General features: G+C 40.2%; 2 protein-coding genes across 2 annotated transcripts in view; one reads left to right on the plus strand and one right to left on the minus strand.

The window, feature by feature from the left end:
• Positions 1–10,901: 10,901 nt before the first annotated feature.
• On the minus strand, positions 10,902–42,222 carry gabra2a (gamma-aminobutyric acid type A receptor subunit alpha2a). Its single transcript, XM_030044446.1, has 9 exons — positions 42,151–42,222; positions 40,739–40,851; positions 34,668–34,735; positions 26,292–26,512; positions 24,675–24,757; positions 22,859–23,002; positions 21,446–21,598; positions 12,715–12,917; positions 10,902–11,361 (listed from the first exon to the last, which is right to left on the minus strand). Exons 1-9 carry the CDS (start codon positions 42,216–42,218, stop codon positions 11,059–11,061), a joined length of 1,356 nt encoding a protein of 451 aa, XP_029900306.1. The 5' UTR covers positions 42,219–42,222; the 3' UTR covers positions 10,902–11,058.
• Positions 42,223–65,144: 22,922 nt separating this feature from the next.
• The window catches only part of gabrb1 (gamma-aminobutyric acid type A receptor subunit beta1), a 76,110-nt gene continuing 69,165 nt past the window's right edge, over positions 65,145–72,089 (plus strand). The window contains exons 1-3 of the mRNA XM_030044970.1: positions 65,145–65,224; positions 65,333–65,424; positions 65,537–65,604. Coding sequence (XP_029900830.1) covers positions 65,145–65,224; positions 65,333–65,424; positions 65,537–65,604 — 240 coding nt within the window. The remainder of the gene's footprint in view (positions 65,225–65,332; positions 65,425–65,536; positions 65,605–72,089) is intronic.

Genomic DNA, 72,089 nt, shown 5'->3' on the forward strand with positions numbered 1-72,089 from the left:
CTGCCTTCTCCACAGGTTTGGACAGGCTGTCATAGAAAAGGTAACCAGATAGATAGATCCTGTTAGCTTAGCATGATGACTTGAAATCTATGGCAGTCGTTAGCCTGGCACTGTCAAAGTGAAAACCAGACCTTACAGCGACTTTTAAGCTGTCTTATTTACTCAGTGTATTGTGGATTTGAAATGCAGGTCTTGGATTTGAAATCCATGTCTTGTCTTCTTCACTGAACACATTTATCCTTACATCTATCGCTGTGATGCACGCACTGATGAAGGTAGAGGAAGATCCACCAAAAGGCTTCTCAGTGGTGCGGTTCATTTGGCACAGCCATAATGTAACAATCAGTCCTTTTCCCAAAGCCTAGTTATCAAAAGTGTCCAGAATACTGCTGTGTAAAGATAAAATACTAAATTCAATAAAACAATAAAAAAGTCAATAAAAAAAAGTTATGGTTCCACTAAACATTTATTAAATCAACTATGTCAACTTCCCACTTAATTCAACTTTGAATGTCCCTTTAAATGTTCATATGCAGCTCAAATGTCCAAGGGAAACACAAAATTCCTTTTACATCAAAATTCACTGGTACAAAAAATCCCCTTTCAAAATTCAAAAATGGAACTGAAATACATCAATGCAATGCAAAAATGAAAACTAACAAATATCTTGGTCTCACTGGCAGGTAATCAGGAAAGGAAGAGAATGTCCATCCGGATGCTGTAACTGCAGTTTTTGCTCTAGATTTGTAGCATTTTCTTTCGGTTATGACTTAACTCTACAAACCAAGATGTTAGTATTTTACCTTAACAGGTATCAAACGAATCTTTTCCCCCTGCTCCCTGGTTTTTCACTCCCCGCCCCCAGGCATTTCCTCCAATTTGATCCTTCAGCTCCTTTGCTCTCCAGCTCCACCCGTCATGGGAACCACCAATAGGCATTGATATGACTATATGACCACTGGGTATTTAATCATTATGGGCCATGATATGATATGAAAGATACTCAAGGCAGATCTAACCCTGCAGGGCTTTAACAATTCAGATCAACCATTTAAACATGTGCTGTCATGCTGGTGGTGATGGTATGATAGGGTTTCACTTTCCTATTATCTGTTTTATTTAGAAGACACCGGTGCATCTGTTCTGGTTGTATCTGTGGCAGTTGCTTCAGTGTTTCAGCCATGCTTGTGAGTTTCTCCACTCACTCTGTTACTGTCATGATATATGGCTGGACAAAACCAACAAGTTTCAAAGTGCTGGCAGCCCTTACCATCAAAAGGTCTCTTTTTTGTGATGATTGCTGATGTACTTGAGTTTTAGTGGTAATTATGTGTCCCTTTGAAGAAACAATCTGAATGATCCGAAATTGCCCACCAACCTAACCTACATAATGTTGGACTTATGAAACAAACAAACAATAAAACAACAAACAAACTCACTTTCCTGACCCAGTTTGGCAGGTCCCTGATGGACCAACTAAGCTATACCAGTCCTGCAGTTGTCCTGGGCCACTGGGCCATCCTTGTTTTGCACCCAAACATAGCCAATTTCTCACCTGCCTGTTTCTTTTTGCCATTTTGGCCCCTCGTTCACAATGCTGTTAGTGTTGCTTGCATTCCAGCTGTTCACAGCAGGATCTGCTTCTGACCTCCTTGCCCTACATTGGTCTGCTGTTTTGCAGTATGAGTCTTGCACACTGCAGTGAAACACATTACAAAACATTACAAGAAAACCCCAAGGAAAGTAGCTACTATGCTAAACAATCACCAGTTACTGGCAGCTATTTGGAGGGGTGGAGAGGGTAGATGACAGGTCAACAAGGGGGATACATTTTGGTCATTTTGCAAGCGGGATAACAAGGGGGATGGAACAACCCCCACCCACCCGCTCCCCTTCATTTGAAAAACCTCCACACTGACAATGTCTTTGGTGTGAGCTCAAGATGAGCTTTCACCACGGTGGAGATGAGCTCAACTCTCATTTGTTTATAGCAATTATACCAAAGAATCCCAATTAATTTTACAATGATATACTGCTATGTTTATGGGTAGCGCCTTTAACAATTGCTTTCCTGTTGTTGTTTTTCTTTTCTGCCCATTCATGGTTTAAGAACTCTCATTTGCTCTTTTTCCAATTAGAAATAGGCTAGCATGTTTTTTTTTAAACTGATCTTGAAGGACCATACAAATGATTTTGCATCCATAGTGTAATGTCTATAAAATGTGTATGTTAGAGCTCCAACATAATTTTTCCTACCTTTTCTCCAGTCATTGTTTTCCATTCATTCCACTACAATATGAAAATGAACTTTCAGAGACTTCAAACTTTGTCCACACCAGTATTCCATCACCTTAATAAAGTCATCCACATCCATTTTCATAAAAGCAGCAGCACTTTTGTGTTTTGATGACTGGAAATTGGACTGAATGAAATGGTCCCTATGCTGGAAAACAGGAAAACATTTTGTTTACAAGGCCAATCGTCAGTTCTGTGGTTTGTGAATGGTGACAACTTCATTATCCACAAAAGAAGAACAATATAAGTTGGGTGTTTCAACCAAAAAGTCAAATTTGAAAATCATGGGATTTTGATTATGCCTTGTGAAATCTTTAGCACCACCATATGATTTACAAAATGGGTTGTTGTTGTGTAAAATAATATTAAAAATCACTGTTATGGTCTTTTAACTTCCAGAATTCAAAAGGTTTGGCCTTGGTTCTCTGGGACCTGCGTGTCAGCACTGTAATCTCTATTGAACCCTACAGCCCTATGAGTCTGCCCTCACCTTACTTTGCCGTTTAGCCTGTGTAACAGGGTTGAGATCTAGCTCCCCTGACATGTGCTGACTGCGGCGGGCTGACTGGCCGAAGCTGCAGCAGGGGAGGGGGGCGGGGGTGAGGGCTGCTCTGATGAGAACTGCGATGACTGTGGACAGCTCTGGCCTCTGGCCATGGACGGGCCCTCAGAAGGCTACTCCACCTTAGAGATCAAGTCTTCCCTTAAGGACAGACCGACTTGTGTGTGTGTGTGCGTGTTATTAACTGATCTGAGCTGTACTGACAGCTGAAGTAATGGTGTGCTTATGTGATGAGGTTTTGTGTGTATGTGTACACGTGTGTGTGCATGAGTGTGTTCTTGTATGAAAAAAAAAAAAAAACACAACATTAAAACAATATATATCATATTTACAATGCTTGCCACAGCTTCCATGGAGCTGCAGCATTCTTCATTTCATTGCACATGAACTACACATGAAGTTGGCACTTCTTTAGTCATTTCTTCATTTCTTTGCACATGAATCACACTGGATCCTGCACCTGAGCTGTAGAAGGACTAACACCACCTAGACTACTCTGCCTTCATCTATTCATTGTAATATCAATCATGCATTGGAAGGTAGTTTAAGTTGTTTCACTTTTCAATACAGTATTTGTTCAAAAGGCTGGTAGAATTTAGTTATTAAATGGCAAATTTAAACAATATTACATGATACTCTCACATACATCTTGACTTGGTGTCTATTTTCCATAGTTCATGTCTTAGACATTTCTGGTGGGATGACGTCAAATGGAAATGGCAGATAACAGCCATTCTAATAGCCAGCAGTGAGAGGGATAAGTCTGTAGATTAAAGGCGAGCAGAAGGTAAAGTGCAGACAGAAAAGTAAATGTGCTGATGGACTGTGGATGCCTTGCTGGGACTTGATTATAGCCATTTCAGCAACACATGCTTTTCTTCAGTAGCTCTACTCACAGCAATGCTGTAGATCTAAGCAGTGTTAGGATTTGGACGCCACATGTCCTGCTGACTCGTGTGGATGGGTATTGGTATGTGTGTGTGTGTGTGTGTGTTTGTGTGTGGGTGTGTTTGTGTGTGTGAGGCAAGAAGGGCAGAGGGGTGATGTATTGAAATAATTCTAACAATTAGATCTTGCTGCCACTTGGGTCTGTAAAATGCCAAGTTGTCCAGCTCGATATTAACTAAATGAGCACAAAGTTTTTTGGCATTTTTGCACTGTCTTTTGGAAGAGACACTGTGCATAATGAAAAATTTCTCAGTATAACCTCCTCCATCCATCCATCCCCTGCCCCAATCATTGTGACTGCCCAAACTAAGCAAATTACTGTGTACAACTATAGAATCTCACACTACACTTCCACTACATGTACCCATGATGCTTTTTTATCTTATTGATTCACTCACACTAAACCTGGTACAAAATGATTCTTAAGAAGAGACAGTTTAACATTTTCTGCTTTGTTTAGTGCTTTAGTCCCACAGGTTACCCACCATTTGTGGTCAGGGGGTTAGATAACTGTAGCAGGCTACACCCTCAGGCATGAAGACAGTGTAACAGTATGGGAACAGTGAGTCATAAAGGTAGAGTCAGCATCTGCCAGTATCATTCAAATCACATTTAAAGTCAATGCCTTACTTCATGGGACATGACGTTATTTGGGTTTACAGCATTAGTCATATTATACAACTTAAATTCAGATTTATACATTTCTCTACACATCACTACACTGAAAAGCAGTGGTTTGCAGTAAATTTGCTGACATGGATAACGTGGTCACACATTGGAGCATGCTCTGTCTACGCTATGGTGGATTGCACCCTTCAAGGATCACCACTAGTGACTGGGAGGATGGCATGAGAAAGTGGACAGAAATAACATATGGGGATATATTCAATTTTGTGCTGGCCCTTTGAGTAGACGGTGCCACTATGAAAAACTGTAAGAGCACTGAAGCCTTCCAGTACCTTCCGGAGGTCCGCGTAACACTCCAACAAGTAAAAGAGCTGGTGCTTGTGAAGGGCCATTCAGTCCAGCAGTCCAGTGCACTGGGCCTAGGTGCTGGAGGCAAGCCTGGAGCAGCAGAGACAGCAGAGGGCACTTGCATCGTTGACCTGGGGAAGTCATGGAGCCATGCAGCTTCAATTTTGAGGTCAATTATGTGATTAGCAGTTTTCGAAAATTTTGTTTTCTTTGTCTTGTCTGATAAGAGAATAGAATTTTACAGGAAGACTACTGAACAATGGGATGTATCATACTAAGATAAACAGATCCTCCGCACACTGACGCAGACTTACTTAAACACTTTATTTAGAGGGAACAACGCGTTTTGCCTCAGCGTTTTCAGGTTCACCTCAAGTCTGACCTGATCATTTCCTGGTGTGTTTTTTTTAAAATGCTTATTGGTCACCTGACCAATCTCACTCTTAAAGCCCGACTCAGGCAGAGAACACATCACAGTGTCCCATGGAAAATACAAGGTATAATACAATATTCTGGAGCACCAAGCAAGAAGCAGAAAAATACTGACCATATTATAAAGTTTCACAACATAGAAAAATATTTACATATAGACCATCAATGATATATTCGGCAAGGAAAAAGAATAGAAATATTAGAGAGTACTAGAAAGCACTATATCTGCTAGAGACCCCATATTTAGAAATACAGTACACATCTCTCATCTAGAACAAAAATATGACAAGAATAAAGTATATTCCACAAATTTATCCCTTAAAGAAAACAAGTCAAGTCGTGTGAATCATTCATACCGAACGGTTAGACAGTAGACAGTTCATTGATCCAAAAAGCTTCCCTTCTCAGGAGCCGTTTGATAATGTTCCCCCCTCTTGGATTATTCAATAGACTTTCGATTCCATTGAATCTGAGAGAAGCTGCAGAACCATGACAATGGGATGTATCATATTAAGTTGTTGCAGCTACTTCAATTTTAATAGCCTCTAACAAAACTGTGTGATGATGTACAGTTAATACCATTTGTATATTAAAATAATGTTCATATTAAAACAATAGAGTAAAGTTTAACTTGTCAGTAATGCTAACACAAGAAAGAATCACAGACAATCTGTTTGTACTGATTCAAAACTCCTATTGGCAGAGGAACAAGCTTAAGCACACAGTATGGAGTCGAGGTAAGTGAGTTACATCAGACCTCTACATCAAAACATGATATATCAATATGAAAGGAGTCCATGCACTAAGACTGCCTTGCAACACACCATGTTTAGTCGTTGCTCACTAGGATCAAGCTGAACACTCCATAAGTAATTATTAAAAGTGATGTACTGCAGTGAAACCTTTGTCCACAGAATCCTTTTTAACTGACATGCCTCATGCAACTCTTTTTCCACTTGCAATAAGATTTACTTAACTTTACATGATTTGTAAACAAAGCAATTTCAGCTCTTGCACTCATTCTGGATCATCTGTAATATTCAGTAAGATCTTTTGAGTTGTCCCTTTCCTAATGATAGTACAGGTTGCACAGGTTCGGAGTCCATTTCTCCAGCCACACAGAAAAAGGCTGGAGCTGTCACACAAAGTACAAGGGGTCCATCACATTCCATACTTTTTCCATATTTTTCCAGACTTCTCCGTATATTTTTTTCGGGCTAAATCAGCAAGCTAAATGTTTATCAGGCCTGTAAATTATACTAATACCTTTACAGTTTGTTTTGTTGCAAAATCATTGCGGGCGGCAGGCGATGATTCGATACGATGAGAAATGATGATATGCCTGGTGCAGATGTCGCTTTTAAAATCTCCATGAGTTTTTTTGCCTTCTGTGGGACTGTGAATCGCTGCCTCAGCCATGCTTGATATAACAAATGATTTACCACATAACATACACACAGATTTTGTATTGGATTTTGGTCCTTCGCTATCCATTTTGAATATGGGGATGCATTAGCCACGTGTTTGAACATATACAAATAGAGCAGCCACTCTATTTTTTTTTATTTGATGAGTGCACCTCTGAAGTGAAGATGTCAAATGCTGGTTATCATCACTGATTCTCATTAGTGAGTCATTTGCTGGCTGTGTACAGATCAGTGTGTAGCTTTTTGCAGGCGTCCATATGGAATGCATTCATCATGGAGGCGGGAAGTTCAAACTCGGAAGTCGGAACAGTTGGATGTTCTGAACCGTCAGAACATGCGACAGCCAATGGAAAGCTCCATAAGTCTCCATTGGTCTGGCTGCTTGTTAAATACCAGGAAACAAAAGCAGATAGCATGAACCTATTTGAATCTGGTTGTGTACAGTTTATTAAAAATAGTGGAATGTAATTTTCACAGTAAGACAGAAAATATGAGTAATGAGTTATTCTGGGAACAAAGTGTGACAATATTATCCTGTGACAATGTGCTATAGTAAATAATTACTTACAGTGGTTTTATGCCATGTTTCACCATACATCTTCAATGCACAACACAGTAACAAACCCCACTAGGCGAAACCAAGTTTTACAAACAAAACTGCAGCATGGTGCTTCTGCCCCAGCTGAGAACAGACAGAAAAGGAGACAAAGTGCTGTGACTGATGAAAAATCTCTCACAAGTTTCTAATGGTAGTCATATAGAATTGAGAATCAGCAAAAACCTCATCACACTCAGCACCTTTTCCTTGTCTTAAGAAGAAACAAGGACCAGGATCAAATAGTGCAAGCATGAAAAGACACTGATTTCTAAGACCAATTGTTATCTCAGAAACCAATGCTCGATTTAGCTCAACAAAATGAGAGTCCTCTGTAGGAAGTACATTTGATTAGATTCCATTTTTAAACCATACCTTATTAAGTACATTATATTTCAGTTTGAGAAGTCTATTTCAATTATTACAGAGTAGGAAATTCAATGTCTTTCATGTAAGATCATATTCTTTGACTACCTATGGCTCCATGGTGCACACTTATTCCCCTCCATAGTTATAAATGTCTACCTGCAAAAACCGTTGAGATTAAATACATTTTTATAAGTAAGCCTACCCCAGATGTCTTTACACAATGTCCACTTCTTAAGTGCACGTAGGTTGTGGCTCTTTAGTAAGAAGGTCCTTTGCTCCAGCTACGTTGCATATAAAAAGCTACAGGCTACAGGAAAAATGTTCATTTAAATACACATTGAAACTTGACCCTTGCTTAACATGTCATTCACACCACAGACACTGTCGAACATGTCCAGTACAAACCTTTTTCACAGTGTCGTTGGGGAAAAGCCAGCCTACTGTAAGGGCGCTTTCACACCTAATGGTCAGTTTCTGAGGTTGGATTCAGGGGTGATGTAGCTGCAATGTTGCATTTTTCATTAGGTCTGCTCAGTGCTCATGCAGCTCTGTCTTAGGCAGGCCGACATTTGCAAACAAAAGACATGCAGTCCAGCAGGTCCTTTATCTACTGGACAGAAATTTTATGCAAGAAATGCTCTGGTTGGAAACAACAGTGTGTTGCAACCACAGAAAGCATGTCAAAGTGTCCTTGAGCAAGACACTGAACTCCTAAACACTTTCGCTGGGCAGCTTGGCACCTTGCCTGGCAGCCTCTGCCATCAGTGTGTGAATGGGTGAATATGAGGCAAATGTTGTAAAGCGCTTTCAGTGGTTAGTAGACTGGAAAAGCGCAATAGAAATGCAGTCCATTTACCCTACAAAGTGTACATTATTCACTTATTACATGTAAGATGAGTGAGGTATGAATTTGATGACTAGGTATGGATTTGGTAATTTTATATAGGCTATAAGCCTGTGTATTTTAGCTGTAGACTTACAAGATTATAGTTCACTTCCTATAGCTTAGGTCAGATTTCTTTCTTACTTGAAAAGAAACATTGTGTGGTTCCCTTGGAATTGGACCCATTCCTGACTTTTTAGTTGGACCATGGTTCCCTTGTTTGATCCTAACCAGAGTTTGAGTTTGAAACCAAACAGAGTAACCACAGAGTAACAGAATATCAGAGTAACCCACAGAACTACAAAGTAGAATGGTCAAGAAACTGTTGGCCATGGTCATTTGGCTAGTTCAGAATAAAGTGTGTCACACTCTTTTGAGCACTGAGAAGTTATGTCGTGCTGCTGCTGCTTAATAACAGTCGTATATAAACATTAATAGTTACTACCAACTGGAATGCAGAAGTTAGCCCATTGTAAAGGCCACAGTTCTTTGCAGTGGCAACAATCCATGTACAAATGGACCTGCTGCAATCATCCAGCTGTGTTGATTTGAATTGGATAGACCGTTCTACTCCAGTTCAAGTTCTGTGCAGTGATGACACCATGGTCTGATTGAGATGGACCAAACAAGGTAGGTGCCGATAAAAAGCAGTACAAGAACAACAGTGACAGCAACAAATTTTCATCCATCCCTGAATGTGGATTAGTACTAGAACTGTGGGAGGAATACAGCAGCAGGAGTTCCCACCAAACATTTAACATGTCTTTAAAAGCATGTGAATACAGAGACAAGATAAACCTTCCTCATTTGCTCCATCTTTTGTCCATTTTCTGCAATTCCCAGAGTACATTTTGACAAACCCTTCAGATGGGGTGTGAACCTGTTGAAACTGTTGGTCTTACATGTAGATGGAAAGCGCAGTGACAATAGTGACAGAAATTGCATAGGAAGAGCAACTATTTTGAGGCTGCTTGGCACTCTGGTCTATTGATGCAACTATCACAGAAGAAGTTGGGCCATCTGCCTTTTCCACCTTTTATAATTGTTGAACATTATTGAGAGTAACTGACATCAAAGCCTGCCGTTTACCACTGATATTTTAGATTTCGGAAACATTACATTGTAGTTGTCTCAATTTAAGGGAAAAAGCTACTTAAGAACTTACCATTTACATCAACACTGGGTATAACCATTCTTAAAGAATCTCTTTAACATTTCTTTGAGATGTAGATGCACAGGTGGGAATCTTTGAATGAATATAACCTCATCAACTGTACCTCTCGCAGGCAAAACAATTTTTCATGAAACAAAATCACACTGTCAGACAGATTAGGAAGCATAGAAATCTGATATGATGACTGTGAGACGTTTGACTTCGGCCAACTTTTCTCAGCTGAAACTGAGTACTAATTGTCCACAAATAGGCCCATATACATAAACAGCTTTTGAATCACAACATAAAGTGAACAGACAGAAAGAGTAAGAAAGCCGATATTTTGGCCAGCAAAAAAAAAAAAGTGTATTAAGAGAGGAGGTTTTGTCACACAATCTGGGGTTTTCCTCCTCTAGCAAATCACCATCTTCCTCATGCACTCCCGCTGCTGCAGCTGCAGTGCTCACTACTGCCAAGTCAAAGCGAACTGGGAAGTAGTATAATAAATAGGCCAACTAATGAACCATAATTGATAATGTAACCGAGTCTGTTGCCTTATAATAATAATTATTATTATCATTATCATTATCATCATTATTACATAAATCCATGTTTCCAAGGACAGCAATAAACTCTGGTCTCAGTTCTGTTTATCCATGGTGAAAATTTTAATGTTTTAATTAATTATTAGCTGGAGTAATACCCAACTTGAAATGATCAGTTCTTAACTTGAACTGGATGTATTGTCTGACAAAACATGGTAGTATTTTTTGCGCAGTGGTAAACTCCTTTTATGAACAAGGAGAATGCCTACCACCACAGCAGTGCACACTTATGCTCAAACTGACAGTGCTTTTATGAATATGGGCCATGGACTTCCAATGACTTAATTGTGTTGCTATTAGTGTGAATGAACGGTCAGGGGGTAGACTTGGCCTGTATGCCACAGTCCATAAAACTGTATCTTATTCAGGAGATGTGTATGCCTGTTTGTCTGTGTGTGTTTGTATGCATATCTGTGGATGTATTTTGTGTACCTAAACATATGTATTTGATTCAAGCTAAATGGCAAAATTACAAGGAAGTGATATGTGTGTTATGTGACACATACAGCTGCTACAAAACTGGACATTAGTTTTTCTTCTACAGGTTACATTCATATAAGGAACACAGATATAAAATGTCTTTTGAGTGATTCATTATCTCAATAGGATAATCAAGGAAACTAGTCAATGAAAAAAAGACATAATTAAAATACCGTAATCCCTGTCCTCAATTTCCTCCTTGTAATTTATCCACTGTGAAAGAATGTACTTTCACAAAGTTCAGTCATGGGCTCCATATGCACACTTTGACTCTCAAAAATATCCTGATAAATAAGAGCCCTGAATGGTGTGTCTAGAGCGATTCTCTATATGTTCATTTAGAAGGATCCAGATCTTTAATTACTGGCTCTCTATTCAGATAGGTGGCCCAGTAGACGAGGTTGAAACTGCCAAACAGCACAGGGAACATGATGCGAGACATGCGGTCGATCTTGCTGACACTGTTGAAGGTTTTCTTATTCTGTTCAGGCTTTGCATCTGCTGTGTTCTTGTTAGGATCAGTGGTGGCGGACTTGGAGATGGTGGGCAGCGTTGAGTCTTTTGTGATATTGGGCGCATAGTTGGCCACAGCCACAGCATAGGCATTGTTCCTCTTCATGAGGGACACTTCTTTTTTCTGCAGCAAAAGAAGGTTCATTGTAATAGTTTACATAAGTTTGTTGAGGCAATGTTTAGCTTGAGTTTACAGAAGAAGCAATAACAGGACTGGAAAATGGCACAAGAAGAAAAGGACATGGATAAAGCATATGAAATATATTGGAATATATTTAGAATACTGTATGAGAGGAACTGCCCAATAAAAGTTGTAAACAAAACTGCACAGAAAAGTAAGGCATTTGTAAGGGATAGAACTCTGGAGGCAGAGATTAAAAAGGTTATAAAAACAAACACATAAAAACATAAAAACAAAATTCCATCTTACGAAAGAATAATGTAAAAAATTACTGAAGGTAAACAAAATCACCATTAAGACTAAATCATCATTAAGGCTACATCATGCATGTTCAAAAGGATAATCAGAAATGGCTTGATCAATACAAGAGAAATGGGGGAAAAGGACATTTTCTTTATTGTTTGTACATTCTAGAATAAATTGTTTACTGAGTGGAATAAAATTGAAATATCACCATTTTCAAGAAGGTTACTGGTATTGTAAAAGCTGTTCCATCTGCTATTGAGAAAGCAGACAGCAGTTTGTAAAAAAAAAAAGCATATATTCAGATGTATGAGCATTAAATGTGGCGTCCCACAGGGGTCAATGTTAGGCCCCAAATTATTCATTCTGTAAATTAATAACCTATGTAGAATGTAACGGATTCTGAAATGTGTCTTGCAGATGACAGCGATATTTTGTTCTCATGATGTTTGCTTTTGGACGTGTTTTTCATCTTTAAATTATGATAGATGATGTTAAGATATAAAGATATATAAAGAATGTATGAAAACATATTTTTAAGTGTGATACTTGACCATTAACTCTTCTGGAAATACCATAGAAGATATGGTATAGTGGATCAAAGATATTCAAATTGCAAATCTGATTCTGATTAACTTAAAAAAAAAAATACCCTCAATTAAAAGCATGAAAAGTAAGAAATGATAAAAAATTTAATTTGGTCTACTATGTGGAAAGTAGAAGTAGAAATGTCATATCTTGATAACTGCATAGCGTTGGCAGGTATGCAATCTACTGAATGGCATGTAGTTCTTTAAGATATGACTGGATTAAAAGGTGTCCATGAACTAAACTGATAAATTAGATCTTGATAATGTGCTTGAAATGACTGACTTGTTTGTTGTATTTTAATTCTTTTTTTTCACCTATGCTATTAGTTCAGATGATAAGCCTCCACACTGTCCCTGCCAGACTGCATTGCACATTATGAACATGAATATGGGGTGTGTGATGTGCGACACCTTGGCTTGGTGAGAAAGCTGTCATACACAATACATTTCACAACATGACTACCTTGTCATTGACCACACTCTTTCCATCCCAGGCCCAGCCACGCTTGGTGAAGTAGTTGACAGTAGCAAATTCAATGAGCGCAGAAAACACAAAGGCATAGCAGACGGCAATAAACCAATCCATGGCTGTGGCGTAGGCCACCTTGGGCAGCGAATTGCGGGCGCTGATACTCAGGGTTGTCATGGTGAGTACTGTAGTTACACCTGGACAGAGAAGACAAGGGAAACAGAAAAGGACATTATGTAGAGGAGGATACCTCACCAAATCTGGTTAATTAAAAATATAGAGGAACAAAAAGGATGTAGAAACATGTTTAAAGCACTAAATCACAATACATTCCTATTAAAAAATGTTTCTTGCTTAAAACGATGCACAACGGAGGTTGTAATTCACAGATATGTGGCTGTATTCCGAGTAGAGTGTGGATAAGGGTCGGGATGGGTTCGGGCAAAAATTGAGAAATTATGTTGGGTTCGGGTCGGGTTAAAATAAATAAAAATGATCAACCTACTGTCTGTTGTGGGCAACCTCCTGTATAGTGTTTGAGTTTATGTGATGACACTGAACACGTAGGCTATTTCAGGTGGTAAATGTAACCTAGTGATGAACGACAAGCAAAATCTCAGGCTTGGGTCGGGTTTGGACACAAAAAAAGAATTTGTGCTGGGTTCGGTTCAGGCTCGGTTACTACAATCTCGGGTTTGGGTCCGGTTGGGTTTTTCCTCATTTTTACAAACTATATGAAACCAGTAAACCCACACAAGGCTGCTGAAGTTTCATTTCTTTGCTGTCTCTCTAGCCTTGCTCAGAACTTAATCAGGGCAGAATAGGTATGCCTGCAAACATGTCCACTGAAATGGTTCAGATGCTTATTAATATTGTGTTATGATCTGGAAAAGTACATTTTCATAAAAAATGGATAATAAACTATTTTTTCTTGTGCTACACTGAGAAGTCATGCTCAAGCAGTTCAATTGTGTAATTCTCAATGGGCATATAATTCATTTTCAACATTAAAGCACTTGAAAAGCAAAGGCTTGCAATACATATTACACAAGGAACAGATAAAGAGTATGCCAGCTAAGTTTATATGATTTTAAATGTCTTTGAAATAGCACTTCTGGTGTCTGGCTCATTTCCTGAGTTTGAAGAAAGAGTGTGTTATCTCTGCAATGCATAAGAGCGCAAATCAGTGAAGCAAGTTTCTTTGTTTTCATTCTATAGGCAGACACGAGAAAAGAGGGGCTGCTGCTGACTTCCATATTTTGAGCAAAGGTACTGTAGACAGGCTGGTGAAGGATTTGTCTTAAAGGGATAGTAAACCCAGTGGGGACTTTATGATTTTATATTATTCTTGACTATTACCTTCATTGTTTTAACTCCACAGCTCAACTGCTGGTTTGAGTCAGGAGAAATCAACCGACTGCCTTCTCTCTGCATAGAAATAACTGCAAAGAACTTGCACATTTCAGTTTACCATCACTTTAAGAAAAGTATTAGAGCTCCATTGATAACATACCACCACACGCACAACACAACAAACACACACACACACACACACACACACACGTGTATATTCAAACACACCTCTCTAGGACCAGGATTGTGTCATCATTTGTAATCTGCTCCTTAGCTTTGATCTCACCGCCATTCCCGTATCAGTGAGGACACTTGGCACTTTAAATAACGAAGGTTTTGGGAGCAGCTACAGCGACCAAAAATACATATGTGTTGACACTGTAGCCGATGGGAAACGATTCCCATTAAGCGACCATGCAAGCAGGTTGCTCTCTAATCTCTCATTTATGATCTGCTGGAATTATTATCCATGAAGGCCTGCAACAAATTATGAGTGAAATTAGGGTGTCAGTGCAGTAGCTGTTTGGGGACAGAGACCTACTTCAAGTTCATGGACTTTACTCTGGGATGAAATGCACTCACTTGTCGATGATAGGATGGCAACAAGACAACATTTTTTTTTTTTTGGCCTTGATCCTTCTCACATTCGGGAATACTTGTCATGACCACCCCAAGCTCAAATAGATAGATGCAGTTTAAACTATATGAGCAACGGAGGCCATTGACTGTGAGCTATAAAAAAATGGTGTCAAAGAATGTCAATACGGTAGTCATTTGCCTGTATCATTCATTTATTTGTGATTAGGCATTTACAAAAAAAGGTTTAACATAAATGTTTCAAAATACAATTAAATACTAGGAAACCAAGACAAAGCTTGTATGTTGTCTTTCATTTGAGTCATTATCTCACACTTAACTGGACATCATAACAGAATAGCCTGTATACTGTATATCAACACAGAACATAATTTATCAATTTGCCCTTCCTGCTGATGTGACGGCTGTGTGAATGCTTAGAGCAAAATTCATGTGTGTATTGTTTTTTTTTTTTTTTTTTTCACACTGAGAAAGCTCACATCACTGTCAGAGTGCCATTATTCAATCACTGTCAACAGCGGCTGGCCAAAACAAAATATGGAGAGCCGCAGGATCGATAGGGAGAGATGAGGTTGTAAATTTAATAGATAAATGGGAAGATGCTTCAATCCAAGTGCTTTATTTGCCTTCTTCCCCACAGCCTGAGCAGCTGACAGACTGCCACCACACCACTGTTACATGGTAAACAATTCAAGAAGTGAATGCGTGACTGTTTCATTTGTTGTGATGATGGACTGCTGTGCCAATGACCTTTGTTGTTCATGTTTATTGTAGATATGTGCATGCTGGATCATGGCAGAGTTGTGTTCACACCGATGGCATTCAAGGTTAAAAAAAAAAAAAAAAAAAAAAGATCAGATCAGATCTGGAAAAAAAAAATCAGAATTGGATCACTTTTAGCTGCTTAGTGTCACTGTGTGGACTATGCCAAGTAACTCAATGGTTTCCTTCTTCTTTTTCTTTACTTGCACACTGTTCTCTTTCATCATTTGCCTTCTTTCTATCTGGCCCACTATCTCCATTGCCTTGTTCCCTGCTCTGCTTTGGCTCTGTCTCCTTCCATATTCTTCCTACCTCCTCAGCCACCCTCTCCTTCTCATTTAGCTCATCGATCAGCTCATTGAGCTCTGTGAGGTCCTCTCATGCCCCACTACTCTTCTTGTGTGAGCAGGCAGGGGGGTGGGCAGGGACTATTTGCATATTCATATTTCTGCACACTCTTAATGAGGAAGTTGTTGAGCTACATTTAAGCAGTTAAGGGATTTTTTTTTTCATTAAAAAAAAAAAAAAAAATTGTAAGGGATAATCAGCTTGTAGGTGTGTGATGAAAGGTTTTAAGGCACGATGTGGAGGCAAAGACCCACCTATCACTAAGCGGAGGGTGGATTGACTCCGCAAAGAGCCTTAAAACCGTTTACACACATCTACGAGCTGATTGTCCCACTTATACCATGCTCATTACCAACAATATAAAGGAGAGAGGACCAAAACAACCTACAACATAAAACTGCATTCGTGTTTTCCTTCCTGTCGTTAGTGTATCAAATCGATAACTCACCTTTACTGCCACAGTTGATAACCAGTAACAGTGCTTTCTAATATTGCTATGGTTACGAGTTGGGTAGTGGATGAATTTAGAACGGTGATTAAACTTTTAACACAGTAATATTGATGAACAATATAATATCATGTGGGGCTGTGGGGTAGAAAATGTTTTGAAAGACATGCTATGAAGTAGAGGGGTAAAATGTGAAACTGATTATTTTTGTGTTTTTGTTATAATACTTATATTTTATACCCACCCTTGAACTATTTGCAGATCTTTTCTATAATGGACTACCCTAGATGGCCACTTTGCATCTTGGTTTTGAAAAGTGTTTAGTCATTACATGACTTATCACGTTAGTTATTTACATGATTTTGCGTACAGATGACTATTATCCACTGCTTCAGGAATTCTTTGTTTTCTCATCTTAAACAAACTGTTAATGCTTTTAATTTGTGTGTACCTACAATCTTCAATTTGTTTGTGCAATAAATAAACTGAAGACAAAGTGCTCCAGTTGCTCTTTATGCTGATGTAATTGGTTTAATATCCGGGTCATTGTACTGAATTTTTCTCGTACAATAGTTGAGGGCTGGGGGTGAGGGTGGCAAAGGGTGAGCTAGCTGTCTCTATCTGTGTATCTGCGGTGTATTTTTTTTATGCAACGTTTCTGTTTGTTTGTACATGTTTTATAATTTTGCATTTGTGTCTGCAGGACCCCCTTGGAAATGGGGGGGAAATGCTCCATCTCAAGGGGCTATTCTTCCAATAAATTCAGCTACAATATAGGCAAACTAGAAATTTACATTTGTATGATCATGACAGGCACACAGAGTCTTTGTTTTCTGGCCAGCATTGTAAGGTAGCTTTCGACTCACTGAACATGCTTGAATAGAATTGCTGTAATTTGTCCATAGCAATAAAGCACACTCTCCCCTGCATAAACCTTTAGTGAGGCTGGGATCAAACGTGCGTCTGGAACTGAATTCAATTTAGTGTAGTTGGTAACAACATGCGACCTCTGCTTAAAGTCACAAAATGTCCTTTAAATTACTTTCTTTTGCCTTTTTGTCTCATGTCCCTGCCTTCAACGGGACATTTAATAAACCAGATTGAAATGTGAGAGTGTGATTTGGTTTATTAATCCTGATTGTACTGCCTGAGGTAAACGGAGAGAAAGCATGATATCTCCCCCCCAGACAGATCCCTGACATTTTACCAAATGGGAAATCAGAGTGTAGGTGTGAGTTCGCTGTCCCTGGGCAGATAAGCAGGGCAAGGTCTCATTGCAGCATGACCCTCATCTGCAGGCCTGCCTGCAATGCCCCGATAAAATGTTTGCCCGTCAGCATTAACACGACTGTTTACAGTCAGAAACCTGGGTAGAGCCTCGTAGGCTGAGGTGGGCTGGGAATGTTTGTGTGTGTGTGCGTGTGCGTGTGGGTGTGTGCGTGCGTGTGCGTGTGCGTGTGCGTGTGTGTGTGTGTGTGTGTGTGTGAGTGAGTGAGTGTGTGTTTGGAGAGGGGGTTGGGAGGATTGAAGTGCCATATCTAGAAGATCCTGGTTGGGTGTCACAGCTGATGACCTCAATGTGACCAGAATACTAAAAAAAAAAAAAAATGGATTTCCCATCGAATTTGCTTTTTCTTAACAAGTCTGACACAATCTTACATTTTCAAGAGAAAAAGAGACAACTAAACCTCATCCAAATGGTTGCTGCCAAGGAATAACAAAAATTGGAGATCATGTCTTGAATCAACACCTGGGGCCCTGTTTTCGTGCAGGTGCGCTGCATAAAGCACGGCCAGTCACTGGCGCGGTGAAATTTGGGTGGATGCAGTGATGCTTTCTCCTCACCTGGGTGTTTGCTATTTTGGCAACATGCTGCACCACCACATTCTCATTCCCAGGTCGTCGGATGCTGCAGCTTGGTCACAGACCCTTTGCACCCGTCATCATCAGAGTGACACACATCAGGCTTTTATCATGCATCAGTGTCACATGGTTAGGGTTAGGCGACAACACCTCTTGGTTAAGGTTAGGGAAAGGTTTAGTTTAGGCAACAGAAACTGGAACTGGACACAGTCTCACTCACACACAAAAGGTCTCGCTGGAAACTGGAACCAAACTCAGGTCTTGTCTGTGAAGGTCCTGTGACTTACACACTTGCCATTCACCCTGACAACCCCCCTTTGTGGACTTTCTCGCACTTTATACTACATCCACATCCCCCTTGTCTCACACTGATGCCAAAGGGTGCTTTTGGCTTGTAATGGGTGCCTTTGGTGTGTGCATCAGGGGCGTGACCCAGCTGTAGTATTTGAAGACCTGGGAATGAGAATGAGGCTGACTGTGCATCAGTGTGTGAGGTGTGACGCAGTAGTAGGTGTGTTATTATTAATCCAAAAAAAAAAAAAAAAAAAAAAAAAAAAAAAAAACAGTCAAGGTAATAGCCTAATTTAGAGTTTATAACCAATGCTGATGCAAACATATACCTCACTTAGTTTTGATACATTTTATATCATGACTAGGGAAGGGAAAAGCGAGCATAATGGCATTTTATTCCTCGGAAATTCTCCACCGCGTCTTTCTAACTCTCCAGCCTCCCTCTATGACAAAGTGCTGAAGACTTGTAGTATAGCATGCTTGTGAGGCTGGCACAGAGCCAGGGAAGTGGGTGTGGGAGGAGCCCATCCTCCACAACCCACTGATACAACTGGAGGGCACCCACTCAAAGACGGTACAGAACCGCTTTGTGGGAACGGGCACTTTCAATTGCGACAGCCACCTGCAACAGCAGTGAGGTGCAGGGTGGAAGTGGTAGAAACTATCTGGGGAGGTAGGTGTGGCATCGCTACGAGTCCTTGGGAGGCTGAAGGACAGAACACTGGGTTCACTGTCGAGTGCACCGCTTAACAGCAATGAACAAAGAGGGAAGGAGCCACCTGGGTTTCCACCTTTGAAACTCTCAATAGTCCCAGGGGTCTGGGGGGGAAGTGGAGGAGAAACTTGTGTCCTTTACCACTCTGAGCCTGAGGAAGTTTGAAGGGATAAGGGGGAAGGTGCTGTATGCAGCTACGGTGAAAATCAGGAACTGCAAAGCCCTGCAGGACGTGAGGGGGCATAATTGGCAGTGCTACCTGGGAAGGCAGAGTAAGGTGAGGTTCAGGTGGAGGGTGCTGTTTAAATCATAATAAGAGGATAACTAATTGGTTATGTCAATCCCAGCCCCTGACACACCCACCTCAATCCCACCCCATTCCCAAATCTCATCACCAAGGTACCAAATCTGTGATACCACGGCCTCTGTGCACTGCGTAACGTGCCACGGTGCATGGAAATTGGGCCGTTGATCTTGAGTATTGACTCAAGGTTAGAAATATTTTTCAGTGTTGACTCAACAGCATAAACAGCAAGCACGATCAATCCCAAATCAACGTTGCAGATTAACCCTCCTATTATGTTTGGGGTCAATATGACTCCAGCCAATGTTTAACGTCTCTAAATAAATGATTAACATCATTTTTTTTTTTTTTTGCTTCATATTTAATGAGTTTTCCTGATGTAATGGGCACTACCTGTAAACATGAAATTCACATGATGATATGTTTTCAATGTCCTGTACACACTTTGTAACGCATCGGTTATAAATAACAAAAATCTGTATTTAGAAATAATATAAAGCCATTAAAACACCAAAATTAATATTTCTTTGCAATTTTAGGTCAATCAGTGAGATTTTATGGTGATTTGCATATTTTTCCATAGTCATGTAATAAGAATACTGGATGTATAAGTGAGGGTGGGAGGGAGTTATGTATTATTTAAAGGGCTATTTAGGTCGTCAACAAAGAAACATGAAGTACCTGACACATAAACTTTGGTAACAATTTTAATTATAATAATTTTGTGGAGGTTTAAACTGCTGGGGTCAAATTGACACCAAACATAAAAGATGTTAGTAAAATTGAACATAACAGGAGGGTTAAGTGTTGAATCACAACAGATGTAGGGTTACAGATGCTCACTTTTTCTATGTTTAATTAATAGCTGGGTTTCTATTCAAAACGTTTCACATATTTTAAGCACATACAGAAATTTCAATGAATAAGACTGCGAATTAATGCAGGTCTCCATGAACTACGTTATGCTTATTTTCATGCTGATTGCTCCCTGTAACAGAACACTTCCAAGTTCAAGGTCAAGTTTATTTACAGCCCCAAATCACGACCTCCCTTGCCACTGCACGGCACATACAGGCAGTTTTTGCTGTCTGGGTATATATCTGGCAACTATCAGAGGTTGAGCCAGAGTGAATTTGTGTGTAATTTAAATATTTTCTCTCATTTGTCACTTAACTGGATATTTACTTGTCACTAAACTGAATATTAAAACGTTGCCCTTTGTCTTTCCTTTCCTTTCCATTCCTTTCCCAATTTCCCCTCAGAGATCAATACAGTATTTCTGATTCTGATTATTTAGCATGTAAGATGCATTTTCCCTCAATAGACCTATATAAACACAGTTGAAAACAAGGATGTCTAAAATAATTCTGTTTGAATGCAACCTATTCAATCTGCAGTTCCTTTCCCAAAAGTATGAACTACTACCTTTCTCAAATATCACCATTTTAGAAAAAAAAAAAAAAAAAAAACTGTTTTATGTTTTATGTTATTTTGAATGCAGACTCCCCACTGGGCCTGCTGTGTGTGTGAAAGGATTTGACATGGGACATTATCCCCTGCCAGATAGTGAGCAGAGCCCTAATGTCTGCGTTTGACCAGGATTGCTGCTTGTTTTCCATTTTTCTTTTCTCTGTTGTTTTTCTGCTACAAAAGCGAGCTCCTACACTGACATCTGTACTTATCAGCTGCACCGTCTCCCCACTTATGACCCTTAACTCCGCCTCAGACCTTGGTTAGTCCTGTCAGGCCCATGGGTATTTGGTGGGCCATTAGCACCTGGAAACTGGCCCTGACAGCCCCAAAAAAGGTATGATCAAAGACTACAGGTGACAATGGAAATGCAACTGGCCTTTGCACGCACGAGCACACACTCATGGCTACCCGCCGAATAAATTTTGAGATATGCCACTCTGGACCAAAGTGTTGACACCCCAACCGACCGACCCACTGACCCACTGCCAGACTGACCAGCATGGTGACGTCTAGGCTTCCCAGCAGGGCAAAGACAACAGGCAAAAAGTAGTTAATGAGTTATACTCCTTACCAAAGACAGTTCTCGCCGGCACAGACTCCCTGTTGAGCCAGAAGGAGACTTGGGAGAGGATAACAGTCATGATACACGGTAGATAGGTCTGGATCACAAAGTAGCCAATCTTCCTCTTCAGATGGAAGTGGGCTGTCATGACTGTGTATTCACCTGTGGACAAGAGAGACGATGCTCACCTGCTTACACCATACTCCATCAGTGTGACTCAGTTCAGTTAGCTGAGACCTAACTGAGATGGAAACAGTGCTGCCAAACTAGACGGTTTTTCACCCAATTCAGCACTTTTGGACTGCACTGTGTGGGAAAAACAGGTTTAGGGTGGGTGGACAGGATTTGGCCTTGTTTACCATGAGTTGGCTGTTTTGTTGAAATCTATATTTCTATCTATCCAAATATCAAGTCACTCAGCACAACTTTGATATGATGATCATTTTTATTCATTTTGGTGAGAGGAAATATGTGTTACCATCATTACCACTCAGCAGAGGCTTAACCCATAAACACACAGAAGCTCCAGTGTATTCACTGTGCGACAAACCTCTATGCTTCAGTTGTGTTGCTTGCAGCATTATCATTATTTAGTTGTGTGTTTTTTGTATATAAACCATTTCATTAGCTACTAGTTAATAATATCTTGTTTGCTTGTGCTTTTCTTTCCCAGGTTATCACAGTCAACTAAAACTAAACTAAAAGTTAAAACTAGGTGTGAAAAACATTTTAGTGAACTGAAATTTAAAAAAAAGAAAGAAAGAAAGACAAAAATAGACTAGAGAAAAATGAACACCAACTGAAATGATATTGTGTACATACAAAACGAAAAATCAATAGTGTTGGCTTTGGATTAGAAGACCTATTCTGACAAATACCCCCATATTAGAACAAAAAAATGAACTCAAAATAAAAATATATAAAAATATCTCCAATAAATATGCAAAATGTACTGAAAAAGGTTGGTTGAAATATTAAACCATTACTGTCAACATGCGGGAGCAATCTTACTTTCCTGTGGATGAAGATTATGCCCTATTTGCAGCAGACACCCACGCGCATGGTGTAGCCAAATTTTTCGGGCCATTTCTTCTTGTTTTTTCCCACCTGCACCCCCAGCGCTGTGTCTGAAGTGGGTTACATGCTGCAAGCCAAATGGAGCAGGTACCTGTTGTAACACCTAATTCTCACACAGGCTTTGGTACACTGTAGTACTGCTATAATTCGGTACTACAGAGTTTTGGTTCCCAGACCTAGTTGCGATAACAACATATGTTATGAAAGCTCTTCATTTGGCACTAGAATTCTCTTGCCTGCTCACCTCTATGTTTGTCCCACGCATATTGGATTTGGAAAAAAAAAAAAAAAAAAAAAAAAAAAAAACAGCTCATGATTTGAGTTGTCTGTCTCATCATCACTCACCAGTGCTGGACTTAATCGTCTCCTTCCCCACAGTTTGGCCCACCAAGTCGTACTGATTGAGTCTGGATCCATCAGCGGCTACGTCCACTGACTGGGAGGCGTTACGAGTCCAAATGTAGGTGACCTCTGTCTTGGTGTAGGCATCTGAGAGAGGTAGAGAGAGCCCAGAAGCAGAAACCAATTCAAAATAAATCACCTCTCCAAATCCCTCTTTGTAATAATCATGGCCAATTTCCCTGCTGAAACAAGTAAAAAAGACTTCCACAATGCAGAGTAGCCTCTTTAACAGATCAGGCGCCCACCCATCCTTTATTCCTTGACATGAAGAGAACCATAGTTACGCTTAAATGCAGCAGAGCAATTTGGCACTGCACTTACAGTGCCAAATTGCTACGCCCAGTGCAAAGTGGCGCCGTGCGAGACACAAGTGTCTTTGCTCGTTTCCAACTGAAGCAGTTGTAATTTTCCCTTCCAGCAGCCACGTTGTGTAAATAGCAAATGCACTTGTGCTCATCTGTGCGCTCATGGGCGTGTTAGTCCTCAAATGACGTGTTTTCGCTGTCACTATCAAGATAGTAATGCACACATATTTTAAAGGGAATGGGAGATACTGCATGTTACACCCAAAACACCCAACCACCCTTTTTTCCACTGTTAAAATAGGAAAAGTGGACTTTGACACACGTTAAATGCATTTGTCTCATGCTCTTCAGACGGTTGAAATAGAGCCCAAGATGTTTGTGGACGGTACATGAAGAGAAATCCACTTTATCAATCAATCAATCAAATTTTATTTATATAGCACCTTTCAAACAAATGCATGATATTCAAAGTGCTTTACATCTTGATTGACAAATAAGCATAAAATAAGAAGAAAAAGGAGTAGGAGACCGATGCATATTCATAAAATATGGTTAATTAAAAAATAAAAGATCAAGAATAAAAAAATAAATAAAATTACCAGATGAGAGTGAATAAAAAAGATTTAAAACAATAAAAACACAGCAGTAATAAAAAAAAAACACAAGAATAAGATACTGAATAAAATATAACAACAATATAAAAACAATAAAATAAAATGTAGAATATAATATATAGAAACAATCAGTAAAATAACAATAAAACAAATACAGATAAAAATAATACATAGAGTACCTATAAAACTATAAAATTATAAAATTATAAAACACTATATAAAGGCCAGAGGAAAGAGATGGGTTTTTAGTCTACGTTTAAAAGTGTCGATGTTTCCGGCTCCTCTCAGATCCTCCATTAGGCTGTTCCAGAGTTTTGGTGCAAAACTCGTCCGATCCTCCGAGCCGGAGCATCGAACGAGCCTTCCTGGTTCATGTAATAAAAGCGTCTTTGAGATATAGTCTGGTGAAAGTCCATGCAGCGCCTTATAAACTAATACAAGAACTTTAAAATCAATACGAGAACTAACAGGCAGCCAGTGTAAGGATTTTAAAATAGGCGTAATGTGTGCTCTCCTTCTGGTCTGAGTCAGAACTCTCGCTGCAGAGTTTTGAATCAGTTGCAGCTGATTAATTGTATTCTACGGTAGACCAGAAAGGAGAGCATTACAGTAGTCTAGCCTGCTAGTTATAAAAGCGTGCATTTAGACCAAATCACAAAGATTTGTATGAGAATCCAAAGTGCTTCACACATTGCTTTTTGTGAAGGGCAGCTCCAATATCAAATACTGCCTCCAGCTGGATGGATTATTTGAAATGTGAGAAATACTGTCTGTGTTTGTGTGTGTGTGTGTGTGTGTGTGTGTGTGTGTGTGTGTGTGCGTGTGCGTGGTCACACTTACAGCTGCCAAACTTGAGAGGACATGAGTGAGAGTCCATGGGAAAGTCTTCAAGGTGCATGGGACACTCAGCTTGAACTGTTAACCTAGCAATAAACACACACACACACACATACACACATGCACACAGACACACACATGCACAACTTGTCACACTCTCAGTTCAGAGGCAAACATCACAGGCAACCCGCTTGCGAGGGCTGTGATGGGCAAACCTGATGAAGACCGGAGGCAAAAGCTGTTGCTGAGTGCAGCAGCCACACCTCCATCTTAAATAAAATCTGAAGAAAAGTTCATCGTAAAATGAGGGATAATGAGATGTTGTTGAACCAAAGGCAGCACTAAGTTTGTGCTACATGCAGCTGTCTTCTAGTTTAGCCAGTGAAAGAAAAGACAAACAGTGGCGCTGAAGCTGAATTAATGGATAATGAAGTGATAGTGAACACTGATGTTTTGGAGGAATGCTTCCACCCAAGATCAGAACTTGACTATCTATTTCACAAGAAATAAGCACAATAATAGTAAAAGCCACCATAAATCTGGCAAGTTGCAGTTTACATCCATATCTGTCCAGACTCATAATACTTGTCGAGAAGAGTTTGAAGGAATTTAATAAAAAGGTATTGAGTCTATTTTTGGTGAACTGGAATTTAACACTATATTGACATGTATGATTCCAGTGAATAATTTCAAGTGAGAAACATGATGTCTTCACTTAAGACTGCTTTTACAGAGGAGTACAGAGGACTGATTGAGAGCTTCATCACATGGTGCAACAATAATTACCTGAAGATCAATATCAGTCAATATCAATATCAAATCAATATCAAAACCACTGAGCTCCTGGTGGACGACCAGAGGAGCAGAGGAACTGGCCTGGTTGTCATCCAGGGAAGTGAAGTGAAAATGCTGAGTTAGGCCACTGAATAACAGCCAGAACAGTGTTTTTCCTCCAGATCATTACGTTGTCACAGTGAAGCTGACGTTTGACCTTTTGGATATAAAATGTCATGAATATTCACCATTTTATCCTATTAGACATTTGTGTCAAACTTTGTCATAATTAGTGCGTGAAGTCTTGAGTTATGGCCAAACATGTTTTTGTTAGGTCACAGTGACTTTAACTCTTGACCTCTGACCACCAAATTCTAATCAGTTCATCCTTGAGTCCAAGTGGACGTTTGTGCCAAATTTGAAGAAATTCACTCGAGGCGTTCCTGAGAGAACAGGACACACGATGGACAGACAACCTCCGCCCACGGTTGTTGCCGGCATAGAGGCAAAAAAAAAAAAAAAAAAAAAAAAAAGCAAATGCCGCGGAGTTAAAAAAAGAGAGAAACATGACATGAAAAGAAGAGACAGAAAGAGAAGAGAAAGTAAAGGCTGGCCTCATGGAACCACAAGTCTTAAGTCGTTCATCTCTTGAACAGTATATTAAATATTAGTAGTGTCATACTGTCTGCTGGATGTGGTGCTCAATTTTAGAAAATGGAGTGTCCTATAGAGACAAACTGTAACTGAAATGTGTGTAGTGTATTATAATTGTACAATATAGTAACAATACTAATACGGATACTACTACTATTACATTATTACTCTAAATAGAGATTAAACAGGCACCTCATGGTATAGAGCAAGGTTCCATCCTCCATGATCCTCAGCAGCTTGTTGGGCATGGTCATATTGTGGGCCACAGACTTCTTGCCGTTGTGGAAGAAGGTGTCAGGGGTCCAGATCTTACTGGCCATCAGGTTGTTAAGAGGCAGGATGTTCATTGGTCCATGGAACTTCAGCCTTTCATCCTTCCAGCTCTGACGGAAGAAAACATCCACAGTGTATTCCTGGACAGAAGACAGAGAGAGGGGGGAAATAGAAATTACTACCAATATTACCTGCTGATACAGCTTTGCAAACGCAAACAAAATGTTACTTTTATACTCCGTTGAGTTTGTCTTATGACTAGTCTGACAAACCTAGAAGCTCTCATGACAACATACAAGTTGCAACAGCTGCAAAAGAGGCTTCTTATGCCAATGGAGAGTGGACATGTACTCTCAGTACTGCAATACAGTTGTCCCTTGCTATAATGGGGTTCACCTTTCGCGGCCTCGCAGTTTCGCGGATTTTTTTTAGTGCAATTTTGCATGTTTTTTTTTTCCACTGGACTTATTTTTCTACGAAGGTTTGAACTGAGAGTGTTTAAACAAGAGAGAAAAGTGAGAAAATGTTAATGCCTGTCTGAGAAAAGTGTATGAAGTGTGTAGTGAGGGGTTTTACAGCCTTAAAACATCTAGAATAATTGTAAAAAATAAAGCTGACTACTTCGTGGATTTCACCTATTGCGGGTTATTTTTAGAACGTAACTCCCGCGATTAACGAGGGACCACTGTATTGCAATATTAAAAATTTTAAATAGGTGACATGACATCTCATAGATTCACTCACACAAACATGTCCCTGGAAGAACACATATGGTCAGACTCGGGATGGACGAGGTGACTGGTCATGTGAGCAATGCTGAAGATTAGTTGCTATCCAGTCACTATATATCGCAATTATCGTTATCGCAATTTTATACGGTGCAATAATCGCTTTGTGAAAATGCAATATTGTGACGGCCCGAATCTGCACAGCAAATGTAAAGAGGCAAGGGGAGGTCTTAACCTTGTCTTCCACTGTTGCTGCAGTGAATAGTCATAAACAAGGAGACACAAACATGATCAAAATGGTTCGGCATGAGGAGGATTATGACAAGTCTGCAGCTGCGGTGAAGCTTTGAAAACTTTAGTAGCATATCTGGGACAGGACATTTTGGCTTGTTCGCTGAAAGTTGATTATGTCCCCGCATGACTAGTGTCCAACTGAATCTTGATCAGCTCATCCAGGAAAGGGGCTGTCAACACTGGAAAAATTGCACTGATCCATTTTTTGGTAATAAGCTTGTGTTGACATGCAAAAGAAGAAAAAAAAAAAATCAGGCACAGAACTCAGTAAAGCATAGGTCATTTGAATCCACAATAGTATGGGGGAAAACACCATCAGTGGAAGGGCGAGGGTGGACATGAACATGCAGAGATCATTAGTTGTAGTACAATCAGGGCATGGCAGAGAACAGAGAAAGAGGTTTTTTTTTTTTTGTTTTTTTTGTTTTGTTTTGTTTTTTTAAGACTGTTGTATGCACATCGAATATCAACAGTAACATTTTATTTCAGTGTCATACTGTAACATAACTGGAGAGGGGGATTAAGACTTTGTGGTTACACTCATAAGAGAATCAATGTCTCAATCATTTAAGTGGACAATTTCCATTTTGCCGCTGGGTAAGTGAACAAGCTCTGTAACTTCAGTATCACTTGCATAAAATCATAAGAAATAATGTAAAAAATGCAAAATAAAGCAGTTTGGGGGTAGCCATAGGAGAAAATATATGCATTATTTCCATGACAGATGTCCCGCTGGGCCTGCTTCTAGCCAACATGAACGTCCTCTAGCCAACATGAACATTGTCACAAATTTCAACTTTTACATACACCACTACCACTGTTACACCATTTTGGCCTGTTGGTGGCAGAAGAAGAAAGTTCACAGGGTTGTAAAAATGGAGAGCCGCCATCCTCAAGTCAACATGAATGTTCTCACCAAATGTCACGGTGATCCATCAAACAGATGTGGTTTTGCAGGACACAGCAGTGCACGCTTGGGCGAGCTCTGTGAGCGTCTCAGCTGTGCTCCACTTTATATCATAACCCACATGAACCTTAGAGCTAAAATCCTGAATTATGGTTGGATGAAAATGAATCATTTGCTTTAGACAGCAAATTATGAGTTTGATGGTTTATGAATGACAACAATATTGTTAGCTGCAGAAGCAGAACATTATAAGGTGGGTGTTTCAACCAAAAAAATCGTATTTGAAAATCAAGGGATTTTGATTACATGTTGTGAACGTCTAGCTATCACTTCAGCCTTCATGTCTCCAAATTGTTTTTTTTTTTTTTTTTTGGCAGTGTCGATTATTGCACATTGCTTTAATGTCATGATTCTGTGATGTCTGTTGTGTCAAGAGTCGGCAGGATCATCTCAGTCCCGTGGTCAAGTGTGCGATCCTCGTCTAGATACAGTCATCCAGTGTGAAAGACTAAAAATCGGTAAAATCTATCATTACATGTGATGCAGTACATTTTCACAATTGGTAATTATTAAGCATCCTCTCATGTGTCCCCAGCCCGCGGTGGAGTTTGTCGTGGGCTGGAGGTTGAGCCAGTGTGTGACACCTGGCCGGGTTTGGATCTATATGTCAGTCTCTGAGACAGCTGCTCCCTAGGGCTAGTGTCAGCCAGCGTTTACATCAACACCACTTAGCCCTTCAGTCCCTGTAGCCGAGTGGAAAAACATCTCTCATACATCGCTCCCTCGCTCTCTCATTACCCCAGGGTATACATACTAAACATAAGCACGGCATGGATTAAGACAGCAGCATATAGGATTTTTATCTGTAACCACTCACTGAGCAAATACACTAATCTGAAAAGCAGTGCTGATGAAGTACCTAAAGTTTGTATCTGAGATTTTGATGTTGCAAGAATATCTTCAAAAAAAATACCACAGTCATTTGGCTGGCACAGAATAAAATGGTGATGAGCCGATTTGCTTAATTCAGCAGGGCTGTAAAGTGTGTTATGCTTTACTTGAGCACTGTGCAGATATGTTGTGCTGTAAATCTGACAGGGCTTCTGCAGGTTGTCCCTCAGAAAAATTCCAAAATTTCACAATTAATTTCCTGACATTTTAAATATTTAAAAAATCACTAACACATAGGATGAATTAATTCATTAATTGATTTATTACAATAATGTCTAATAGAGTTATTGTATTGTATTGTACTGCCACTCTGGGCTCACAAATTGCGATCAGTCACTCACTCTTGGACGCTCAGCTGGACACATGTGGTAAGCGCTGCTCGTGCCTGTTCTGATTTACCTTTTCATGTTGGGTTGGGCAACATAGCAATATTACATCTATCACTTGGAGTTGTGAATATGGTAATACTGTGATATAGCATAAGAGTAGTCTTTTCCTTGTTTTAATGAGTGCATTACAGTTAAGGGACATGATTTTTCTGAACTTGTTAGACTGTTGTAGCTTCTTTATTATCTGTTTCTACCAGCTTTGCTGTCATATCCAAATTTCTAATCATCATAAATCTCACTGTGTAAATATTTTGTGAAAGCACCAATAAGCACTGCCACAATATTGCCACAACATCGATATTGTGGGATTCAGTCAAAAATGTTACAATATTTGATTGTGTCCATCTCACCCAGCCCTATTTTCTTAATTCATTGTATCTGGTGGTATCAATATTTGCTCCTTTTCGCCCTCACCTCCATGTATCCTGCTCTCCCTGCCCTGTCAGCGTCCTCCTGCTCTCTTTCTGCCTCCCTCTTTACTCTGAACACAGCAGAGTGACCATGACAGAAATATTATCAGTAAACAAGGAGCGTTTCTTGCCCTGATGTCCAGAAAAGGATTACTAACCATTTCTGATCTGAATGGCAGTGATTTCTGTATCAAGTAACTCATCTTCTGTACCACTGTATCCTTCTATCATATGACTGGTACTCCTTTTCTCACTGCTCTTAACAAACTCTTCTCTTTTTCTGCAGCTGCCTAAAAAACTGAGGAGTGTCAGTGCCACCCTTCCTCTTGCTCATGATGACACTCACTGTGAATGAGAGCTGACTGTGATATACCTGCTTGCACTTAAATCAGACACGAATAATGCTATTTATCATAAGCAAGTCCAGCTAAAGTACATATGAACATATGTATATGGACATGCAATAAGTGAAAGCCACAACTGTCTACATAAATTACACACGCAGCGCCACATAAATGACGGACACTGTACTCCGACTTGCTGTGGGCGCTCTGACAAATAGGACATGATAAAAACATTAACATTAGTTGAATATGCCTGTGAGCAACATTGTTGCTTGCTGGGTGAACATGTGGCTGATGAACTTTCCAGGTAACTTAGCTAAGATAGTGAATGCCGGTTAATTAGCACTCATTAATTAGCACTCGAATCGGCCGGTTATCATCAAAAACACCTGGTTCCACCCCATGAAATTACTGACCATTTTTTGCAAAAGATCATTTTTTTTTACATGATTATAGTTCCAGGACAAAATGATGTATTGAGGACAACGTTATCTTTTCATGCATGTCGTGGCTGAAGTGAAGTGTTATTATTGGTATGGTAAGCATTCCCCCAACAAGTGATGGAAACATGAATAGATCCTAATTTTATGCAAAACTAGTGACTGGAATATTGTCAAAATGTATGGGCTGTCTGCTAGCTAATGCACAGACTGTATTCTGCGCAGCCAACGTTCTGACAGGAATTGAGAGCCTTTTATAAAATCATCATCATTTTCATAACGTTTTGCAAAAACTATCACAATTGACAGTGATAGAATCTATCACTGTCAGCCATTTATGGTTCCAAAAGGAACCATTTTTTGATGGTTCTTTGAGGGCACCTTTAATTTTTTTTTTTAAAAAAACATCTACAGAAATGGTTCTTTACAGAACCTCTGGCTAAAAGGTTCTTTGTGGAACCAAAAATGGATCCTCTGTGCCATCACTCTGAAGAACCATTTTTGGTTCCAGTTAGCACCTTTATTTTTCTGTGTGTGGCCAAGAGGGCAGCAGCAGTTCCAAAGTGACTCTCAACAAACAAGCTAAGAACATTCATTATAAAACATACAAAACAAAGCATGTGAAATATATCTGCAATTACTGCTTGAAGCAAATACATATTTATTTTTGAAAATAATGTGTTCTTCTCCTCTACTGTGTTTTTGCCACAAGGTGTCACTAGTTAATTGAGTAGAACTCAGCAGAGAGATTCAGACTTCTATAATTTGATGTCTGAGATCCACAAACACAGGACACATTTTACTCCACTGCTGAGGATCCCCTGCACACAAAGAGAGGCAGGCCGGGGGGCTGTCCAGTCCTACAGTAAAGGAAAGGAGGAAGGAAAAGGAGTTTGTGTGTGTGTGTGTGTGTGTGTGTGTGTGTGCTGCGTGGGAGCAGTATCAGAGAGAGGCTATCAAAAGCAGTGAACAAGATAGACAAAGTGGTGGAGTGAAATTATCTTCTGCAAGTTTGATGATGAGACAAGGCCTGAATTATACATGGGATCATCCCTCTCTCCCTTCCTCCTTTGGAAGGCACTGTCTTGATCGAGACCACTTCTATCGCTGCACTTTTGCCCCTGTGCCCCTGGTTTCTGCAGCGTTTAAATATTTGAGAGGAGCATTAGGTGAGGAGGGGGGCTGGGGGCTTTGCAGAGAAAGTGATGGAACACTCACTGTGAAAAGCTTTTAAGGTAGAAAGGAGGGACAGGAGGAGGAGATGAGGAGGAGGAGGAGATGAGAAGAGAGGGAAAAAGAACAAAAGTGTGTGTGTGTGTGTGTGTGTAACTACGTGTTTTTGCAATTGAAAGAGCATCTGCGGATCAGGCCACATATTTTTGTCCGAATCCGACCCAAACACAAGATTTTACTTGTCCTCCATCTCTAGGTTACATTTACCACCTGAAATAGCCTACGTGTCGCCTTCAGTGTCATCATGTAAACTCCAGCGCTACACAGGAAGTTGCCCAGAACAGACAGTAGATTCATCATTTTTATTTATTTTTTATTTTTTGTACAGCAGAGTTTCACTAAAATAACACCGACGTGACCGAACCCAACCCAAACATAAACAGAATTTCTACATTTTTGTCTGAACTCTAGTGTGCAAGCCAGAGACTATGGAAGGTCAGAGGCTAGAGGTCTGATTTATCACAGACTTGCGGGGCTTCTTAATCTACAAACAAGAACAATAACTTCTGTCCTTGGTTTACCAAGGTGCCACAGCGCAGGTTTGCACTAATGAAGTCACACAGTTCTACTGTTTGACTTAATAGAGAAAAATCAATAAACAAATTAATTTCATTGCCACTACAATAATATTATTATAGCTGTTTACCTTCAGGTGGCCTTGCTCTCCTGTCCTCTCATATCATCTCTGTCTCATTCTCTCCAAAACATACCTGGAAAGTGTTTTTCCACTTGACTTTTTATAACGTAGTTGGACCATATTTCAATTCAAATCTCGGTCTCCTCCTGTCCCCATGTGCTACTGCAGCTAATCTTTCCTTTTGCAGTGTCTGACGACAACTTCCCCTAATTGGTCCATAGTCCAAACCCTCCAAAAATTGTTTTGAGTCTGGAAACGAACTGAACCATGCTTCAGTCTGATCTGGACTGAGACCACCTCTTGTTGTCAGACAAGGTTTGGCTATTTGGATCGTCCCCGGCAGGTTTCACACCTGTGATTTTGGTCCAGATCAAACGAGGTAGGTGTGAAAGGGCCCTGAAACCAGTTATGTGTGTCTGAACGTGGCCCTTTGGTTCAACCCCATGGAGAAAGAGGGTTCTAGAGTCAAATGACTACTGCTAATGTGTGGCAGGAAAAACTGTGGGCTCTAGTTTCCTGGCGCAGAACAGGGTGGGGCTGTGAGGCGAACCCCCCGCAGAGCTAGTTTGGACCAGCGCAACCCGAGGAACGCACAGTTTCGTAGTTTCGCAGACCGAGGTGTGCTGAGATGGGAGTGGCATTGCAGCAGGGGGAGGTGCTGACAGATTCAGCTTGAAATAGTGACAGTTTTGTGCCAAAAGGCTCAAAGCTGGCCATCTGAAACCAGGTATACTGTCAGTGCAGGCGGAGCGGAGCCGCTGTAGTGGAAGTTTGGCTGACCAGCGTGCAGTGCGCACACGTCACCAAACCTCACAGGCAGTGAGGTGTCCAGCATGTCAGACACATTAACAATGCAATAAATACCCACAAAAACCACTATTCAATGCTACTATCTCAATCAGCACATAAATTTATCTCCATATCGACTGTCCCGTCACATCTGATGTCAGATCAAAGGAGATTGGTGCTGTTTGGCAGCGTAATGAAAACCCAACCTGATCACCTGTCAGTCAAACAATGTGTCCAGTATGGTGATGTCTTTTTTCCAGTCACGGTGTCTGCCGCTGCTCGTGTTAACTACACAGTTCTTCTTCCATATATATAAATACTCCACACATATCGAAAATGTAAAATGCATCAGTTCCTTGCCAGACACTGGGCGTTTAGAACAGCAAATGTAAAAGCTTTCATGAACCGGATTTTGTTTTAATCTCTAGTGTGTTGTTGCATCAGTAAGTGATGGAGTCGAAAGTTGCAAAACAAACATGTATTTATATGAAGATGGCAAGGATTATCCTTTGAGGTAAAAATATTCATTAAAAATGGGGGCTTCACAGTTAAATTTATATTTGCTCGTAAAAATCAATAACTTTAACAGACAGAGCTGGAAAAAGAGATTAGGTAATGGAAAGAAAGGGGAATGAGGAAGACGAATGTAAGGATAGATGCATGGATGGATGGATGGATGGGTGGTTAGATGGATGGATGGATAGATGGATGGCAAGTAGCTCCAGCAACATTGCAGCAGCCAAGACTGGCCTCACTGTCCTGAGTGTGTGATGCTGCTGCTGTCTTCCTCCATGTCAATTGTGTAAACTTTCATTACGCCTTCACGCAGCGCATTTTAAAGGCGAGGACAGGGGCTCATTTGATTGGTTTAAAGTGAATCGGCTGTGTCAAACCCACTCCACGCCTTCTCTCCTCCCTTCCACCGGTAGGAGGGATGGTGTAGTACTTGCGCCAGCGCGCACGGCGTGCCAAACTTGCAAAATCCACCTGGCCACACCCAGTTGGCGAACCCCACGTTGCCCGGTCTGCGAAACTAGAGCCTTGTGATTTCATCATGTGAGGGAAAACTGAATGAAAGTTTTGGTTTAGAGTAAAACATAAGGAGTAAAACTTGGTTGGTTTCCTGATAAACCTGTGAAGATAATAAATTATTACATGTTGTATGAGACATACCATATCTGTGTCGGACACTGGACCAAAGCTTGTGACATAGATGTCAGTCTTGACCTCCGTCACCCGGTCTGTGAAAAACACACACCAAAAAATCACAGAAACAAAAAAGAGGTGTTAAACATCACAAAGGAGTTGTCTGTATTATTATTATTTTCTGCTGAATTTACATTGGTATAAGAGAACAAATTCTTTCGTTTGTTCCACAAAGGTGCTGTGCTATACACCAACAAACCTGTGGATGGCAGTGTCAGATATGAGTTCAGCTGAGCTTGCCCTAGAATGCTAGAATCAAGTTTCATGCTGGCTCACAAAGTCACCAAGAAAAGCAAACCATTTTCTGAATAATTTGTTTACATTGTGTTGTTGGTGAGGCAGGTGGGCGACGAGATGCATGCCCACCTCCTGACACCTCTTTGAAATCCCCCCTGCAGAGCGCCCTGAAGCACTGTGGAAAACTACAGGCACTGTGTGTGCAGTTTTCACAGCATTTTGCTTATTTGGTTAAAACAGAGCTGATGAGCATTTGTGTGCCATTCTGAGGATCTCCACTTCAAAAATACTACCTGACGTGCTATATTCTATAAATATGCATATGGAATGTAAACATCTCTCTTGGTTAACAGGGCGTCCCGTAGAAGTTTATTTGTTGGTGCTGGTTGCTTGATTGATAGTATCACTTGGTACTCTTTAAGAGCATGTCTCTGATTTATCGATTGATTGTTTCTTTTCCTTTTTTTAAAAAATTTAAATGTATTTATTTATTTTTCTTCTTGTATATATTTTTTTGTATGCCTTATTCCTTGTTTTCTGTCTCTGTTTGCCCCAGGGGTGAGGGGCTGGGAACTCTGTTCTGTCTATGTTGTTTAAAACTATAAATGCATAAATAAAGTATTAAAAAAAAATACCACCTGACTGGAATAAGATAGAAGGGATATAACTTTACACACTGGTGATGAGTTCTGATTATATGAAATATCAGCTGATAAAACAGAAATTTGAAAGAGAAAAGTACTGTGATATAACTGCATGTTTCACTGAACTGCAGCCCTCCAATACATTTCTTTATGTTATCACACACAAACAGAAAGATAAAAGGTGTCAACTAGAACCAAAAATGCTTCTTCACACTAATGCCACTGGAGAACATTTTCTGGTTCCACAAAGAATCTTTCAGACCATGGTTCTTTACAGAACCATTTGTTCCGATAGTTCAAAGGTGCCTCGAAGAGCCATGAAAACCAGTCCCTTGGGGAACCAGCAATGGTTCTTCAAAGAAGGGAAGTAGACAAGGTACATGGGAATAGCAATTAGTTCTCATTTTTTCAAGGAAAAATAAGAACTTAAAATAGTTCTTCATACTGGTGCTATAGGAGAACCATTTCTGATTGAAGAACTTTTCAGGCCATGGTTGTTTTAAGAATCATATCTTTAGCTGGTTCTTCAAAGAATCCACAAAAGTACTTCAAAAAAAGGGTCTTTTGAGGTGATGGTGAAATGGTTCTTCAAAGAACTGTGACCAAAAAAAAGTTCTCTAAAGAGCGTTTTTTTCCCCAATAAACATTCACTAAATAAAGAGCTTCTTTAGTAATTGATGTTTTTTCACAGAACTTTTAAAGGCCAATTTAAGACCCATTATTTTTCTGTATGTGTAAGGAATTTTATATCATCATGTCAAAACTACTCACTTAACACATGCAGCCCCCCCCCCCCCCCTCGGTTCTGGAGGAAACTCTGGTCAAGCAGAGCCAGGGTAGGAATCAGATATCATCACTGTATGTGTTGTGTGGATAAAGCAGGTGAATCTAGAGCTGAAGCCTGGACATCAGACTTCATAGAGGATGTACAGAGACAGCAGAGGAATAGTCTGAGCTTTGCCACAAGGCACAAATTATCACTCGACATGACTTTAAAACTAATATATTCCAATTCCAATTATATTCCAAGTGTATTTTGTCCCTGTACCATGTATTGTGAGGTACCATCAAGAGCCACAGTGTCTGCATTAGGAGGAAGGCGTGGCAGTGCATGGGTCAATCAAAATGAATGCAACTTCACTCACTTTCAATTTTTAAAATGCTAGAAAAAGTGATGAAGTACTGATAAATATGTGTCTGTTGCAAGCTAAGACATTGATAGCTCAAACTTGGATGAATGAAAATGCAACAAGTATGAATCAATATATCAAGGTCCCTTCAACCTGTGCTGCTTTAGAAACACTAACTTATTATTAATGGAGAGACAGGGTTATTTGAAAAAATCTGGGGACACTTCAGAGTTTTTACAAAACAATATTTGGTAATGATCAATCATGACAAGATTTAGGAGAATGACTGGAATTGGAAGATGACACATAATGTTCCTTATACTACAGGTTTCTGACTAAGCAATCTGATTGGTTGAGGGCCATGTGTTATTTACTGTAATGCTGCATCAATTTATCAGCACTACTCCACTAAAACAGCTGTCAAATTAACATCTGATAATCTGTCACCTACAGGTGATTCTGCCTCTGTAAAGCTAGCAAGTAACTGACAGCAGCGACTCACAGCTGTGATGTTAGTTACTGTAACACCCTGCCACGTGTGTACTGTTAGCCTCTGTTCATATCCCTGTTCATACAAGACTAATCCAATACAAGATCATACACAGAACACATCTCACACAAAGCACAAACATGGATATATGAAAACCACAGATGACTATTTCCATACAATCTTGCTCTGCCCAGCGGTACAACTACTTTTGGAAAGAGGTAATCACTAAACTTTCAACACCACTTAAATGCAACATTGCACTAAACCCCCTCCATCTGCAAGCTTAAACTCTCTGTCACCACACATCATGGCCCCTCTACTAGTGGCCCTAATTATCACCAAGAAAACAACACTAGTAACCCAGACGAACAAAAACATGTCAACATCCCTCAATGGTTAGACTTCTTAACACAACAGTCGTCAATGGAATATCATTCAGCCAGTACAAACCACTCAGCCATCTGTATCCCCATGCATACAACTCTCCTATTGCATCTCTTCCCACCCTCCCCCTAATCTTACACCCCCAGGTCTTATTCTTTTTTAATTCATTTTTTCTTTTCCCGTGCCCCCTCTTTCTCCTCTCCCTCTCCTTGCTGTTAACAGCAATGTCTGTTATGACTTATTTTTATTACCCTCCCATCTTCGCTCTTTTCCTATTCCTCTCACTTTAATTGTTGTCATTATGAATACCTAATCGTCTTCATTTAATGAAAAAATCAAATGTACTCAGTGTTCTGCTGCTACCTGTTAACCCTGCTACCTGTCTCAAACATTGTTTGACTGCTTATTGTCTCCCCATTTATGTAATTATCCAATAAAAAATAATTAAAAAAAACAAAACAACCATAATGAACATATATAAGAGCACCTCAATGCAACAATTCACCATTTTATATTAGCCGTGAAACACAAAGAGCATCTTCAAACAAATTTAAGAGTTAAATCCGGTTGTGGCACTGTACTTCAGTGGCTTGGCAAGCAGTGTTCAGAACAATAGCACTTCAGTGGCTCCTTTGGACTATTTGCTGCCAGGCACCATGTATGAAATGGGAATTTCTCTTCTGACCTCTGTTCTACAGCCAGCAGTTCCCTGTCCGCCATGTTTTTACCGTGGCTTATGAACAAAAGCACCAAGCTTTGATGTCAAACCCAAGGCAAGCGGGCTGGCCAAGCCCTCTGATCTCCACCAAGCAAGGACCCCTGTCACCGTTATCTACCTTTAAAAAATGTATTGTGTGGACAAGAAATTGGATGCATAGTGGGTAAGAGATCCAAACTGTGTCAGGAGTGTCAGGTATAGTGCAGAAAAATTCACTGAGTAAAACAGCAGTAAGAAAAGACATGAAACCTAACTCCACATCTGGGTAATGATGGAAATCTGCATGTAAGGGCTTGGTATCTGCTGACCAGAGTGATCTGAATTCATTAAGATTTTCCCTCCAATATGACAGTTGTGAATATACATACTAATACTAGGGCTGGGTGATACTATATTGATATCCTGATATGACACTAGATATCCTCTTTGGATATTGTGATCTGACATATGTCAGCTGTTGTCTTGTCCTAGTTTTAAAGGCTGCAACACAGTAAGGAGAAACCATTTTCTGATCTTATTGTAGCTGTCATATTATTTGCTTCTACCTATTGGTCATCATATCCACAGTACAAATGATGTTAGCAAACATTTTATGAAAATATTGATTGTCATCCCTCCAATATCATCACTGTATCAGTATTGAGGTATTAGGTCAAACAAATCATGATATATGATTTTGTCCTATACTATGTGCTAAAGTTAAATTTAAAGAACCATACCAGTGATTTTGAATGTTTGCCTGTTTACTACACTTTCCACACACTTTACTTTGAAACAAAGCATTTTGCAAATCATGCAGGCGTACTAAAGATTTTACAACATATGATCAGAATCCCTTCATTGTTCAATTGGAACTTTTGTTTGAAACAGCCACCTCATAATGTTCTGCTTCTGCAGCTGACAAAGTCATCACCATTCATAAACCACAGAACTGATAATTGACTGTGTGAAGCAAACGTTTCCCCGGGGACTATTTTCCAGTGGTTTCACTTCACCCAATTTCAAATCATCAAAACACAACAGTGCTGCTGCTTTTGGAAAACTAATGTGGAGGACTTTATTACAATGATGGAATACTGGTTGAAGACATTTTTTTAAATCTCTAATTTTCATATTCCAGTCATATTCTAGGCCTCTGATATCATTTTTCACCCTTTTATCCAGCCACCGGTTTACATTCATTCCTCTGCGATATGAAAATGAACTTCAGAGACTTCAAACTTTCTTCACTCCAGTATTCCATCACCACAATGAAGCAGTCCACATTAGTTTTCCTAAAAGCAGCAGCACTCTTGTGTTTTGATGACTTGAAATTGGACGGAGTAAAACGGTCTCTCTGCCAGGGAAAATAGTTCTCGGGGAAACGTTTTCTGTATACAGCGAATTATCAGTTCTGTGGTTTATGAATTGCGATGACTTTTTCGCCACAGAAGCAGAACATTATAAGGCTGTTCTTTCAACCAAAAAATCATATTTGAAAATGGTGGGATTTTGATTATACACTATGTTGTGAAATATTTAAGTACCCCCTCATGATCTGCAAAACTATTTGTTGCAATATAAAATGTGGGTAAATTGTTTTAAATGGGCCAAACATTCAAAATCACAGGTATGGTCCATAAAAATACTTATTTTTATATTACCTTAATGTATTCAATGTTGATAAAGTGACAAATGGCTGGTGAAGGAGAGTCAGAACTGAATGTCATTATATTCGTGTACTCACAGCAGCATAACACAGTCTCTACTACACAGCAGCTGATGTAAAGTCCCAATCAAATCTGCCATGTACTATTATGTGTCATTACTGGATGTGATCATTAATGTGATTGCACTGCTGTTCTAGGTAGAAGCGATGACCTGATCAGGGTGTGCATAATAGACTCTGGTAATTGTGGCTATGATGATCACGTTCATTTATATCTGTGCTGATGTTCCAAATCAAGGAACAAGATGTGAGGACTGGGAGTGAAAAGGAGCTTTTGGGTTCACATTTGATTTCTGATGCATCTGCACCTTCATTTTATGCTGATGGCCTATACAGTCTACCTTAATGGAATTCTGATTGTTTTGCAGTTAAAAGGAATAGATGGATGATGATATAGGCCTTTTACTAAACATGGGAGACTGGGAATAGATGGCACCCTTTTTGCTTTCAGCTTCATATATCTCATAAATTTATTCAGACACATGGAGAGAATCAGCGCAAGAGGTCAACTTTTTCACACAGGCTAAATATTAAACATGTCATGCCCTATAGTGTGACTGTTATAATCACTTTGCCACCCAACCCCTGTGGCCAACTAACCCCCGTCTCCCCCACCCACTGTCTTTCTCTAACATGATAGGCGCTCCTACTGATGATTTGTTATCAGCCACCACAATACAAAAATATTGATCTCACCATTCACACACTCACACTGGTGGAACCTCACCTCCCAGGCCGGGTCTCAGCCTGTTGTCATAGCCATCCAGGAGACTGTCCAGGATCTTGGTGAAGGTTGTGATGTTTTTGAAGGCATTTGCTGCGTTGGATTCTACTCCGGACCTAAACACAGGACAAATGTGTTTCATTTCTGGGTGAAACTCTGTAAGAAGAGTTTTCTTCATGGTTTAACCCACGGCTGTTGAGCATTTTTAATTAGCTCTTTATTCCATTCTCAGACGCATGTTGGCAAATGTAATCTCAAACTATGGTATTACATTTTTCCCATTAGGATTATTTTATGCTGAATGGCCATCAATAGGCTTAATGGTGCCATTACATTAAGTTGGCACTTCAATTTAAGTTGGCACACATTGGCAAATAATTTCCTTGACTGAAGTGAGGATGAAATTAATAAAGACATCCTGCTATAAAGGTGACAACTGGAATAAATAATAATTAAATAATAATAGCACACTTGCTTTAAAGTAACGCCTATTCCTCTTAAGTTACACTTTGATTCATAATGTTTTTTTGTTTGTTTGTTTGTTTACTTTTGCTGATTCATGTTTATCAAAGGAAAAAACCCAATTGCACCCAATTCTATCTGAGAGTCACGACAAGTTGGAGGGTTTTTCCTCAGGCACCATTAACCCACATGAACAGTATACGTGGCGTTCTTTCGTAGGAGAAAAGAGCTCATAAAAAATATTAATTTGATGCTGGAGCCAAATTGATCGGTGAAAGTAAGCCTCTGCCAAGAATGTGAGCTATAACTTCATCTACAAATCCACGATTCAATCCCGTATGCAAGCGATCCACCAATCAGAACTAATTTTATTTTTATTTATTTATTTATTTTTTTAAATCATTTAGAATTGGCTGGCTTGGCTCAAAAAACAGTCTACCAGCAATCGGCGGCAATGAGCGGCAAGAATTCTCAAAGTTGCGATTTCTGTAAAATGAAATTGTGCATGATGAAATTCCTATACGCCGAATTTACCATAACAGCATGTTCTTGCAAGGTCGTGAGCCCTGCTTCACGATGGGTGTGTTTTTCCAGCAAGTTAAGCACAGATTCGTTAAATTTCCAGATTTTTCATAGGAGTTTGGTGTTGCGCTTTCTTTCCACAAGAGATACTATAGGGTGTCGATGCTATAAACCAGTGTCTCCGCGCACCAAACACTCATTATGTCTGACAAAAGCTATTGTCATTTCATTACCATTGCCACTGATGACCTGTGTGTGTGTGCTTAAGTAACTATAGCCCGGTAAATCTGTTCAGTCAATAAAAGAGAGCCGGAGACAACAACACTGTCCTACAGCGACAATGCGTGTAGACAAGGGAACCTGCCGTCCGTGCGCTCACGTTCCTTCTGTTTAATTCATTTCTCAGGACTACATGATGGATGCAAACTTACCGCGTCTGCCACAGTACGATCAAAGAGATGAAAACCGCTGTGAAATGTGAGCTCCATTGTCCTCTCATCGCTGAAACCTACAGAGACGGGAAATCTCTCAGTGCAAGCAATTACACCACAGACTGGCACAGCCCACAGCATCTTGTAATGTAAAGAGCCAGCGGATCTTACACTGTTGTGTTAGTGGGAAAAAGACATTAGAGTGAAATGCTCACAAAGACAAACTCACTGTCTAAAACAACTGCCTAGTCTGCGCTCTTTGCTCCCATTTGTACACTGTGTTCAGTGAGAGTCATCGGTCGACAGGAGCGGTGAAACCTTTGACAGGGTGGACTACCTACCGGAACGGCGACAGGTGTCCTTTTAGTTTCCCGATGCCAAGTGAGACACTGGACCTCAGCTGGACGCAGTTAAGGTGTAGAAGAGCCTTTCTGGGCTGGGTGTCAAACGGGAAGTGTTAAGGAGCAGAAAGCCAAGCGCGGTTACTGCCTGTCCATTCTTCCAGCTATTCCAACAGGGAGTCCCAGTTCATCTGATCCAACCACAACCTTAAACCAAAGTGTGAAGGGGGAGTCCTGCATCACTCTCACGACACACGGAGCGGATCAGTGCCAAGCCGGGAGTGGCTGATTTGTAAGTGAGCGTGTGTTCTTGGTGATGAATTCGTGCGCACAACATGCGCACAAGGCGCAGCCAAAACCGTGCGCTCAAGACGCGTTGCCTATACAGCGTGCGTATATACGGTTATAAAACACACATTTAGACACCTTTTTCTGAAGTAATTGTTTAACTGTTGAACTGTTGTAGTGGAACGAGAACAGAATAAAGTCCAGAGATGCAAAAAGGTTTTCCCAATGATCTAACGACCTCCTACAGTTCATAACATCCATTATTTCTCATGAAAAAGAAATAATTAACACATTTAATTTTCCCTAAAAACCCAATAATATGCTCTGAATTTTAAAGATGAGGTTAGGCAAAAACGGTGGTAAACTGAGTTTTGGTGGGTTTATCCCTCCACTCTGCACACACACAGCTGTAGAGCCCATGCACTTTCCTCATCCTTACCAGTAGCTTGTCACCGAAAATATCTGCCCTGCAAGCTTCTCAGCAGAAAATGCCTTAACAACTCATCACCTGATTTTTTTCATCTTCAGTATAACTTGGTTAATAAATCTCTTATATTAATTAACGCATTTTGTTCTTAGATTTTCTTCTTAAGTCACTGGCAGATGTTTTATCTTGTTCGAAGAAAAACAAGATTTCAACACTGAACATGAAACTGATTTTTTTTTTTTTTTTTTTTTTTTGGGGGGGGGGGGGCATTTCTGCTTTAATAGTGAGAGTAGAGTGAGACAGCAAAGGTAGGGGAACAAGAGGTGATGACTTGCAGCAAAGGGCCTGCAGTCAGGACCCAGCCCTCACAAGTGGGACATGCTCCACCAGGTGAACTACAGGGTTGCCCAAGGCTGATTTTTTTGCAGTGTAAAATAGTTTAAATTATCAAAATGTGGAGATGTTAAAATAATCAAACATTTTTGTATTGTACCAGTTTCTTGTAAATTATTGTGAAATGTATTCCTCATTTGGCTGAGCGTCCCCTGGCAGCCCCTCAAGGGCTCCAGTGGATCCCAACTTTGAAAACCACAGGTCTAGGGAAATAGCCTGAGAAGTCTGACGAACAAGCAGACCTGGTTCTCCCCAGTAAAGGAAACACCTGCTGGACTCTTAAAGGGTTACAACTGTATCAGTGGACATGGAGCGTGTGATGACTAAGCCGAAATAATCAATGGTGGCACACTGGCCAGGCTCAACACATAACAGTTGGATTTTAGACAACAGCCAACTCTGCGTCTTACTGGAGAGCCAAACATATGAAGCATTCAGGGGATAAGTGTTATCCATGCAGCTCCTACCTAATGACTCCACTTTTGACCTGCAGAGAGAGGGCACAACTCCCGTCAGATTGCAGCAAGAAGTTTGAAGTATGGACAATAAGATTCTGTTGCATCAAAGATGGTAAAACTGCTTTTTCTTGACCATCACTGTAGCAGCAGTTCTTTAAATCAAATCAAATAGCCTTTACTGTCAATGTAAGGTTAGGGTTAGGGTTAGTTAAGGGTTAGGGTTAGGGTTAGGTCAGGTTAAGTTAAGTTAAATTAGGTTGCACAACAAGTTAAGTTAAGTTGCACAACAAAATTTGGAAAGAGGGAAGGTGATGAAGAAGCTGATGAGGACCCACAGGAGGGCAGCAGGAATGACCAGGAGCACACCACCACTGCAAGAGGGAATGCTGTGAGGAAAACTTTGATAGAAAACCATAACGTGCTATTTTTGACATGGTGGAAGTTGTTTTAAGCTTTGATGTCTCTTGTTCTTAATCATATTTGTATAGAATTTGACATTGTGATGCGATCTAATGTGATTTGACACTAGTGGGAGTACTGACACTAGTAGGGCCTTGTCATAGTGTAGTTGCAGCATTTCTAAGTGTTTCTGTGTGTGTGTGTGTGTGTGTGTGTGTGTGTGTGTGTGTGTGCGTGTGGTTGGGCGGGTAGGTGAGTGGGGGTGGGGGGTTCTGACTCAAAGAGGGTTGATAAAACTTACCTCGGCGGAACCTAGATGGTTCTCCATGACTCTGCTTTTTTCAGACAGCCACAATCTATTTTACATGAAAGCTAAAAGGAAGCAGCCACACGGAGAACTGAAAGCAGCTGCTTTTTCTTCAACAAAGCAGAACAGTGTGAACAAGCCCTAAGAGAGGAGAAAAACAGCAGGACGTGAACCGTAGAGACACTAAGCCTATAAAGGTCGTGATGTCTCCAGTAATAGTCACTGACAGCAACAACCTTCACAAACATGGAAGAAGCATCTGCAGCTGCTTGAAAAGAACTTGAAAAGTACTTTGTTGGTGCAGCAGTCTCCTGCCAGCAAGGTATTGGTGCCAGTTCAGATGCACTATGATCTGACGCTATTAGGAGGTGGCAGCAATGAAAGAACAATTCACTGCTGTCGGAATAAATCCTTGTATCTACAAAAGTCATCATTTTAGCCTTTTTAACTCCACAAGGTCAGCCAGGCACATTTGTAATTTTGTGGTACCTGCCTAACAGTCATGGAATGTAGTTGCAGACCCTCTCCACTCAAAACAGGATTTCTCTTTGTTCTAATACTCTCGGATGCTTGACTTTGACCTACAGATTGGTACTGGTGCCAAATCTGCCACTGCAGCGCCGTTTTCACATTCCTCCACTGAATCGTCCACTGAATCTGAATGTGGTTTTGTGCCAATCCCAAAGAAAACAGCAATTAACAGCCTAAATGACATCACACCTGTGGTTCTCACCCCCACTGTAATGAAGTGCTTTGAGGGGCTGGTCCTAAGACACATTAGATCTTCACTTCCATCCCCCCTGGACCAACACCAGTTTGCCTACAGAGCCGACTGGTCAACAGCTCTCCATACTGCACTGACTCACCCGGAACCTTCAGTAACATACGTGAGGACGCTGTTGATCATCCCCAACAAAATGGTGACTAAACTCGACCTGGGTGTCAGTCAGCACACACAGACAGATCAAGGGCTTTTTTTTAGCTCCACAGGGCTGCGTGCTGAGGCCTCTTGTCTACATGGTCAATACCCACGAATGCACATGAACCCACAGCACAAATCCAATCATAAAGTTTGCACCACTGTGGTAGGACTGATACACAATGGTGGTGAGATCTGCAAACTGTCAAAACGGTGTTCCATTAACAACATGGCGCTCAACACTTCTAAAACAAAGGAGCTGATCATCAGCTTCAGGAAACGGAGAGAGGAACCTGCTCCCATGTACATAGGAGGAAACAAAGTGGAGAGAGTGACTAACTTCAGTTCGTTGGCATATACATCTCCCAGGACCTCACGTGGACTATCAACATAACCTCTGTGGTGAAGCAGGCACAGAAGCAGCTCTACTTCCAAAGGACTGAGCTGTTGTCAAGGCTTTCTGCAGCAGATCTGGGCATCAAGTGTGAATGCCTGGTCACCCTGACCTGCCCTGGACACTCATTAAGCATTGCTTGCACTTGACAAAAAACACAGCAGGCACATGCATGTGTGTGTGTGTGTGTGTGTGTGTGTGTGTGTGTGAGAGAGAGAGAGAGAGAGAGAGAGAGAGAGAGAGAGAGAGAGAGAGAGAGAGAACGTAACATAATGATTACCACAATGTCACACTTTTTTTCAGAAACAATGCTTAATGCGTTATGCAATGTATTAATGGTTTACATTAATGGGGGGAGGGGGGGTAATAAAATGAAAATGTAATAACATTAACAAAATAAGGAAGGTTTAATAAGAGACAAGGGAAAAGACATAGCTGAAGATGCTGTTGTGTAAAATGAAAAATAAAAGAAATAAAACACAGACATTAAAAAAGCCTAGAAAGTGCAAGATGTGACCTCAAAGCCGGTCTGGATAAGTGTTTTTATAAGGTTCTTCACATTTAAAAGTGACATAAAAGCAGAAGATGCACGCCTCAGTTACTGATGTCTTTGACACCTGCAGTCATTGATGTACATACAGATGAGGACCGGGATTCTTCAAGAGCAGGGGTCATGAGCTGACACCCCTCTGACCTTTTGGATCAAAAGTCATGTGGCTTCTTCAGTGAATGCACAACACTATTTGTTCAGTGAGAATCTTGGAAATTGCAGACTCAGGTTTCCAATCTGTTTAGCTGTCAATATACAAATTGCAGTACTAACAAGGCGATTCTTCTCATGCAGTTCAAATCCCCAAATCCCCTCTCAAATAACAACAACACTTCCTCCATTATCCATGTCAGAGAGGACTGCTGGGAATCATTAAGGAACTGGTTTATGCGTTTTGTCCTGCACAATCCACCCCTGCCTGCTTATGGTACTGACAGAGGCTGACTGAGTCTTTGAAAACCCTTAGAGCAACGTTGAAAAATTTGATGTTATTGCACCACTAAGTGCTGGTTACTGGCCAAGATGCTCCAAATGCCAAACGTTAGCCTCCTGCCATTGAGGTGGACTTCCTCCCAGGTAAGATCAGTGATGGGAGGGTTACTTTGAAATCATATTCCACCACAGATTACTGAATGCATGCTCTAAAATGTAATTTGTAATGTCTTCCAATTTAATTTTTGTAATGTATTTCAGTTTAAGCAACAGATGCTAAATACTTTGGGTTACTTTTAGAATAATTCAAAATTTACCCATATGTCTGAGTCAGTCTGAGTGTAGTTACCACTTGCTTTTGGGAATGAGTTTATTACTGTCTACAGAGAAAAAAGTTATGCAAGTACACAAAAGACAAATGTGGTATGTGTTGACCTGCAACTGTTGGTGTTAAAAGTCCGCCTGGTCACGGAAAAGCAAGAGAACTACAGAGACAAAACTGCTGCCTGAAGTTTTCCAATAATATTCCTATAATATTTCTATGATCAATCTGTGTCTGTGCAGCTAAAAATACACCAAAGGCCAAGCCACCTCTACAACTATGATTTGTTGTAGAAGTGATGATTTGATGGCGTGTAATAGAAAATGGCATAAACATGTCATCTGTTTTCATTAAAAAATTAAATAAAATAAAGAAAAAAAATCACTGGTAGAGCTAATTTCTTGTGTGGTCTAATCTCTCTGTGCTGGTCCTCAGTAAAAAGAGGGTGGCTGGCAGGTGATTGAAAGGTGGAGGGGGGAATGGAGGAAGAGAAGAAGGAAGCCACAACTTGACTTGCCAGCTTTCTTTAAGGTCTCCGGAGAAAGTTGTGATATTTGTCCTCCAACATGCGTACAAAACAAACGATAGATAACTCGAGGCAGTCTACTTCTGTCTTTGTGGTGGCTGCTGCTCCTCTGGTGAGTAGGGATACACAAAGTGCAGAAGTTACCTGATCTTTCTGGATGTTGATAACTTGAAGTTATCATTTACATTTATAGTTCATCAGTACTTTAAGAAAAACTAGTGTGTGCACTTTTTCAAAATTGATGAACTACCCCTTTTAAGAAAATGCTGTTAACACTGAGTGGCCACTTTATTAGGTCCACCTGCACAATCCAATCCAATCCAATCCAATCCAGCTGTTGTGCCATAAAGTTTCCTTTTCTGATGCCTATAATGCTCAGCTTTTCTTGTTGTCACAGTAACAGAGGTGTTCATTCACTTCTATGTTTGGCATTGAGCTCATAGTTAGTGCTGCTGTTGGACTGGACTCTATTTTACTGACAGCTGTTTCCAATATTCTGCCCCCTCATGTATATGTATATAGGGAGGACAAAAAATTAGAAACACCTCTCAGTATAATGTAGTCCAGTACAAGACCTCTGCAAACTACAACCTCAGTAATAAACACAGAAATTAAATTTACACATTCTGCACAATGTCAACAAAAACTGAACATTATAAACTTTGTTAAAAGGTAGAATTTATGGCAGAGCTGTTGCATTGAACTGCATTAGATTGTACAGGTGGACCTGATGAAGACAACACTAAATGCATATCACAACCATCTGTTGATTATTCTTTAGTCAAATCCAACATTGAAATATTACAGATTGAGAAGTTCTTATTTGTTTCCTGATGCCCAAGTCTCCACTTTTTTTCTACAAGACTTTGATAAACAAGGGCCACTGAGTTGTAAAAATGAACTTCCCTTCTCTCCTGCTATATTCCAACAGTCAGTTTGGACCCTGACATTATTTTGGTTCTACCATGTGACCAGAAATGAACTACTGTCAAATCTCTGAGACCCGAGAGACACAATGAAAAATGTTATATGCTCTTAATTATCTGATTTTCAATCTTAATGGGCCTCCCCGTGCTTGCTGGACAGAGTATCCATTGACAGATGGCTGGACTGGGACCAGTAAAAGAAGCGCACTGGTTGTAATGGCTTTGGAACTGAGAACTTATGAGCATTTTAATGGCTATGTCACACCTCACCCCTGTCACTGATGTTAATGAGAAATTTATGGCCTATGATATATCTTTTACATAAGAAGAGATGCATGGCAGAGAGACTAAATTAGACATGTGTCTGAGATGACAGCCCTCAGACATCTCAGGGTGTTTGGGCTTGTTGGATTTTTTGGTCACAATCAAGTAGTTAAAGGGCCAAATTGCTGATTTTGCATGGTTAGCATAATATCTACAAGGCAGGCTGACAATCTGGCAATTCTGGCAAATGCTGGATGGGCCGGCGCACTAGTGGGCCACAATGCCAGCAATGTGGGGATAAAATGTAGGAAAAAAGTTGTGGGGGAGAAAGAAATGTGTGGGGGGGGGGGGGGGGGGGGAGTGTGTCCTGCCAGCTGCAGCCCACTTCATGTTGGAGCAGTCTATCTGATTGGAGGTTACACAGTCTTTACTGTTATTAGTCTACATACTGCAAGGCAGGTGCAGGGAGGTGAGAGAGTTATTATGGCTCAGCTGATCAGTCGCACTAGATCGCTCCAGTAGGGGGCAGCATGGTCCTCGTGACAGCAGTGAATGAACCTGTTTAAATAGTTTGGGCAGCATGAGATCTTGACTGTTAAGCCTGATGTGTGAATTACATCAGATCAGCTGCGAACACAAGGTCAGATGATTGACTAAACGGAGCTGTTGATGAATGTCCAGCTTCAGACACATGTCCACATCATCATTAGACCAGGCCTGCATTAAAGAAAGCTTTTGTCCAGTGGGGAAACTGAGTTTGGCTGTTGTTGCATGATAACAGCAATGCATTTTTGTCATAGGCTATATTCAAGACATATGATTGTGTGATATGTGATTTATTTAAGTCATGGCTTGCAGCATAAGTGCACAAAAGTTGGGTTACCCATTGTCAAATGAATAGGTGCATCTGTTGGGGTGCCAACTTTTCCTCTAGGCTGTTTCTTGGCAATTATGTATTATTTTATGAAACTCTGCAAGTACACCTGTTGTTAGGGTTATAATATAGCTTATATATCATAAATAGCTTTACATTGCTGTATGTTAGGGTAAAAGGGGGCCGGTCAAGACAAAAATTGCCAGGGCTGAATTTTGCTCCTAGTTCAACTGTGCTACAAGATGTATACCTACATACCTACATTTCTGATAATCTTTTGATAAAGCAAGCAGTTGGATCTTAGAACTCTGATATCATTTTTCCTCTCTTTTATCCAGCCACTGGTTTCCATTCATTCCACTACGAAATGAAAATGAACTTTCAGAGACTTCAAACTTTCTTCACACCTGTACTCCATCACTGTGATAAAGTCGTCCACATTAGTTTTCTATGTGGACACTGTTGTCCACATAGAAGAAACTGGGGTGGAGTGAGACGGTCTCTCAGTCAGAGGAAGGAAAAAGACCTTGTGTGTGTGATGTGCGTATAGTTGATCTCTATTTGTTTATTCTTGCTAATTTCCAAGTCAATTTCTTGTACTGTTTTCTGATTTCTTGCTAATTTTCTCAAGATTGAAACTCAAGAAATCCAATATTGATCCAGGTTTCAAAGGGATAACTGAGCGAAAAAAAAAAAAAAAAAAAAAAAAAAATCTGATTGGCTGTGGGGGCCGCATATTGAAAGAGGCAGGGCTCTAGGCATTGTGCCTGATTTGACTAGCGGGCCTGACAGTTCTGCCAATAATTGATCTGGTCGGACTGTCCATCGCTGCCATTCACCTGAACATATAATGCATCACTACACCCTTTGCAACTGTTTCTCCAGCTCTGATATTTTAGTGAATTTAGGCCATTGATCTGCTGAGAGGAGACACTCTTGATCTGCATTGAGATGTTGAGATGCACTTAGCTCCCCATTATCCACATTTCAAGAAATAATAAGAGGTGTACAGCTTGCACCTCCGGGTCAATGAGAGCAGCCACTCTATTTACCATCTAATCAATGCAACAATCAGTTACGGCTAATCAATGGGCAAATCGATTCCTCATTCCATCGTGCATGGACAGGAGCAAAGCCATCTGTCAAATTTAATTTACAAGAAAATCACCATAAACCCACCCATAATTTAGCCCAAAAAAACTGTAAATAAATGGCATGAAAGTTACCATGAAATTGCCACAAAATTACTAAGGGAAAAAATGAAGTGACACTCAATATTTTGAGATTCACATTATAGCTATATCATTATATCTATCTGTACATATACATATTTTTTACTAATTGTCTGTTGTTATTGTTGATTGTTGTTTGTTTTGCTTGTAACTCATTTTCTTGTTTTGTTTTTGGTTTTTTTTAACCTAATTTCATGCTCATTTTTAGGTCATTTTTAATAATTTGCTCATCATCACCATCATCATTTTTCACTTTCACATGTAACAGATTTTTATAAATAAACTCAATAAAACTCAACCGCCCTGCACAGACGGTATAGTAACACCTTGTCAGCCGCCTTCACAGGCAGCCCTAAATGGTTTTAGAGGTCATGTAGGAAAATAAGCAAGCTTTTCACTCCATCTTGTGGAGAAATATGGAAAAACAAAATGATATGGCGCTGCTTTCACTGAGATATGGGGTTTCTACTGTTCTTGGCAAACTATGCTGAACTTATGCATGCAATGTTCTAAAGAGGACGCAGAAAACCGTTATCAGCCTCTTTGTTGTTTCTTCTTGTTTTCAATGTTTGGGAAAAAAAAAAAAATCAACCTTTGCAATCTGAAGTCAAATCTCCTGTCTTTGTGGCAGAAATAATTATGTGGCGAAACACTCCTGCCTCTTCAGCCACACATTTTCTCGAACTGGTTTTGCATTGAATCCCTCTTTCATAGCCTAAATACACAATTAAAATACTCAAAGTGCCTGTTCTTCCTCCTTTGATGCAAGAAAAAGCAAACCAGCATGCACTGGCTGTTTTTTGAGTTTCTCTTCAAACTATTTCAGCATTTTCAGTGGCCTTGCATGTTTTTCTTGGACCCTCTTTCTTTCTGTACAAACTAGTGTTTTAAGATTTTCAAAATCCTCATTACATTTACACGCTACTGTTGATAGCTTGTTGGCCAACTGAGTCACTCCTGTCTTACCTGAGTTACATGCCCGATGTTTAAACCTGCCTTTAATGTTGATAGGTCACATCTACTGCACTGCACACCATAATAATTGGATTAATCGACAGGGAGACATCTCCCTCTGAATAATTTTCAAACAATGAGAGCTCACGATCTATAATGTTTGTAAATGTTTTTATACTATACACCTCTATTCATTGCTTAAACCTCAATCTCAGTGAGTGTATGGATAAATTATGGATAAATGAAAATGAAACTAGATGTTATCTACAGAAGTGTGATACATCCACTTGAGGAAAAAAAAAGTCTTTTCTGTTTTTTTTTTTTTTTTTTTTTTCTGAATGAAAGGCAGACTATGCAAATGGGAGGGTGCACCACTGTGTGCTCAGGCTGAGGAAGGAGAAAAGCCCTCAGGTTCATGCCGGGACCGATAACCCATAGAACACTATTAAATATCTGTCGTCAGTCTAATGTGTTGATGTCAAATGTACACAAACGATGAACTATGGCGTGGAAAGCTCTTATATTTTGGTTATAATGTGCTAAAAGAGATGTCCTGAACTCCTGAGACATTATTCTTATGAGAACTGAGTTGCATTCATCACTCTTTACATCATAATGAGGTGGGAGGGGGTCATCCCCATGGAAACTGCATCGTCTGCTTTTAATGACATAATTATCTCAGAGCAGACACTTTTTCTATAAAACTTTTATCAAAATTCTGAAATAATTATCTCATTAATTCAGAAACAGTTTTTTTTTTATGAGAAGTTTTCTCAGAATTCTAAGGTAATTATCAGATTAATTCAGGACAACATGGCAGATTATTTTTTTCTTACATGAATGCATCACTTTTCTGTAGTTATCTCGTTCACAAGCAGCAAATACACAGCTGGAGCAGTTCAGTGTGGTGGGGATTGACTCCTCACTCAAAGGCTTTTACTCTCCTCCTGACACACACGTCTTGCACACACACACACACACACACATACACACACTGCTCTGTCTCCAGGTTAACTCGTATTGCCTGGTGTCAAAGTAGTTGCCATGGTGACAGGGAACATACTGAGAGTGGGAGATCTGCAATTGGAGATGTCAGCTTTCATCTCAACATGGAGAGATGTCATCGCTCTCTTACGTTTCTCTGCAAGTGTGTGTGTGTGTGTGTGTGTGTGCTTGTTTGTATGAGGAACAGAGAGGAAGAGAGACAGTGGTGACGTGTTTATTGTGGGGATGTAATAGTGGGACAGCAGGATGCTCTTAAGAATGGAGTGTCCACCTCCTTTAAAAGGATTACAACATGATTTTGTAGATTGTCTTGCTCGTCAATGTGAAAAGAGCATATAGAAGCCAACATCGTCCATGTGTCCCTGGTAGATCACTGACAGATTTACTTATGGACACATGGAGGACCGTGCCAATGATTTTGAATATTTGGTCCATTCACTACATTTTTCTCATATATTATGTCGCAGCAAATTATTTTGCAAATCATGTGGGGGATACTAAAGATTTCACAACATAGAATCAAAATCCTAATATTTTCAAATATGAATTTTGGTTTGAATGAATTTTTCACTCTGGCCAGTTGCAAAAAGTCATCAAAACACAGCAGTGCTGCTGCCTTAGGAAAACTAATGTGGAGGACTTTATTAAGGTGATAGAATACTGGCGTGAAGAAAGTCTGAAGTCTCTGAAAGTTCATTTTCATATCGTAGTGGAATGAATGGAAACCAATGGCTGGAAAAAAGGGAGGAAAAATGATAAATCTGACATTGGCTAAATTGAATTTGACCTGTTTACAAGTTTGTTTGTTTTTTCAAGTGTGATTTAAATTCAATTCCAAAATATTTGATTTGTGCATTGACTGTTCAATGCACTGCGTTGTTTTGTTTCTTTTTCTTTTTTCTTTTTCTTTTTCTTTTTTTTTTTTTTTTTTTTTGTATTAGCAAAATAATTTTTGTATTACTGACATTTCATCACCAAAAGATTAAATCCAGTGCTAAAAATGTTGAAAACAGCCTCAAGAGTTAATAAATGACATTGATCCAGCTCTATCAGCAATACAGTCACTGTATGATACACAGCAGATGTCAATGGGACTTTCCTAAGTAAATACAGGATCATTAAATAATAATTGGGGAAAAAAAAGGTGTGCTCTGTACAAACAAATCTTTGTCTCTGTATCGATGAAAGATGTAAAATAACTCACCTTTGTGTGTGTGTGTGTGTGTGTGGGTGTGCTTTAGTTGGAGGTGGTGCATGCATATGTGTAAGACTGCAGTGAATAGACAATGTTTTGTGTGTGAGCTGCTGTGGGCAATATACTGTACATCAGTGTTTGTGTTCCATATATAGGCTGTGTGTGAAGATGTGTGTGTGTGTGTGTGTGTGTGTGATCATGTGTATGTCTGTGCATGTCTGTGAGTCTGCTTGTGTGTGACTGTCCGTGTGTGGGGTGGTTGTCTGTGGGACTCAGATCAGCCTTAGATGCTAACACTAATGCCAGATGGCAGTCAGTGTACCAGGAGGAGCCCACACTCTGCTCTCCTGCTCGCTCCTGGTCCACCACTGGGAAGACACAGGGCCACACAGCACATTCCTAACAACACAATCCGAGGTGGCTTTGATCCCATTTCACATTATTGGTTGGCAGAATTTTCAAAAAATGTTTTTGAAGATGATGGAAAGAGAACCAAAATATTAGCCTGGTTCCAGACCTGTGAATCACTTTACTTTCCAGCAATTCATATACTGTAGGTGTGGTGTTGCCCAATTCAAATGCAATTTCACCGCCACTGAAGGACAGGATAAATGTTGTAATGAAGCCATGCCAGAGCCAGACAGATCATAATAACATATTAACACCAGCTAACAACACAAGAAAATGGATGGTAAAGTTAGTGGACACTGCTATCGATGGTTTAAATAAATTAAAACTAAGAACAGTCAAAGCAGAGCAACACTGTGCATTGAAGGAGAGGGGAGGATGTTTTTTGCAATCTACTGATAGGATGGGACTATTTATTTTATTAAATTCCTCATTTTATTAACCCTAACTCCCTGGAACAGAGCTAGAATCAGCCCGACTTCACTGACTTTTACCCTTCAGCAAGCATAAAAACTATTTCCATTTCTGTTTCCTTCCTCATAATTGCATTTATTGGCAAAATGAGCCAAATTCTTCACAAACTACATTAGCGGCCTAGGTCAATCATATAAAGCTGATTTAAGGTGACTGAGTCATCAAAGTACTCCAGACTTTTGTATGGTTCAGTGTAACCGCAGACCTTCTGTACTGTCCTCCTTGTGTGTTATGGTTGTACACAATTTGACAGCGAGTCTAAACTGCATTCATACAGACACAGGAGTCAGAGAGCAGCCTCCAAGCTCCATGTTTATGAACAAGAAGTAAAACTGAAAAATGAACAGAAACTGCAATAAGTATACAGTACATCAATATTGTTCAATAAGGTGCATCTGCTTCAAAATGTCACTCAAACACCAGACCAACTTCTAATAAATTACCTGACAAACATTTTACAAAGAGGTCACCATGCATGATAATACAACCATACAATTTAGCAACAAACTACTGAATCAAGGAAATAAAACAAAATTAACAAGGGGTGCATCATAAACACAGGGAATACTGACACACGGTGCATTCTGAGGGTATTTAACATAGGATTACAATGGATTGTCTTCACATAATTTCAAAAATATCTACCATGAGATCTAGTGCCACAATCAACCACTTCCTGTTCCAGGTCAGAGGTGAGCAAACAGCTGCACAAGTGAACAATGAGCACAGGTAAGCATACAAGATGCAATGTATCTCCACACCACTAAGAGGCACCCAACACCCCCTTTTTTCCTACAGAAGCCAGAGTGAATGAGCTGAAGGCAGTGTGCCTTTCTTTTCCCTCTGAGGTGGATGGCGGTGGGACCCCACATCACTGCCATATTGGGGATTTGTGGAGAGAGGGGATGACATGCAGCAGAAGTCCCTATAGCTTGATTTGATCCCAGGCCACTGTGGCACAGACCGAGGCTCAATATGTGGCATGCGTTCCACCATGTGAACCACAGTGGTGCCGCCCTTTTGTTCCAAGAACTGCCCTTTCTTCTTCCAAGTGCTGTCACAGCCTCTGACTAAACAAATTATTTCACTTGTTCATTGCACTGAGAAAATGTTCCATCATTTATTGCATGAAATCTCAGTGGAAAAATGCTAAACATGGAAATTCAAGGACAAAATCTTGCCTGGAACCTGTTCCCTCTGTCCCCGCACTTTATTCCACCAACAAATTAGCCCAGTCACTAAATTCTTAACCCATGCCTCATCCCAATGGAAGCTTTTGACTTTTTTCTTTAAATGATAGTGAAAAGCTTTGAAACCTGAACAAATTTCTTCCAGTAACATCAGGAAAAGGTGACAAATAAATTAGCGGGAAAGTGGTAAATAAAAATTCAAGAAAATGTAACCTAAAAAGGCTCCTGGGTCTCTCCATTTCTGCCGCTAGTGTGACTGGCTGGAGAACACTATACTATGCATGAGTGAAGATTATTCCAGTGCATTCATATACCTGAGGAATATATAACTCTTATTACAACATCCCATGATAATCAATTTTTAGGATTTTGTTTTTCAATGTACTGTGGCTATGGATCAGAATAATGCTCTACCCAATGTTTAAATATGGTTAAGTTAAAAGAATGTATTTACTGAATGGATTTGAAAGCTTAATCCATACAGTGAGTCCTGACTGGCTGACAACACCAGCTCCTCTAATTCAGATGAGGTAAACCTGCTGAGCAGAGCCTTTCCAGTTCAGAGGCAGCCTGGACCAAATCCAATTGTGATGTGTTTACTTGAGGTGATATGACCTCTTGAAATGCTTTTAAAGAATACAGTAACTTCAAGTTAAACATTCTGACAATATCTTCATTGGGCCTCTTTCAGCATGAAACTTTGAATTCCAATAATAGGGACTGTCTTAGGCATTTTTACATAAGTGTGAAGAATAGAAAAGTGTTGATAAGTCTCTACATTTGCTCTGTAATGAAACTGTAGGAAACCTTTGATACCACTAGATGGCACTACAGCACAGAAGACAGTAATGACAGCGTACTAGTCCAGTACAGTGTGTGTGTATATCAGTGTGTTAAAAACAAAAGAGCAGCTAGACTCTCTATTCCTGGCACATTCTGCTGTTCTGGGCCAGCATCTGGTACATGCTGTGACTTCCAGTTAAATTACTGTAATATGTAACTGAATTGTTTAAAGCTGTAATTAATTTCCAACTCAATGGCTGCCTTAAATGTTGAATTTACCCATGTTGAACTTAGAATGTGCTTTTTTTCCCAGAGCTTTGTGTGTCTGGTGACTTCTTCAACCGGCAGAATGAGAGAGAAATGCAGATGGAGTCGTTTTTCCCAGCGGGAAGCCTCAGTAAATTACAGATGTGAAGCGATGTGATGGGGAGATGTTAAATATGAGTGGAGTCACTGGAGTGTGAAGGTTACATTTGATTAGCTGGATGACCTTCACTTTACTACATCAGAAATCCTTCCTAAAATTCTCAGCACTGTTAAAAACAGGTGTACTTTGCATTCCTGTGACCATTTTGTTGTTTGGTGGCATATTTTTCTCATTCCAGTGAATAAATGACTAAACATAGATGTGACATTACTGTGAAATATTTTGCAGTCCAGTTAAAATGCTTAACCATTTGAAAACCAAACAAATTCACTTGATTTCTTTAAAAAAAAAAAAAAAAAAAAAAGGTCACATTACTCCAAAAATGAATGGGACAAAAAAGAAAAATTACAAGAATATTACCATAAAAGTTAAAAAAAAAAAAAACAAGAAAAGAATACAAAAAAATCATAAACTTAAAGTCCCCATGAAATGACCTCACATGATTTCTACTTCCTGTAAAAGAGAATATTGTAAATAGTGACATCATCCTGCACTAGTGGGTGTACATTAAAATTTCAACAAAAAAACACAATTTTCAACCGATAAAACCATCACAAATCTTTAAACATCCTCTCTCATCCACCTATGCCTTCAAAATAATCCCTCCCAAACTGATATCCTATTAGTCTATTAGTTTACATTTCTGAATGATCCTTCCCTGCAAGATGTCCCGCCCAAACATCCTGTTTCAACAGGAAATACATCAAATCAAGACAGTAAGAGTCCATTTCATGAGGTCTTTAAGTAGCTAAACCTCAAACCCAAATCTCTGTGAATCCTGACCTCTAGTGGTGAAAAGTAGGGCTGTTTAACTTCCACTCAGAGCTCTCTGAGGCAGCTGGATTTGTGAGATCATGATCACGCAAAAATACATCTTGTCAGGCTTCAAGTGATGTGCTTGTGTCCAAACCGCAGTGGTTCAGACCAATCAGTGTCCTGCTGGCACCTACAGGCATGGTCTATGTGTGACGACAGGGAGAAGCGACAACAAAGTGACAACAGCCTCCCACAGAGGGTAGCGGGGTTAGCGTAGATGCTGCTATAGCATCAGTTCTGTCAGAACTGGAGAGTATTTCTTCACTTAATATTCACTGAATTCTTAGGTAACTCTCCAACTACATCATATGGTTTGTTGATCTCACTGGTTGAAGTTAGCCCATGAGAGTCAACGACAGACGGATGGTTCATCCAGTCATCTGCTAGGTTTATTTTACAAGTGCCTTCCCTTTATCGAACAGTTTCCAATGACGAATTCTCAGACGGCTCTGAGTAGCAAACCACCTGGCACGTCAGGTTAAGGATACCTACCTCTGGCACCTAAAAACTCCTCTTAGGCAAAAAAAAGATGCTGACAAACTTCAAGAATCACTCAAGCTTATTTGAGAAGAACACAAAGACGCCAAAATCAAAGATGATGACGAACCAAATGAGATCATTCTGGAAGGCAAAGTGTACCTCAGCAATCAAATATTAGACCACCAATTTCACTGTCCAATCTACATAAGAGAGTTTAGTTCAGCCCAAACATGACAACCCTTTAAGTGGCCATGGAATCCTCAAAACTTACAAATGACTTCAAATGACTTCAAGAGGAGGACATCTGTAGAGAGCCTTTATCAAACGATTTGTTAAATGTTGTTTTAAATGCCAGAGTCTGTTAGCAGGTAAATGAAAGCATGCTGGGAAGCTCCGACAATGCACAGTAAAAAGACTTCTTGATGTCAGGTGTAGGCATAATGGTTCCCCCACCTCATAGTCAAGAAAGAAAGAAGCACACATCTCCTGTCATTTGTGGATTATTTCACTTGATGAGTTGAATCTGTCTTTCCTCTGACTTGCCTGAGACTATTGCTTGTATCCTCTGAAAATAAATTTTCACCAGATGGGGTGTACCAGATTTTATCCTGTCTGAGTGAGGATCTCTTTCCTCTGTCTGTTCCTCTGATTACCGTAAGCAATGGGCAGAGATATAATATCATTTTCTTGTCTCAAAAACAAATATTTGCCACACCTCACCATAGGTTTTGTCCTTGTGCTATAGGCAAAATTAAAAGATTGCTGCCTGAGTACTGAAGTGTTCCAACAGTGTTGTACCTTTGTAAATGTTCATGAATATATGGAGGTTCAAGACCATGAAGAGATTTGCAAACCAATAAAATAATCTTGATATCAGTTCTTTAATTGCCTGGAAACCAGGCAAGTCTTGGTAAAACATCTTGCAGCTCAGTTTTGAACCAGCTACAGCTGATTAATTCATTTTCTAGTTGACCAAAGAGTATTCCATTGCAGTAGTCTAATCGTGTTAATTACTCTGTATTGGCATTAGAAAGAAAGGATGAGTCAGACTTTTGAAATGTGATGATAGAAGGTTGACTTAAATATGTTGCAGATGTGTTTCAAGATTGAGGTCAGAGTCAAGGACACCTGGGTTCTTTGTGTGCTCAAATTTCATTTTGCACAAGGAACAAAAATTAGACAACAAATACTGTAATATTTTGGTCCACATACTTAGTGCTTCATGAGCTTCATTGTATCCTGTATGCTCACCTGTGCTCACTGTTCACCTGTGCAGCTGTTTGCTCACCTCTAACCTGGAACAAGAAGCATTTGATTGTGGCACTAGATCTCATGGCAGAGTGAGTGGATGGTATAGATCTGGAGCAATGTGAAGAAAATCCATTATAATCCTATGTTAAATATCCTCAGAATGCAGTATTCCCTGTGTTTATGATGCACACCTTCTTAGTTTTGCTTTATTTGCTTGATTCAGTAGTTTGTTGCTAAATTGTATGGTTGTACTGTCTTGCATTGAAAATTTGGCCCCTTCACAAAATGTTTTTCAGGTAATTTATTAGAAGTTGGTCTGGTGTTTGAGTGACATTTTGAAGTAGATTCACCTTATTGAACAATATTGATGTACTGTATACTTATTTCAGTTTCTGTTCATTTTTCAGTTTTGCTTCTTGTTCATAAACATGGAGCTTGGAGGCTGCTCTCTGACTCCTGTGTCTGTATGAATGCAGTTTAGACTCGCTGTCAAATTGTGTACAACCATAATACACAGGGACAGTATGATCACGCTGGGTACTGACATCCTTCCTGGGTGATCACATCACAAGTGGAAAGTGCTAAAAACATTTTGAAGATGCTTTGTGATCCAATCACTCAAGTCGTGTTTGGAAATGGCTTGTGAACCATCAGTCCAAATATGTTTTTTAGTGTGAGCACATATTTGTCCCTGGCTGCAAAGAAGGACGGTCTTGTCAACTGTGTCATCTCCGTAACGAAATGCACACTATTCATTTCTGAGTAAGCACAAAATCAGAAAAAGTTGTTTCATGGAAGCTAACTATATTGCTTTGATTCTGAGCATGGGAACAAGAGTGGAAATCAATGGCAGTGATGTAGCAATGGAAGTGATGTTTGCCTGGATATAGCTGGGATGCTGTATCCGAGCACAAGTAGTCATTTGAGATGCATTTTTAATGCCAGGTGTGAACCACAGTCCATCTCAACTGAATCAAGACACAGTTATCTAGATACAAATCACCAGCTATGATTTCAGTCTTTATGAAGAAAAATCAAAGGGTCAGCACCTAATGCACACCTGTCGGGCCAGGAAGGGGTCTCTCTTCACCGTTGTTCTTCTCAAAATGACCTCCATTTTTCCCTATTTCATCTATGGAGTTTGTTTTGGGGAATTTTTTCTTGCTGCTATGAGGCTTAAGTCAGGGGTGTTCTGTTTTGTTTGTGATGAATTTGTAGGTCTGTAAAGCCCTTTTAGATTGTAAATAGTGATCTTAGGCCCTAACTTGAAGCTCAAAGCTATGATATTCATGTCCATGCTAGTAGGTTGTCCATCAATTTGACACTTTACTCCAAGGTTTTGTGTAATATAGTGTATGTCCCTAAGTTTTGTTTTGTTTTGTTTTTTTTCGTTTTGTGTCTAAATGTGACTTGGAAAAAACAATTAGCAGCAGCAGGAAAAGCTGTGGGACAGCCTTTGGTATTTCCAGCACTTGTTTTAAAATGCAAACCACAAAAACCTGTTCACTCTAATTCAGTCTGATTTCTCACAATTAACTTAAAATAAATGCTAGTCTCCATAAATCTTGACAATCAGTGCATTATATTTCATTTTTGTACTTGACAGATGTCACCAATAACCTATGCAACTTTAATTCTTCAGGGTGAAATGTTATGTCAGCACTGCAGACAGCAATTCGTTTCTTAAGTAGGCTGCAAAAACTGGGACAAGACGAGCATGTTGGAAAATGCTTTGACTGCACTTAAAGCTGCACTAAGTAAGACAAACAGCTTAGAAAAAACTCCTCAAGCAGAATGTCCAAATACAAAAATAGGCTCTTTTGGTTTCCATCTAACAAGTTCAAAGTGGAGAAGTGCCACAGTGGTGCAAAATGTTTTCAAGTTACCCCATAAGTGCAGGAGACCGATTAAAAACACTCCCAGTATTACAGAGACCTGGACAACCATCTCTGAAATCAGTGTAGCCTATTTCAAACTTGTATTTTTGTTTATAAAACCAGATGTGGAAGAGCTCATTTCCCAGAGTGTTTTTCCAATGACATTCAGAAGTACATCAGTATTATACACAACAAGTAAACCACTTACATTTACCAGAGCACTTAACTATGAGAAGTCAGCATTTATTACAGAACCACGGGGCCGTTATGAACACTCATCAAAACTCGGTAAACGTATCCTCCTCTCTGCATCTCAGACACCTTAAACTGCATTTTTTTTTTTTTTTTTTTACAGTGAGGTTTTTAGCCCATCTTGCGTTTCCACCTCACCTGCACTTTTTTTTCTACTTTTCTGTATCTTGTGATATTGTTTATTTTGCGTTTGTGTATGTGTGTGAGTAGCTTAATAAATAATTTAATTAATTGATTAAAAGAGATGCAGATGACCAGTGATTACCTGCATCCAGTCTCACTGGACTGCTGAAACTCACTCAAAGCACCTAAAACACTGTCACTACAACTGATAATGATAATGATAATAATAATGACAGTTTAGTAAAGGAATACACAGCAATGAAGTAAATATATTATGACTGGCATTAGTAGCTGCCAACTTGCAAGGTGTGCAGCGTTAAAATATTAATCTGTGACCTTGTGTGTGTGTGTGTGTGTGTGTGTGTGTGTGTGTGTCTTGCCTGGTGCTGACAGATGTGGGCCTCCTGTTGTAATGACAGGGTCCTGTCTGCTCCTCACTAGTGACACAAGTCTGGCTCTTAGCTGGATGGGTGGATCGGTTTCTGTGCCAACCAGAAGTCGGTCCGTCATTCTCCACATTTGGAGCAAAGGTTTGCTCAGGAGTCAGGAGTCAGTTTGCCCTTATCTCTTTGTGTGCTTGATGAATCTTTCTCCTCCACATCATCACCTCCTGTTTTTAGCCACAGAACATCTCTAGCTGCTTGCCCTTGCACATGTGGCCCTGCTGTTATAGCAATGCAAACAGAACTTCTCCAAAGAAAGTGTTTGATTTGGGGAATTTTTGTTTTGCTTTATATTCTGCACTTTGTTTGTCATTCCCCAGCAACACCATAATAGTTGTTTCATATAAGTGTTAGTAACTAGACTGTAGTAACGGTGTTCAAGTACAGTCTTCAAACTATTTGCGTTCCCTGTTAACAATCTACTGTATTTCATGTACTGAATTTAGAAACAGATGTATGCCCGCGGCAGCCTGTGAGAAGTTAGCATTAGCTTGAATGGAACTGCAGCTTTTCCTTCAGGAATTTACCAGCTTTTAAACACCAAGCATCACCCAGAAGCTTTTAAAACCAATCTATAATCTGTATTCTGCAAGTATAGCAAATCATGTGCACTTTCTGTGTTTCTCAGCTGGTGTGACTTCAGTGGTAGCCTATAATAAGTTTCCTGTATAATGAATAATACATTATATAGCATGTATAATAACATTCAAAACACTGCAATACAGTATTTTTTTCATGTATCTGTGGCACTGACACTTATTATCATATATGAATGCATTTTGGGATTTTTTAAGAATACAAAATAATGTATTTTTATTACATACACTTTTGCCACCTGCCTTTTTATAGTTAATTTTGATACATTTGATAAGAATGTATTTATATTTTGTAACATGGAGATTATACAGTATCTTTGCCCATCTCTGCTTGGATTTGTTTGAGAACCAGTTTTAGAGCATCCTAACCACTAACCATGCTGCTGCACTTTTGAAGCTGGGCATCACTTGGTTCTTTGTACTGAGCTCAGCTTAAACTGGAAAACACTCCATGGTTAAAAGCACTGCAAACAAACAACACATTTTTGCATCAAACTCCAGTTAGCATTTAAAGAAAACACCTGGTGTTGCCCACCTTTTTTCCATAGGAGCTTTTCCCCTACAGTGAATAGATTTCAGCTGATACAGTGGCTTTCTAAGTGGCAGAGGACATGAATTTTTTAACAGTCTTGTCTTGTCATGCATGTACAAACTGTTACTGCCTTACTGTTGATTTTCCCTCAGAGACATTCTGAAACTTCAACCAGCAGACAAGTTATAGACAGGCGACATGATCATCTACTGATTCATGATGCTGATACACACACACACACACACACACACACACACGATTTTCTCAATACTTGAACTGAACCAGATTCGGTAGTCATAATATGATATGATTTACATGTCACTACATCTTATGGCCACTGATTGGAAATAGCCTTGCATTTTTTTTTACACCTCAGCAACTAAAATCAATTTACTGAATTAGTGAAAATTCTGCTTATATAATCATGGGGTTAATTACAGAATATTTAGTATTCTTCTCGTGCCATGCAGGAGTCATTTCATTTGCCATGCTATCTTCTCTTCCATTAGTTATTGGTGCGTTGCGTTTTTAATGCATTTTCTGCATTTTTAACAAATAATTAAGTTGGTGTGCAGCCCGCCGTGACGCGTGCTGCTGAATGGGATCTGCTGCCTGGCAGAGCCCAGAAAAATGCGCAGCTCCTCAGACGTGCTTGTGTTGCGCGATGCCCCTCTTCCAGCTGACTAAAGGTGATCGGCGGGAGCCGCACTCGCTGCTTATTTTTTGACAGCTTCAAGTCGAGCAACACGGAAAGACGAGCTCGACGCGAATCTGCTCCGGACACTGCCGTGTCTTGTTGAAACTGCTGGAAGAAGCCTGAGGGGGGTGGGGGGGTGGGGGTCTACCGAGCATATTGATGTAGATGGGATTTGGTCGACTGCATGCATCTACGCCGCTTCATGCGCCAACATCCTCTCTCCAGGTGAAGCGCCTACACCTAGGCATTTTTATTTATTTATTTACTTTCCGTTCACAACATTTTCATCCAAATTCGCGTTTTTGCTGCACTTCGCCACGACGCTTTGATGTGGGTAAAACGACGCGCATGCGTTGGTCTTGGAATAATTGGGCAGCCTGAGACTAACTTACATCCTTGAGATCTTATGTCAAAGTCGTCGGCCTGATCTGATTTAGTGATGTGGACTACTCTGGACCGCGGACGCTGGGGGATTTGCTATTTGTCCCTGGTGGTGGCCATGGTGTGCGGGGCTCAAAGGTGAGATCCCTTAATAACACAATGTGATGTCTTATTTTAGCCAGGCCCTTAGTCCGCTCCTTCTTTTCATTCCCGACTTTTGAATCCATATGCATTTTCCATCCTCAGCGCCAACGAGCCTAGCAACATGTCATATGTGAAAGCCACCGTGGACAAGCTACTAAAGGGTTATGACATTCGTCTGCGGCCCGATTTTGGAGGTAAACACGTTTTGGGAGCAAAGCCAACAGTGTAGGCTGTGTTCATGACTAACATCTAATGCTTAGCAGGCTGTTGAAATGCTTAATAATGCTCTCATATTGGATTTCCAAGGTGCCCCTGTGGATGTTGGCATGAGCATAGACATCGCCAGTATTGACATGGTGTCGGAAGTCAACATGGTAAGTTACCGTATACATTCTGTCACTGAAACATACAGCAGCCTACGGTACAGCGCAGCGCAAGCTGGTGCAAGTAGTGAAAAACACGTGACGCAAGTTATCGGGCTAGTTTTCCCCTCTCATCGTTCGCCAGTGCTGTCTCCATCAGATGGAGACACTAGAAATCCCTTCCAGTCCGTTTCACCCTTAGCTTGGTGCAGCGCCGCTCCTGAAGGAAACTAAAAAGATTCACACGCCCCCTCCCTCCTCCTCCTCCTTTCAGCACCATGGAGAGATCCGCAATGTGTCAAAGCCACTCCGTATGCATCAACTACTTCCCCACGGTGTCACAACCGGTTGAGGCTGAGTTACAACGAGGGAGAGGGAGAGAGACAGAGGATGACAGGCAGTGTGTGTGTGTGTGTGTGTGTGTGTGTGTGTGTGTGTGATAGAGAGAGAGAGAGAGAGAGAGAGAGAGAGAGAGAGATGGGATGTTTCACCACTGTTAAGTTATTCCGTGCACGCGTCCGCAGCCTCTGAAAGGCGTGGAGAGCTCGATGTCGAGAGAAAAACCTCAGTCTACACTATCTGAGGATTGGGTGGGTGGGGGTGGGGGGTTGGCGGGTATAGAGGAACAAAACTGAAAAAGACGAGGGGATCTGGTGGGTATGTTTAGGCTGTTGTTTGGCCTCAGTGCAGTAATTACATAACGTTGTCAGTGACTCAACCAGGAGGAAGGAGGCCCAAAAAAGCCCAGCAGTGACGGCGGAATATGATTTGACCACTTAGAGAGCATTATCAATACTGTGCTGTCAAGGTGCGGAGCGCTTACATCGTGAATCACCATTACACTATCAGTCTCTTTAAGCTGTCATAACATCAGAGCTGGGCCTGCGTGAGGTCAGCGTGCACGCGCACGTGTGTGGGCGCATGCAGAGAAAAGTGTGTGCCTGTGTGAGAGGGAGAGAGAAAGAGAGAGAGAGAGAGGGATGAAAATTCAAGCAGAACCCACTCTTTTTGACACATACAGAATGGTGGCAAATTAAGGGAAAAACCAATATGAAGTGCCTTAGTTAGGTGTTGGGCCACCAGAATAGCTTCAGTGCACCTGGGCATAGATTCTACAAGTCTCTGGAACTACAGGGATGAAAAACCATTCTGCCAAAATATACGGTACACAGAGGGGTATTTGCTGGTAGGGCTCCAGTGCATAAACTCCTGAAAACAAAGATAAATGCACATTTAATAGTTGAGTGGCACTGGTCTATCAAGATGTGGAAAAATGTGATGTGGTCAGATGAATCATCCTTCACCATTTTCTGGACAGGTGAAAGAATACATGTCGCTACAGGTCTGAATGCTGGACCCCCACACTGATGAGGTCCACTTGAGGGGGAGCATCTACCTGGCATGGTTTGGCTCCATTTTTCCCCTTAGAGGGAAAGCTCACTGAAAATCAATACAAATTTATTCAGAGTGATCACCTCTATGCTATGATGAAACATTTTTATCCCAGTGGGAGTGGTTGGTATGACAATGCCCCCATCCACAGGGCATGAGGGCTCACTGACTGGTCTGATCAGGGTTAAAATTATATAAATTATATGCTATGGCCTTCACAGTCAACAGATCTCAATCGAGGTGAAGACATATGGGAGGTCTTGGACCAGCGTGTTAGACAGTGATTTCCACCGCCATCATCAAGCAGCAAATGAGGGAATATCTTTTTGGAGGATTGGAGCTCCATCCCTCCAGTAGTGTTCCAGAGACTTGGAAAATCCATGCCTGAAAATGTATGAAACTGTTCTGGTGGGTTGTAGTTGCCCAATGCCTTAATAAGTCAATTTATGTTTTTTTTTTTTCTGTCTGTATTCTTGAACGGCTGCTGCTTGGCTGTAGGAGTCTAGTTAACGTCTATTAATTCTTTTATTATATAACGCTACAGAGTTTAGATGCTGGAGCACTTGGGAATCTTTGATGGGTTCCAGTGGCTCCTGGTGAGGTTCTACCAGTTGTCAAGGTGTTCTTAGTGGTCTTTGAGGGAGTTTTGGGGGTCCTTGGAGTTGGTTCTTGGAGTCCATGAGATGGTTCTGGGAATCCCTTAGGGAATGCTGTTGCTGAGGTGGTTCCTGTGGTCATTGAGGGAGTTTCACTAGAACTTGACGTAGCTCAAGGTATCCTTGTTGGAGTTACTGCAGTACTTATAAGTGGCTGCACTTCTCGCCTCCCCTTATTCGTTTTAGACACTTGCAAAAATAAATAAATAAATAAATAAAAACATAGCAAAAAGCAATATTTCAAAGACATTAATTGGTTATGTTATTGTGATTGTGTGTGTTTATTGTGGTGTGTTACTTGTGATTTGTTGTCTTATTTAGTGTTTGATATAACCTCTGTGTTGATACTTTGTCAGCTGCTTTATGTGTGGCTATAAGTAATCTGATATTGAAGCATATGACTCAATTTGTCTTGTGGTCTATGTTTTATGGGACTGTAATTTAGCTGTTTATGTTATGCTGTGTGTGTTGGTATGCTACAAGCTTGTGTGCTGCCATGCTGCATGATTTCCCCTTTGCTGTTACTGTTAAATTGCTGTGTGCCATTTCTGCTTTATTGTGCCCTTATGTGCTTATTTTTATAAACCATCAACCTGCCCATAGACTGCAGCTGAAAATTAGCCAGCATGGCTATAATGGACCCAAGGGTTTATGTTAATTAATGTGCATTTTCCCTTCTTAAATAAAATTAACATAAAATGTAAGTACAGTATAAATGACCATACATAAATTACAGTCATTATGTTATTGATTATGATTATTCATTAAATTTAATCAATTATCTTTAGTATAAGTATTATAGTATTATTATACTATTACTACTGACACTACTATTACTAAAGTTATTTTCATTGACTATAAAACATGTAATTCCAGTTATGAAAAGGCTTTTTTTGTACAGTTGGGTTTTGAGAATTGAAATGAAATAAAACAGAAGACACTTATTTAGCATGTCTAATTTCCTCAGGCAAGGCATACTAAATGAAATAACAATACAATAGATCACCTACAAAAATCCTCTCCTTTGGACAAAGTCTTATCAAACTAATCTCATGTAAATCTAGTTGAAGCCTCCCGGTTTTATCCACTACATTATTGTTGAAATGTACAATCACAGTTGCAAAAGACCCATATGTGAGTTATGCCCTGGCAGTGGTTTGCATGGTGTGTTCTGCTGCACACCCTCAAAGTAGAATAATGTGTGTGTCAGACCGGTCCACATGCAGAACCGCCAGTGGAGTTTGCTCTGCGTATGTGTGGGTATGGCTGTATGTGTTTCATATACTGTATGTGTTTCAAGGCTAGCATAATAGTCAGTCGTTCTTCAGTTTGTCCGGGCAGCAAACCAGCTTCCCTGTGGCAGGACTTGGCAGGGCCATGAATATGATGCTGTTAAACATTACCCTTCACGTTGCTTACAGAGTTTCATATAAGGTTCATTTGAAATGGTTTTTGAAGACTGATACTGGTGCCAGTATTTTCAGCCCGAGGCTGATGATAGTGAACGTTTTGTTTTGAATCTGAGTGTTTTTTAAATTTGGACATTTTTTAGACTAAGAAATGGGATAACAATTAGGTGAATAATGATTCAGTGTTTCTCCTAGAATATTATTCTTCTCAGGGTGGAAATGTCTTGGACACAACGTTTAAACCATCAGTGGACGCTAAAATGCTCCATTGAAAGCCATACTAATGAAATTCCTTCTAGATGGGTGAGCAGCTCCTTGAGGCAGGTTTAGGCAGGCTTCTTGAAGCTGTTAAGTAAAAATAGTAATTAAAATGAATTCACCACCTATGGTCAGAGAAGAATCTCTATCATGTTGGAGGATGACATGACTTTTTTATTTTAATAAAAAGCCAACAGCAAAACAAAAAACTGCTAGAACATAATGTGCACTGTAGTTACATCAAAACGAGCTATTTGTATGTATTTATGTATATATGTATCTCTTCCATCAGAAGTACTGACAGAAGACAATTTAAAGGAAAAACTATAAGAAAACATAAACTTTCTGGTGTTGAGCCACCACAAGTGCCTGGAACAGCTTCAGTGCACCTTAGCATAGATTTTCCAAGTCTCTGGTATGCTACTGGTGCGATGGAGCTCCATTCTTCCATAAGCTATTCCCTCCTTTGGTATTTTGATAATGGTGGTGGAAAACACTGTCTAACATGTTGGTCCAAGACCTCCAATATGCATTCAGCTGGGTTGAGATCTGTTGACTGTGAAGGCCATAGCATATGATTTACATAATTTTAATCCTCATCAGACCAGTCAGTGAGCCCTCATGCTCTGTGGATAGGGGCATTTTCATACCAGTCACTCCCATCAGGATAGAAATGTTTCATCATAGCATAAAGGTGATTACTCTGAATAAATTTGTATTGATTTTCAGTGAGCCTTCCCTCTAAGGGGACAAGTGGAGCCAAACCATGCCAGGTAGATGCTCCCCCTCAAGTGGACCCCGTCACTGTGGGGGTCCAGCATTCAGGCCTGTAGCACAACACATGTTCTCTCCCACCCTGTCCAGGATGATTCATCTGACCACATCACATTTTTCCATATCTCCGTAGACCAGTGCCACTCAACTGTTAAATATGCATTTGCCTTTTTAATGAGGGGTTTATGCACCGCAGCCCTAATATAATATCCCTTTCTATGTAGTTGTTGACACTCTGGCAGTCTGATCACATCCTACACTGACATTGCCAGTCACCTGAGGAAGAGTCACTCTTTTTTCCTTGCATATATCACTAATGTGCAAGCATCATAGTCATTGAATGTGCACTTTCGACTGCAATTTATTTTGTGATGTCTTCCATATAGATATGTTTGTTTGTTTTAGTCATTGTTCCAGGTTGAAATACTCGCTGGTTAAACCAGTCATTATGACTGAAGCTCCTGCCGTCTGTGCCCTAATAATGAGCCCTCTTTCAAAGTCACATAGAACTTTTCTCCTTCTTGCCATCTTGATCCAAAATTGAGGTCAGCTGGCCCTGTTCAACATTTTTATACATGGTAGAACATGATGGGATGCTTAATTGTTTCATGCAGAACACCTGTATGGATGCATTTGCACTCATGCTTTTCCACTCATTTTACTCAAGTTTTTCCTTTAATCTGTATCCTGTTCGTTTGATTTATGGTGGTGTGTACTTGGCAGGTTTTTGCTCTTTAAGCAAGATGTCACTCTCACTTATTGTGCCTTTTCAGCTCAAAATAGAATAGAATGGGTCCTTGAGGGGTTCTGATTTGGCAATGAGCAGGCGAGATGTGCATTTGAAGGCCTCCTGTTCAATTAATCCATTTCTACTTTAATCTATTTCTATCTCTAAAACATCACACTAGAACTACATTGTACGTAGCCAGAAAAGCCTTGAGAAGCATCCTGTCCATTAAATGAGCAACTCGAAATAAAAGCAAACTTCCACACAAGCTCCAATAACACGGCCTAGCACAAGCATATCTGGAATGCTAGCAGTTAGGGGTGTGCCAAGGCACCACTATTTGTATTTGTTTTGGGGCAAACTAATTCAGATTCAGATTCGGGAAAAAAAGTGGGGATGACTTAAACTGGAAGTTTTTTTTTGTTTGTTTGTTTGTTTTATCATTGGATTTTAACCACAAATAAATATAAAAAGAGTGAAATTCCTGCTTATTAAAACTATATAGGTTTAGGGAACACATTCTAATACCGATAATCCTGAAGAAAAGACCTCTCCTGTCATGATGAATTTAAAGACCTCTCCTCACCGCTGCCTCCATTTTGCCACTTTGTAGCAGGTCCATTACTATGGCTGCCTCCACCATCGCCATATTTGTTGTTGTTTGAAACTTTTGACTCTGAGCTGCCCTCTAGTGGATTTATTGCTTAACATCCATGCTAATGGAAAGGACACTGGAAAGTATGTGGGCATGAGTTACATAATTTGAAACAGATATATTTTCAATAAGGTAAATTGACTGCATTTCTATAGCGCTTTTCTAGTCTACTGACTACTGACTACTCAAAGCAAAGGTGCCTAGCTGTCCATCAAGAGCAGTGAGGGGTTCAGTATCTTGCTCAAAGCCACTTCAACACACTCTGTAGGAGCTGGGGATTGAGCGGGAAGCTATCGATTACCAGACGACCGCTTTTGATCTGGATCGTACTGTGCCTTGTGGTTATTGTGTGTCTGTCACCCAGTTGCTTTTATGCCGAAAACATTAACCAACCTCTCTGCATTTGGCTACATTGTCCCCAGTAGAACCTGGCTAACATACCAGTGAAGCGGGCTGAGATACTAGCCCATTTTAAAAACCTAAAAGCTTTTCTCCAGGAAACACACCTGAAAAAGCAGTCAACTTTAGACAAGGGAAATCCAGGATACAGGATATCTTTCATTCAAATTTCAATTCTAAGGAAAGGGAAACACACATTTTAATTCATAAAAAGATTCTGTTCACCT

The sequence above is a fragment of the Myripristis murdjan genome, chromosome 22 (genome assembly GCF_902150065.1).
Source record: "Myripristis murdjan chromosome 22, fMyrMur1.1, whole genome shotgun sequence".
Taxonomy (NCBI): domain Eukaryota; kingdom Metazoa; phylum Chordata; class Actinopteri; order Holocentriformes; family Holocentridae; genus Myripristis; species Myripristis murdjan.

Coding starts and splice junctions, on each gene's coding strand:
- gabra2a (XM_030044446.1), bottom strand. CDS start 42,218: ATGAGAGGACAATGGAGCTCACATTTCACAGCGGTTTTCATCTCTTTG. Junction 21,599..22,858: donor GACGATTAAGTCCAGCACTG/GTGAGTGATGAT, acceptor TCTTGTCCACAG/GTGAATACACAGTCATGACA. Junction 11,362..12,714: donor AGAGTGTGGTCAATGACAAG/GTAGTCATGTTG, acceptor CTTTTGCTGCAG/AAAAAAGAAGTGTCCCTCAT.